The following is a 72,089-nucleotide window of genomic DNA, read 5'->3' as shown; positions in this document are numbered from 1 at the left end:
TTCAGCTCCCTTTTATGTGTTGTTTTACATGATTCTATGGTAGGTCCTGGAGGACAGGGACTGACTTATTTTCCCCATACATGTGTCCCTAATACTTAGTATCATGCTTAGTACATAGTAGGTATTTAATAAATGTTTATGCACAGACCAAATGAATGAATGACATCACAATTAGAGTTTGTAAAGTTTAAAGGAAGCTTTCTGGCATCTTACTGAATTTCCAAGCAATCCTCCTCTGGTGCTTTATTTCAAATGAGGTAATTGTAAATTTCTGAGGACAGTGCCTAACAAATAGTAACAGATATACAAAAGTTACCTACTATACATGTGCTGATGAATAAATGTGGAGAAGATGATGCAAATATTTTGACCGAGTCCATTATAAATACATTACACAATAATCTCTACTGGGCTCTCACTACTGATTGGTAATCCTTATTAACTCCAACTCATTATCCTACTCTAAACAGCTTCTATTAAAAACCTTTCCATCCCTCCTCAAAGTTCTCATGGTTGTCCCTCCCCCTGCTCTCACTTATAGCGGAGAACTTTGCTGGATATTTTGCAGGGAAATAAATAGAACATTTCCAATAATTCCCTCTTCTCCCCTCCCCCCACCTCCTATTCCTGACATGCCTTGTCCCATTCTCTCTTCCTCCAGCTCTGTCTCATACGATGAAGTGGCCTTACTCCTTACCAAGAATAACAACTGGATTTCTTCAAGACATCCTATTTTATCCCATGTCCTCCAACAGATTTCTCCCTCTGTCATCTCTATACTTTTGCTTATTTTCAATCTCTCCCTATCTACTGGTTAAAAACATACCCATGTCTCCCTGTACTGAAAAAATCCCTACTTGATCCTTCCATCCCTGATATCATCCTGGGTTTCATCTGCCCTTCATAGCTCAACTCCTTGGAAGGCCTGTCTGCAACTAATGCCTCCATTTTCTCTCCTCTCACTCTCTTCTCACCTCCTTACAACCTGCTTTTTGACCTTGTCTTTCCATCTGTCCTGCTCTTTCCAAAGTCACCAGTGATCTCTTAGTTGCCAAATCTAATAGGCTTTTCTCAATCCTTATTATCCTTGACCTTGAACATTGCTGATCACTCTCTCCCTCTGGATGATCTTTCTAGGTTTATAGGATGTCAGTCTTTCTTGTTTCTCTTTCCTCTATGAATGCTCTTTCTCTGTCTCCTTTGCTGGGTCCTCTTCCATATTGTGTGCTCTAATCCTACGTGTCCTTCAGGTGGTTTCTTGAACCTTCTCTTCTCCCTCTATATGTCACTTGGTATGAGCTCTGGATGCCGCACAGCAAACATTGGGGTGCCAAATGGGGGATGTTGAGAATAGGACTTATACCATACTAAGGCAAAGGGAACCACCAAGTTGCAGGTTTTGGGGTGGAAAATTAGGCAGAGGGAAGGGCCAACCTGCCAGTCTGAGGTGTTAGGTAGAGCACGTGGCCAAGCTGCAGGTGAGAGGGGTTAGGGATCATCAAATTAGTTGTTTTGCCTAACAATAAAAAAACCATAAAAAAAAGTTTGGGAATCTCCAGAGAGGAGAGTTTGAGAGATGTAGGAAATAAGCAGAGGCTAAAGTGACAATGTCTGGTCAGCCCCAGGCAATTCATTGACCAGTTCTTAGTCAACTGTGTTCCTCAAATGTCCGCTGCGTTCACTTCATTTCCCCCTTCATTATTTTCTTCATCTTGCCATGCTTCTCTAAGCTCATTTCTTATAGGACAGTAGAATTCTATCACAATCATGTACCACAACTTATTTAGCCATTCCCCAATTAAGGGATTACCCATAATTTGCAGTTCTTTGCCACCACAAAGAGAGCTGCCAGAAATATTTTAGAACATATGGGTTCTTTTGCTTTTTCCCTGATCCCCATGAGAAACAGACTTGGTGGTGGTATTGCTGGTTCAAAAGGTATAGGCAGTTAAATAACTCTTTGGGCATCTTTCCAGATTGCTCTCTGAAAGGAGTGGTTCCATTCACAGTTCCAGCAACAATGAATTACTGTCCCAGTTTTCCCTATCTCCTCTAACATCTGTGGTTTTCCCACATAGACCCCTAATCCAAACCATTTTGAAGCCCTAAGACCTGAGAAAGGCCTAAAACATGGACTGGTCAATGAGGAAGGACATGTTAACCCACTCTGAATTTAACCTATCGTAATGTTTGCATGCTCTGGCATAACAGACATTCTTTACTCTCTGAGTGAACTCAAAATGCCCTTTCCTGTGTCATCAAGTAAAAAGCCAGATGAAGCTGAGCAGGAACATTCTTCTGTTTATGACTACCAAGGACAAGGTGCCTTGAACCAGATGCTATCTTGAATAGTGAAGGGCAGCTAGGTGGTGCAGTGGATAGGGCACCAGTGCAGGAGTCAGGAGGACCTGAGTTCAAATCTCACCCCAGACACTTGACACTCAGTAGCTGTGTGACTTTGGGCATGTCACTTAACCCCAATTGCCTCATTCTGGGTCATCTCGAGTTATCCTGATGAATATCTGGTCACTGCATTCAGATGACTGTGGAGGAGAAGTGAGGCTGGTGACCTGCACAGCCTTTCCTCACTCCAAATAAAGTCAAATGGAAGTCATGTCATTATTTCTCTGATGGCATGGTCTTCTTCGGCAATGAAGGATGAAAACACACATCTTGAATAGTGGATCTTTTCTTATCTTGGTATTTTATGGACATAGGCTATGTCATGTTATATCATGTCATGTTAATCATTAATGAAACACAGGTACCTTGGATACATAATTTCAACTGACACTTTCACACTTCTCCTATCTCGTATTTACAATTTATCCAGTTAAGGAATTCTTTTTTCATATCATGGTTAACACACATGGAGACTACAGTTTTGGCTGGCACAGTCATCCTGAGCCAGGAAGGGAGGGAGGGTGAGAGGGAATTTCTCTGAAGATGGAAGACCCCCTTTATCTGTCCATCCTTGGGTTCATTTTCTTCCATAAGCTCCCATGCATATCTGTTGAGAGAAATAGATACTCACATGCAGCTTTCTAAGAATAAGCTTAGTGATGGCTGCTGCCCATCAAATATTTTAGAAAATCTGATAGGTGTAAATGTTATCTCAAAGTTGTTTTTGCATTTCTCTAATCAATAATGATTTCGAGTATTTTTTTCATAAAACTAGAAATTGTTTTGATTTCTTCAATGAAAATCAGTATGTTCTTATTTTTGTGACCATTTAACAGTTGGGAATGACTGGTATCCTTACAGATTTTACCAAGTTCTTGTATGTTTGAGATATGAGGCCCTTATGTGAGAAATTGTGTTCAAAATTTTACCCCAATTCTCTGCTTTCCCTTGTGAACACCTCCGCAAGCCATTTGGAGTCCCCCATCACCTGAGAAAAACCTAAAACCAGCATTGGCCAATCAGGAGAAAAACACTTTGGCCCATTCTGAACTTAATCTACCATAATGCTTTGCATGCTCTGGCATAACTGAAATGCTTTGCTTTGCTGTCTGAGTAAACCCAAAATTTCCCTTCCAATGACAGCAACTACAAGAGCAGGTAAAGTTGACCAGGAGCATTCTTCTGTTTATGGCTGTCCAGGACAGAATGCATTGAACCAGACACAATCTTCAATAATGGGGCTTTTTCTTATCTTGGTTTTTATAGACACATGTTATGCTGTACATATGTATATACATATATGCATATACATGTACATATCTGTATGGATATATATATATATACTTATAGTTATATTAATGATAAAGGAAACAAAGACATCCTGGATTTATAATTTCAATTGACACTTTGACATTTTCCTATCTTATTGTATTTGCAATCTATCCAATTAAGAAATTTTCCTCTCAAATTATGGTTAACACACAGGGAAACTATAATTTGGGCTGATACAGGCGTAATGAGCCAGGAAGGGAGGAGGGATGAGAGGGAATTGTTCTGAAGATAGAAGGTCCCTTTGTCTATCTGTTCTTGGTTTCACTTTTCCCAATCAGCTTCCCTGCATACCTCTATATGCATGTTCTACCACCTGTGAAAGAAATAAAGATGCACATAGACCCTAATTCTGTTTGCCTTTCTTAGAATGAACTCAGTAATGGTTGATTCCTTCTAATCTTGGCTATACTTGTCTTATTTGTACAAAACCTCTTTAATTTATTGAAGTGAAAATTATCCGTTATTCATCTCACACTATTCTCTATTGTTTATTCATAAACTGTTCACATCAGTTCAATATGTAGTATGTTCCATGTCCTTTTAATTTTCTTGTGATATCTCTCTTCACATCTATATTATGTAGCTATTTTCACCTTAGCTTTGCAACTGGTGTAAGACATTGGTCTATGCCCCTTTTCTGCCACACTATTTTCCAGTTTTCCCAACAGTTTTGCCAAATAATGAACTCTTATCCCAAAAATCTTCTCTTTAAACTTCTCAAATATGAGATTATACTTTTGATTTGATGCCGTAGAATATATGTCTCTTCATTCAATTGATGTGCTTTTCTATTTCTTACTACCAGACATGTCTGGTAATTACTGCCTTAAAATATAGCTTAACACCTGCTGCTATTAATCCGTTCTTTGCATATTTTTTTCATTAATTCTTTTGAAAATTTTGACTTTTTCATCTTCCAAATGAGTTTTCTTCTTATTTTTTTCTAACTGAATGAAATAAAATTTTAATGATTTAATTGAAATGGCATTAAATATATAAATTTATTTAGATAAAATTGTTATTTTTGTTATATTGGTCTTCTTCGTCCAAAACCAATTCATATTTCTCGATTTATTTTAATTAAAAAAAGGTTTTTAAAATGTTACATATATAAGTTCTGAGATTGTTTTGACAAGTGAACTCCCAGGTTATATGGGTGTGTATGTATTCATACATACATACATACGCACACACACACACATACCTATTGTGCCTAATTTTAGTCATCTCAAGGGTGAGATAAGAGAAGGGAAGGAAAAAATGGAAAAAGAATATTTCCATATTGTATATTTAGAGGGAATAGCAAGTTATATGTGATAGATTTGCAGTTTCATGCACAATCATCTTTTTTATTGTACTGGGTTATAGAAAGGTTTGTTTTGCTCCATAAATGGAAAATAAAATAAAGTGTAATTTAATTTATTTGTTTTCAGTTTTCAACAATCACTTCCATAAGTCTTAAAATTCTCCTCTTTCCTCTCCCCTCCATTTCTCTCCTCTCTTTCTCTGACATGGCATGCAATCTTTTATGAGTTCTACACACACATGTTTATTAAACACATTTTCATATTAGTCATGTTGTGTAGAAGAATTGAAATGAATGGGATAAACCATGAGAAGAAAAAACAAAACAAAACATGACAAAAGAGAAAAGAGTCTGTTCGTTCTACATTCTGATTCCATAATTCTTTCTCTGGATGTGGATGGTATTTTGTGACAAGAGTACTTTGAGGATATTTTAGGTCCTTACATTGCTCTGAAGGGCTTTGTGTATCAGAAACAGTCTTCACACACTGTGGATGTTACTGTGTATAATGTTCTCAAGATTCTGCTCATTTCATCAGTTCATAGAAGTCTTTCCAGATTTTTCTGAAGTCCAACTGTGATTCATTTCCTATAGTGCAATGTTATTCCATTACATTCATATACCTTGAATAATATAAACTTGTTCAATTATTCCCCAAGTGAAGGGCATTCCCTCAGTTTCCAGGTTTGGCCATCACAAAAAGAGTTGATAGATATATTTTTGTACATATGGGATCTTTTCCCATTCTTATGATCTCTTTGAGATACAGCATTAGAAGCCATATTAGAAGCCTTGCTGGGTCAAAGAGTATGGACATTCTTCAAACTGGAGTTGGGCATGATTTGGGCAAGTTTTCAAATTGCTCTCCAGAATGTTTGGACAAGCACATAGCTCCACCAATAATGAATTATGTTCTGACTCTCCCACATTTTCTCCAACATTTATCTTCTTCCTCTTTTGTGATGTTGGCCAATCTGATAGGTGTGATGTGATAGCTTGGAGTTCTTTTGACTAGCATCCCTCTAATTAATAGTGATTTAGGCATGCTTTTCATATGACTATAGATAGCGTCAATTTTTTTCCTCTGAAAACTGTCTCTTCGTATCCTAATAAAAGAAAATTTAAAAGAAAAGGCATGGAAATAGTAACTCAAAAGTGGGTGAGGAACAAAAAGCAATTCAGTTTTGGTGATTGCAGGAGGAGGAACATTCTGATGACAGAAGCAAAATCTGGTCTAACAGAAGATTTTCTATTTGAGAGAGGCAAGAGGAAGCATGTGTGCTTAGTGATCCCAAGTCATTCAGGGCCATGTGTCCTTTACACTTAGGGGTAGAAAAGTTTACTGTCTCCAACAACCAAGATACAGGACCATTTTGACTCATTTTCTATGGATAGCATCAGGTCATTCAGTGCCTTTTCCAAAAAGCTTCATTAAGGGGATCTATCCATGGAGATTACTTGAAAACCCTATAACTTATTCTGAGAACGCACATTGGGCCTCCACCGGGCAGCACAGCAGGGCCTGAGGATTTGGATACATCTGTGAATCAGCAAAAAGGGGCTGATGGTTGGGAAACACAATGCAATAAATGTAGTCACAATCATTACCCAAGAACCAGAATGAGTCACATAGACTTTATACAATATAAAGCCACAACTGATGCAGTAAGCAGAAACAAAGGTGCCCACTAGCAAGAGGATAGTTTGGGTGGCCCCAGTCTCTGGACATGTCTTTGAGGAGAGAGTGATGCTGTGAATATGTTTAACCCGCTGGTGATGTCTGTGCAGGAGGAACACCATGTAACCACTGTTGCAGACCATGCAGCCTACACACAAGATGTCTCGAAGGGAGGGCAGAATGACAATCTCCATAAATTTTTTTTCCCGGTAGCAATAAAGGAGATTAATTCCACTTGTGTGAGTATTGTTTCTGCTTCTTGATCCTGATATATATATTGGCACATTAATTTCTAAGATCATGTTGATTATACAACAGAGGAGACATGAGGGGTGGGTGAACTTCAGAGCCCTGACTTTGAGTTTGGCCAACCTAGAGTTGCTGGGACTGATGGTGACTGCCTGAAAGGTGCTCAGGAGACAGGTGGTACATATGGAAAGGCCCCGACTGACTCGTTGAATATAAAATACAATTTTACATGCTGTAACGCCCAGGAAATATCCAGTCCTGAAATATGATATTAGTAATGGGCATCCCTGGGAGAGAAGTACTATGGTGTTGGTCAAAGTAAGTTGTGTGAGAATGGAGTCCATGGGCATCCACCTCTGGCTGTTGAACCAAGTGAAGATATAAAACCAGAGGAAGATGGAGTTCCCTAGGACCCCGACTGCAGTCTGAGAAAGGAAAATAATTCCCAGAACAGTGTCATGTAGATACATACTCTTGGAATGATGTGGAAAAATGTCGGGTTTTGTCAGAGATACCTTGGAAAAAAAGACTGAAGAACATTCAAGAACCTTTCAAGGTCAGTAAAATTCTGTCTCATAATACAACTGCTAGAGTGGTGATGGAAATTTATGATGCAATAATACCTACTGGACAAATGTTCTTTCAGGATATTCCAAGGGAGTACATAACACACCCTCATGCCCACACACAGGCATCCATTGAAGCAGCCTCTTCTCAATCACACAGTTGTATGCACATGTACATTTAGGAGCATGTGTCCCATTTTCCTGTCCCCAAATATCATTCATGGACTACGTAGATATTCCATTTGCCACACTGACTCTGACTTATGAAATGATGTGCAACTGTGCTTAGAAATAAAGCTGAGACCTTTAGGATGGTCCCACATTTCTGGAAGGAGACTGAAATCTTAATTGGTGGACAAAATTCTGAGTCAGAGCTTTGGACTTGCAAAAGAGGGCATTGTGGAAAAATGTAAAGGAAGTCAGTCAAGCAGGACCAGATTTCAAAGTATATTACAAAACATCAGTGTCAGGAACAATCTAGTACTGGTTAAGAAATAGAATGCAAAATCAATGGAATAGATTAGCACACAATGGTTTGTCTGGAGGCCTCAGGTTTCCCATGGCTTCAAGGGTTGGTTTGTTGTCCTTCATTCTCCAAGAGGACCAAAATCATATCACTGGTTCAAATCCATGTACAGTGTATCCTACTGAGGCTGATCAGATCAATACAAACTTGGAAGGTTCTACCTTGGGTCCATCACATATAGTTCATATATGTACACAATACACACTGATCAATGACCATAGTAATCTAGTGTTTGATAAACTGAAAGATGCAAGGTTTAGGGTAAGAATTCACCATTTAACAAAAATTGCTGGAAAAAATAGAAAGTCATCTGACACAAACTAGGCAAAGACAAACATTTCACACCATATACCAAGATAATTTCAAAATGAATACGGGGTTTAGACTCTGTATTATATAACTAAATTGTATAACTAAAGCAGAGAAAAGTGGGGAAATGTACCTATAACGTGGATGGATAAGGGAAGCATTTATGATCAAACAAGAGATCGAAAAGATCACATTAAGTGAAATGGATGTTTGATTCAGTTTGCACTATTTGCTGTTTCTGTCTCTACCTAAATCTCCCTAAAACCTGGTATAAGAATTTTTTAAATCTTTTAAAATGTGAGGGTCTAACCACAAAAGGAGCTCATCTATCTTCAAAAATTATCAGACAGATACTGCAACAAAGAAGAAATAATCTCACTTACTTTCACCACTATCTTATACAGTATTTTTGCAAAAGTTCAAATGTGAGATCTTATTACCAAAAGCTGATATTAGAAGCCAATCATACACATCTGTATATAATTCTTAGAGGAATCAGTCTGACCCTGTTGCTTTTCCTCAACATTTTGCTATGCTATTAAGATATCTATCACCTTACTTGTTTCTCTTATTACCTTGTCTTAATCATTTCCTACTTTGCAGGATATCTCTATGTTATATTTATTTGGCCATGAATGTAGGTTAAAGTTGTAAGCTATTGATTCTTGCATCCCATCACAGTAATTCAAAAATATTTCAATTTTCATGTATTTATTTAATTGACTTAGTTTTATACTTACAGAACTTTTGGATTATGGAAATTTGTTATAAAAGAAAAAAAGAGGGACAGTGTCATATATCTTAGCAGAAGGAAAAGACTTCCTTACCTCTGTTTGATTCCAAGAATGAGCCATTATCTGATAGCCAATGTGGTCACTAGGTGCTGAAAGCATGACTAAGGAGTAATCACGTGGGGAATTTCCTTTTTCAGAAAGGAAATTGCACATTTGGAAAACAGACTTAGGAAAATCCTACCCAGGACATGACCAAGATCATCTTCATAACCTTTCCTAGGCATCCATCATTAGCACTTCTCAGCCTGCAGCACATGCCAATTGATTTTATGATAACTTAGGTAACTATTCCTGTAATCATATCTTAAGTAATAGCAAATCGCAGTCCCATAGTCTTAAATAGCAAATAAATATTGGTTGGTATCCTTCAGATAAGGTCATCTCATGGTTGATTGAGCTATTAATTATCAAATACGTGAAAATTTTTCTGTCTTCTTATAATACTTCCTCACACTCTCTAAACATAGTTAAATCATCTGAAACTGACACGAAGGTATTCAGAACAACTCTCTAGGGACAGGATGGATTTGAACAACCCTCATTTGTTCCTAAACCTTCTTATCTGCCTTCTCTATTTTCAATCAAACCTTTATTTATCTTTCCAAAGCTCTCAAAACTATTCTTCAGATTATCAAGCTTTTCTTCACATTTTAACTCTTGTTTAGGCCATGGAATAACTACAAATTCAGATGAAAACAGCAAGATTTCTTCTGCCTTATAGCTCATTACACTAATTTAACAATGAATTATCTTGAAAATTTAACAGACCTTCAAAATAAATCACAAAATATTTCTTGAAAAAACATTTCTTGTAAAATTGTTTCCCCTGCCACAGCCAATATGGCAGAGGAGAAGGATGTACCTGTGGAAGCTCTCCCTCCAAAGCCCATAAAATACCTGTAAAAATGACTCTAAACAAATTCTAGAGCAGCAGAAGACACAAAGCGACAGAATGAAATATTTCCACCCTAAGGCAGCCTGGAAATCCTACAGGAAAGGTCTATCACAAAGGGCATGGACAGCAGCCCAGCTTTCGCCATGCTGCAGCAAGGACAGGACTGGAGCAGGCTTAAAGGCACCACTGGAAGCAACTAAGGGTCCCAGATTCCTCAACTCACAAATGCCAAAGACATATTCAAAGGCCAGTAGGAAATCTCTTTCTCTTGGATAAGAAGATAAGACAGCAGTCAAGCCCTGTCCCGAGGCAGTGGCAGCCACTGCTGAGGCAACTCTCGTTGTTGGAGCCCTGACCTAAAGACTCTGAGGGAATTGAGCAGCTGACCTAGATCTCAGCCCTGAGTGGTGGCCCTGGGGTGAGGAGGATTGCTGGCTGGGGTGGTGGAGTTAGTGAAGGCTCTGGAGAGGGAATCCTGTTCCCAGAACAGAGCTCAGGCCAGGAGAGGAGTAAATTTCTCTCCTTTGATTGTGCCACCTTGGAGGAACTGAGAATTTACAGGCCCCCAGAGTACACCCTCCTCTTGACAAAGAACTGAAAAGTCAAGTAACTGTCTGGGAAAATGCCCAAAAAAGGGGAAAAGAATAAGAAAAAAGAAAGGTACTTTCTTGGTGAGCAGATATTTTCTTCCATCCTTTCAGATGAGGAGGAACAATGCATATCATCAGAGAAAGACCTAAAAGTCAAGGCTTCTGCATCCACAATCTCCAAAACAAATATGCAATGGTCTCAGGTTATGGAACAGCTCAAAAAGGATTTTGAAAATCAAGTAAGAGAGGTGGAGGAAAAATTGGGAAGAGAAATGGGAGCAATGCAAGAAAATCATGAAAAGTGAGTCAACAGCTTGCTAAAGGAGACTCAAAAAATGCTGAGGAAATTAACACCTTTAAAAATAGATTAACCCAAATGACAAAAGAGGCCCAAAAAATCAACAAGGAAAAGAATGCTTTAAAGAGCAGAATTAGTAAATGGAAAAGAAGGTTCAAAAGCTCACTGAAGAAAATAGTTCTTTAAAAATTAGAATGGAGCATATGGAAGCTAATGACTTTATGAGAAACCAAGAAATTACACAACAAAACCAAAAGAATAAAAAAAGAAGACAATGTGAAATACCTCATTGGAAAAACAACTGAGCTGGAAAATAGATCCAGGAGAGACAATTTAAAAATTATGAGACTACTTGAAAGTCATGATCAAAACCAGAGCCTCGACATCAACTTTTATGAAATTATCAAGGAAAACTGCCCTGATATTCTGGGACCAGAGTATAAAATAAATATTGAAAGAATTCACCAATCACCTCCTGAAAGAGATCTGAAAAAAAAAAAACTCCTAGGGATATGGTAGCCAAATTCCAGAGTTCCCGGATCAAGGAGGAAGTATTTCAAACACCCAGAAAAGAACAATTCGAGTATTGTGGAAATACACTCAGGATAACACAGAATCTGGCAGCTTCAACATAAAGGGATCGAAGGACTTGGAATGTGATATTCTAGAAGTCAAAGGAACTAGGACTAAAACCAAGCATCACCTACCCAGCAAAACTTAGTATAATACTTCAAGGAAAAAATGGTAATTCGATTAAATAGAGGACTTTTAAGCATTCTTGATGAAAAGACCAGAACTGAATAGAAAACCTGACTTTCAAATACAAGAATCAAGAGAAGCATGTAAAGTAAGCAGGAAAGAGAAATCATAAGGGACTTATGAAAGCTGAACTATTTACATTCCTACATCTAAAGATAATATCTCCAACACTTGAAACTTTTCTCAGTATTTGGATAGTTGGGTGGATTATACATATATACATAATATATATACGTTATGCATGTATATATAGACAGAGGGCACAGGGGTGAATTTGATAGGAAGAAATGATATGTAAAAAATAAAATTAAGGGGTAAGAGAGGAATATATTGGGATGAGAAAGGGAGAAGTGGAATGGGGCAAATTATCTTACATAAAATGACAAGAAAAAGTTTTTTCTATGGAGGGGAAAAGAGGGAAGTGAGAGGAAAAAAGTGAAGCTTACTCTTATCACATTTGGCTTAAGGACAGAATAACATGCACACTCAATTTCATATAAAAATTTATCTTACACTACAGGAAAGTAAGTGAGAAGGGGATAAGTGGGGTATAGGTGGGATGATAGAAGTGAGGGCAAATGAGAGGAGGAGGGTAATTAGAAGCAAGCACTTTTGGGGAGGAATAAGGCCTAAAGAGAGAATAGAATGAATGGAGGGCACAGGATAGGATGGAGGGAAATATAGTTAGTCTTTCACAACAGGACTATTATGGAAATCTTTAGCAAAACTACACATAAATCTTTAGCAAAACTACACATATGTAGCCTATATTGAATTACTTGCCTTCTCAGTGGGGATGGGTGGGGAGGGAGGAAGGAAGAGAAGTCAGAACTCAAAGTGTTAGGAAGAAATGTTGAGAATTATTTTTGCATGTAACTGGGAAATAAGAAATACAGGTAATGGGGTATAGAAATCTATCGTGCCCTACAAGAAAAGAGAGCAAATGAGGATAAGGGAAGGAAGGGATGTGATAGAAGGGACAATAGATTGGGAAAAGGATAATCAGGGGTGGGGTGGGAGGAGGGGAGAGATGGGGAGAAAATCTGAAACTCAAAATCTTGTGGAAGTGAATGCTGAAAACTAAAAATAAATAAATCATTTTGGGGGAAAGACTATTTCCTCTTCTTTAAAAACAGTTTAGAATTTTTTCTGATGTTCACTAAACTTTTATGGGGAAAATTAGTTGGGAATTTTTAAGATGATAAATATCATTTTTCTTCCTCCTTAAAGCAAAAATAACCTTTAAAATCAGAATTCATTAAACTATGTTGGTGTAAAGTAACACATGTTCACAAAGTATTATAACAAAACTAAATTCTTAATTATTGCAGAACTCCTAGATATCACAAAGTGTTGTAGACAAAAAGGTGTTTGTAATGGAGAGGAGATTTAGTTTCTATAAGTCAAGGATATACCCAATTAATTTAGCTTTATCAAGTAACAGATTTTCCTTCAATATATCACTAGAAATTAAAGACATTCTAGCATTTCACATAGATAGTCCATAAACCTTCAAATTAACATATGTGAATACATCCGTAGATAAAACTGGTTTGAAAATGACACCTCAATTTTTTTTAAAGAATTCACATTTGCTCAATAGGAATTCTACAACATAGAAACTTTTGCACAGAGTTTTACAGGAACTTTAGGTCAATGCACTTCTAAATCACATTGTGTAATATGTGTAAAGTATAAATTTAAACCACCATATATTTTTTAAAATAGCCAAGAGTGCAAGTGGAAATATCTGCTATCATAGTAAATATCAAATTATCTCATTTCATCACACGCTTTTAAAAGCCCAATTCATACACAACAAAATGCAAATTTAAATTGCTTTGACAGCATTTCTATCTCACAATGGCTCCTCAGATTTCACAATCTCAGAGAATTTTAGAAATACAGTCTTAGAAATACAGTTTTAACACAAAAAAAATTTCAGATGATATCATTTGCATTTTGGAGAAAATATTGATATTGTTATTTTGGTAATTAAACTACTTCAAAGATATCAATTAAATTAGAGAGATACTGATAACAATAACACTATTGAATGTAACATATGCCAGTCATTATGTTAATCATTTTACAATCATTATGTCATTTTGATCCCATAACAACAACCATTATTAGTTTTAATTTTACAAGACAGGAAACTGGTCATATAGAGATAAAATACATTCTTGCAATTGGAAGAGAGAAGTATGAAGTTTACCAAGAGTAAAGAGTGTCCCACTGGTGCCCAAGTAGTGATAATTCTTGTAGGCAAGGTAGGGAATGTTCACCACAGGTCTGATCCATCCACCTATCTTTACCCCACAGCGAAGAATTTACTAAGCCTTAGGCAGTTTGCAACTGCAAGGACAGGGTGGGCAGAATGGATAGGATCTAAGTGACATTTCTAGTTTTACCTAGAAGTGTGGAGTACAAGGTGCCCAAGAGCACAGGACTGTTAGAATCCTTGCCAGTCTGTGAATTGCTGCCCCTCCACTTCTCCTACATGCTCTTCTCTATAATTAGATCTGAGATGAGAGGGGTTAATATGAACCCATGTGGCTATCAAAAATCCCCATTCTGAGATACTCTCTTAACTCCAGGGAGTGGGGGTGGGGTGGGGACTGCTAAGTGATCAGGATTGGGAGGGTGTGTTTTAGCAAGGTGAGCTTCTGAAGTTACCCACAGTATCAGGTATTTCTTTTCCAGTAATTTTAAATGAACAGTTTCCAAACTTTTTAATGATCAATCTCACAATCCACAAAGTCTACTAAGATGTTTTTAGTTATACCTAATTTTCATTGTAATTCCAAGTTGGCCAGACTGGAAAATCAAGGAAAAGGGTCTTACAATTTTGTTTCTTTGTTTCCCTAGCTGTAACCCATAGAAGTTTCAGGCTGCCTGCATTTTAAATCTTACAAGATAACACACTCATTCACAGGGCACATGATATGGACAGAGATATGCACTGACAGACAAATTGACAATTAACGACAGGACAATTACAAGCAGAACTCAAATTAGCAACAGAAACAGGGGAAATGAGAAGCTTGTTAGAAATTCCCATCATGAATTGGCTATTATTATTCTAAGGAAAGGGAATTGCAAGGATTCCAGACCTGTGGATACTGCAAACTTTCCTCAGAGCAACTCTGTGGTCGTTGGAGGTGGGCAGCCTTGGTGCCCTCAAAATTTCTGACTAACTACCTTAAAGGTATAGGCCCATGGAAATAGACTCAAGCCTCTGCTCTGTAGGTAGAATCTAACTTTCCTTCTCAAGACTAGAGCCTTTAAGAGACAGAGGGGTGGGGGAAGGAGAAGGCAATGGAGACTGAACAAAGTTATCCTCTTCAGGGCTACAGCAGGTAAGAGAAGTCAAGGAGAGAGGAGGTAATGGCAAGGTGCAGTCATCCTACCCAGATAAAAGCCTCTAAAACAAGGGGTAGAAAGGAGGAGAAAAATATGGCAGAGGCAGTGAAAGGGAAGAACATGCTAAGGCCCTTGGGGTAGAGGGAGCTAGCCAGTACTAACTGGCTGTTACTTAGGGGGTGATGAAGCAGCTTTGCTTGTCTTAAGAGAAGAGAACTTTTGTTCTCCTTCAGTCATTTCATCAAGCCCAAGATTAAACATTCCCACTATTGGCTAGATGTTTTCTTGGTCTTTAAAATTAATTTGATTTTAAGATGAAATACTTTTTGTGCAAAAGAGGCCTGTGGTGGCCAAGATAATTTAGAGCTATCTTTAGTTAACTGACACTAGTACTAGCTATACTTCTGTTAATTTTTCGAGATCCATCTGCACAGGGGATCAGTACAGAGCATCTGAATGCAGACTTGATCTCTCACCCCTGAGGTAGCTTTAAAGGGAAATTTCAGACTTCAGCCAAACTACTGGGAGTCCTTTGGAAGCTAGGAATAAGAGGACTTACCCGAGGTTTAAGGTTTAAGAAATGTGACTCAGGAAAAATGAATCCTGAGGCTACTGAGTCTTTGCCATTGGTAAGGTGGGGAGCTGTTCTCCCATAGTTGATCAGTTTCAGTCCAAGTCATGGCACTGTAACTGCTGACCTGAAAGTTTGGTTGAAAAAATGTAAACAGCCTGAAAGCATATTATTTATTTCCGTAAAGCTAGCAAACACATGGCCATGGAACCAAAAGGAAAACTCTGACTGCCTGATAGAAGAATGACCAGGCTTAAATCTAGTGTAGGACTATCCAAGGATGTCTGTGTCCCTCAGGTTAATGACCTTTATATGTGTTTAACTATACCATGAAAAAGGAATTTTCTTAATTGAATAAGTTGTAAATACAATAAGAGAGTTGACAAAGTGTCAATTGAAATTATAACCCAGAATATCTGTGCTTTCCTTACCATTAACATGGCATTACACAGTATATGTCCACAAAATATTAAGATAGTGTCTTTATTCAAGATGGCGTCTCGGGTTAAGAGTCTCATAATGTGTGCTAACTCAGCCCCATCTGGCCTTGTCAACATAAGAAGAGATATTCAGAGAACAAAGAGACTGTTAATCTGATTGATTAATTCAGGCTCTGATCCTTATTAAAGTTCAGAAATGAGATTAAATGAATATTACTACTTAATAAATGTCTGTTCCCTTTTCTTCCTTTTGCTCCCTTTGGCCATTGTTCAATGAAGTGATCAGAACCAGGATATCACCGTACACAGTAACAACAGTATTGTAAGAAGATCAGCTATGAGACATAGCTACTCTGATAATTATAATGATTCAAGACAGTTCCAAAGTTCTATGGTGAAAAATGCTATTCATTTCCAAAAGAAGAGCTGAAAATCTATGAATACAGATTAGAGCATATTTTTTTAATCATTTTCCTTGGGTTTTTTTCTGTTTTCTTTTGTAACATGGCTAATATGGAAATGTGTTTTGTATAACTTCTGATGTATAATCAATATCATATTACTTGCCTTCTGGAGAGGGAGAAGCAGGAGAGAAGGAAAGAGTTTAGAACTCAAAATGTATAGAAATGTATGTTAGAAATAACTAATATGTAATTGAGGAATAGGTAACAAAATTAGTACAATATATATTTTAATAGAGGAGATTTGTGCTTTGGTGACAAGACAAAGAAAATTACACTTATTTGGGTGGGAGTAAGCTCCTCAGTATGTCCCAATTTCCAGTATGTCTCCCTAAAGACTTTGTAGAAAGTATTTGCCCTTTGGTGAAAGTAAAATCTTTATTCTTTCAGCTGAGACCTTTCCTCTCTTCCATTTCAAGAATTTATTCACTTACATAATTTCTGGTCATTTCTAATCTTTCTGACTTCTCTGATTGAAGTTTTCTGTTTGTTTGATGTAAGTCAGGAGGCCTAAGATGAAAAGAGGCAGAGTCACTGAAGGATAGCAGGTACAACTTCTTAGTATCACAAAAGGAAAAAGGAACTATTTCAATGTACGGCCACCATTGCTTTTAGCTGGGAGAGTTCAGTGTGGCTGCCTCGGATGTGGAGCCATGCCACAGTGTTGGAACTCTGGGTAAGGTGCCAGAAGCCTTCAGAACTCCAACTCACAGAGGTGTAGAAAAGAAGCAGGCTGACATCAGTAGGAGACTGTCCTCTCATCTTTGGGGACCAGTGATATGAGATTTTCTAAATTGCCTGATAAGCTATAAGGAATAAAGGGCAGGAACCTAGGGACTTCACTCTAATTGTGGATCCAGAGATCCACAACTTTTTCTGGGCAGTGTTTGGAGAAAGAGATAACTCCTTATGCTACCCATACACTATATTTCCATATTTAGATAACTCATGAGGACATATAATAGTAGGGGAATGGTGCCAAGATCTCTCCATTTGACTCTGCTGTTTTCCTAATCTCAAAAACATTTTTTATTGAATCCATAATCTGAGCTGAGTATGAAGAGTATACAATTCCTTCAATCAGTCATTTCATGAGAAAGGATCTTGTACTCTAATCAATTTTTATAAAAGGAAAGAGTCGTCACCGAAAAAGGGAAGAAAACATTCTTCATGTTTGCATTTGTAAAATTTCGAGCATGCATGGAACATGCAGGATGAGCTATGGCAAAGAAGGGACAGTCCTTGGTTCCATGGGAATCCTAGAAGAGAAGGTCTCACCTGATGGAAGTCTCAAGAAAAGGGAGTCTCTTCCTCCACTTTCCCCTCCCTATGCTTGTCTAGACACAGATTCTGGGGAGAAATCTCTGATTTTGTTACCCAAAAGTTTCCAGACAATTAAATTTCTCTCAATCACAGAGAGGCCAGAAATAAACTAGAATAGGTAGGAGCAAGGTGAGTCAGAGAACCCTACTTGTGCTAAGGGATTAGGGATTTTCTCACCAGGGCCATAGAGTGATTTTGACTAAAGCTGAAATTTTCCTCTAGAAGAAATTTCTTAAAGCTGAAAATAACAAAATGAAATTTATATGAGGGGCTATTTTATTGACTCCATAAGCTTAAAACAACCTAATGATTGTTCAAGGTGCTCAAGTCAGGAATCTAATCCAGGAAAATTTTTCTTTTCTATGAGAGTTCAAGGTTAAATTTGTTTCATTGATGTTTGACGGCTGTTTTTTAAGTAGAGTGTAGTGCTTCATTTTTCAAAGTATTTACTTTTTTAATTTAATATTTTGTCTTTCTCTAATTGCATATAAAAATAATTTTAACATGCCATCTTTTAGGTTTTTGAAATTCAAATTGTGCGCTCTCCTTCCTCCTCTCCCTGACCTCTATGAGAAGGTGAGACTTGACATAGGCTATACATGTACAGGGAAAATCATTCCATTTTAACCACTGTTTGTTTGAAGTATTTTTTCATTCTAAATATCTGAGTTCTAGTTTGATAACGAATAGGACTTCCAGTGCTTTAGGCATGGTCTACTGAAGATTCAAATTAATGGTGTTGTTTTTGTTGTTTGGTGGCAGGTGTTGAATCCTTATAGTCAGGTCTAACTCTTTGTTACGCCATCTGAGATTTCCTTGGCAAAGACACTAGAATGGTTTGCCATTTCCTTCTCCAGCTCATTTTAGGGTTAAAGAAACTGAGGTAAACAGAGTGAAGTGACTTGTTTAGGATCACTCAGCTAGTTCATGTCTGAGGCCAGATTTTAACTGAGGAAGATAAGTATTCCTGACTCCAGGCCTGGGTCTTTGTCTGCTACACCATCACTGCCCTCTCATTTCTGGTGTTGTAATTAATGGGAGAGTTCAATGAAAAAGTAAATGTTGGCATTCGGGAGCAAGGTCATGAGGTCAGAATGGTATCTGAAAAATATTGTCAATTTATTGAAGCTGATATTCACAAGGTTCTCCCCATACATCAAGAAGAATATATATATAAAACTATGAGGCTCTCATGCATTTCTTCAAGATTAGAGTAAAAATTTAAGAAACTGTATATAAGTATTTATGGGAGCACTATCTAGGGTATGTTGTGTGAATTACAAGGGCGCTCTCAACATTCATTAATGCTGTTCCTTCCCCCAAAAAAATCCAGTTAGGGGAATTCTAAAGTGGTTCATAGTTGTCCTTTTGGGGGAGAGGAGTTCTATACTCCACCTGCAGCATTAATTAATGGAAATGATGATGCATAGAAAGTGGTTTGATTTAAATTGAGGTTTGGAGGTTTAGCTATACAGAATGTAATAAAAGAACTTTTCTTGGCAGAAATATGCCTCTAGGATGCTGGAGTCTATACTCTGTGGACCAAGGATGTTTTCATATCCCTTGCCTTAGAAACCAAGCTTGTACAATTCATAGAGCATTTGATTTTGGAGGAAAGTCTCAAAGATAGATCCAACATGGTAGACTCATCTATCTTACCAGCACATCAAGTGATGGATAGTTTTACTGAAATACACAAAGAAGGATCTCCTGGAGAGAGATTTTAAACTGTACACATTGTTCCAGAGAGCAAAGATAAATCAGCCCAATCTAAGAACATTTTCTGGAACATTCCTAGTCCCCATGTTGAAACTTCTAGGGAGGATTGAACTGGGGGTGCAGCAAATGGGTTTCAAGACTGGTGAACCTCTGACAGCCAGTTATTCCAGGCAACTATCTGACTTGGGTTAGAGATTTCTTTCTATCTGCAATTTAACAACTGATTGAAGGCCTATACCTCCAAAACCTCTCTTGTGGACACCTCCCAAAGAGTCTTCAGAAGACTTCTGCAGAGATAGGACAATGAACCTGCCTCTTCCCAAGGTCCCCTCTGATTATCACTTCATTTCATTTGAGAGGAGAAAAAAGGGTCAAGTAAAGCATGGGGCCCCTGTCTTCTGTTACTCAGCATCAATTCTAGTATCCCAAAAACCAATATATTTTTGCTTCTTTTGTCCACCTCAGCGGTGTGATTTTATTGAATTTTGCAGAGCTATATTTAGACAAGTGCACTGTCCCAGGGAGAGCAAGCTTCTTGCATCCTGAAGTTGCAGAGTAAATAGAGTGCTAGGGCTGGAGTCAGGAATACCTGAGTTCAAATCTGGCTTTGGACGTCTACTACTTGGTTTGCCTCACTTCTCTCTGTAAATTAATAATAGGACTTGCCAATCAAGTTTGTTAGAGCAGCTAGATGGAACAGAGGATAGAGCACTGGTCCTAAAATCAGGAAGGTTCATTTTCTTGAGTTTAAATCTGCTCTTAGAAACTTACTAGTTGTGTGACCCTGGACAAGTCACTTAGTTCTGCTTGCTTCTATATCCTCATCTATAAAATGAGCTAGAGAAGGAAATGTTAAAACACTCCAGTATCTTTGCACACAGTACCTATATCATAAACAGTTGCAGTCCTAGACACATACAACCACAGTCACAGACACAGACACATCCTCTCCCACATATCTATGTACACACTCATATACATAGACAGTCAAAGTTACACACACCCTCCCCCAAACTCCACTGACATATACTCACATAAGTAGGCAGGTTACATATTCTGATCTACCTTCTGCAGTCAAGAACTGTCTCTGCTTTAAAAGCAGTACAGAATCCTTCTGTATGTCTGCAAAAGAATCAGTCAACTTCTACAGTCTATGTACCCAGTTCCTGCTCTAGAATCTAATGACACTGGATAGTATCAGAAATTCCTTATGTCTCCAGTGGTCACCCAGTGAAAGGTGGTGTTGTGAGATGAATGATGCAAGAACCATCTCAGGATCCAAAATAAGGTAGCAGAAGGCAGAGGAAACACCAGAGTAAGGCACAAGACTCAGAGATGCTTTGCTGGACTTGGGGAAGGTTGACAGAAAACAGCAATACAATTTGGACTGGAATAGCTTCTGGAATGGGGCCAGAGAGGGAGGTAAGATCTCCAAACTGACAAGAACCTTTGCTCAGGGTAGGCAGCCTCCCCACCTTTCTCTTCATCTTCACAGCTGAGCTGTCAGTCCATGGGAGTGGAGATCAGAGACTTCACCAGAGTCACACTGACATGTAGTTCCTGAAGGGTCTTGGCTCAGCCCCAGGAGTCTGTGTTCCTACCCCAGTTCCACCCAGCGACATATGTAGGGGCTAGAAGTCATGTCTGTCAGGTTGTCAGAGGGTACCTTTCTCTTAGCAAGGAGAAGGGAGACGCGGATCCCTGACTGTGTCTCAGATTCCAACATGATAGAGCCTACCAGGTTTCCAGGGGCATGTGAGGAACTAAGAAGGTTGCCCCAGGATCAGCCCTGGATATTGCCAAAGGGAGAGAGATGATTCATGGCAGGGTCTTAGCCTCAGAGAAGTTTCCCCAAGCACACAATCCCCATTGTTACATACACATGGCATTCTTCATATAGAGCCATTGCTCTCTTAGACCATTTCTCTTACAGAATTTGGTGAGGAATGGGCCCTTAGAGAACACCTCACATCACACACACACAGACACACACAAGCACACACACTATCACACACAGACAGGCCCTTCCAAACTCCCCTACTACTCCTGAGGGCGCTACCATCCTCCCAGTCCATCATCTTAGCTTGTAGATATGGCTTTCTGAAATTTCAGACTCCAGGCTTGGCATCTCTGAATTTGACAAGAATAACAGTTATGTCTTTAGAGAGTAGGTGAAAAAAATAAGGAACTCTCCAGGGTGAAGCAGAAGTACTTAAAATACTAGAGGCCTGTAGTCATCTTGGTATCTCTTCCTTAATGGTTACTCTTCAAGTCCAGTCATTCACCTAGTTCAAAACCCACTTAGCTGGGTGGTCTAGGCTGTATTGCTCCATTCTGACCTCAAAGCTGGCATGAGAGATTTGGGGAAATTCTGTCCTGTAAACTAAGTTTACAAAATCACTGACATTTCCCTAATGAGTAGACTAGTTAGGCCATCAAGAAAAAGAAAGTGAAATCAGTCTGGCATGACTTACTCTAAGTAAAATCCTATGAACTTTAAAGCCTCATTACTAGAGGACATCACCCAATGTCTACCATGTACCTGGTGGCAGAGCCATGGTAACAGCACAGAGGCTGAGAAAACATTCCAGAGAGAGGGGAAATCCTCCTTACCACTGAGGTCCCTTACTGGGATGTCTGTTCCTTTCTGATATCACAGCAAACCTGTCCAGAGTTCCATCCCCACTTCCTCCCTGGATGCAAGCCTAAGGCACACACCATCACTCACCTGGCTGGTGTAGTGCCACTGAAGATACCTGGGTTTCATCTGTCAGAGCACACAAAGGACAGTCTGGGTTACAGTTATAGGTGCTGGATGTCTGAGCTCATCTCCCTTCAGAGCTGTGATTATCATATCACCTACAGGAGAAGTGACACCAACTGATTAGGGAGTCAGTCTCGGGGGTGAGGGGAACTTTGGCCCCTTGAACCAACTATGATGAGCAATCAGCATTGAGTAATGAGGGTGTTCATCAGAAGCTGCAGCAGCTGAGATAGAAACTTTGGTGGGCTCCTGCATAGAGGCATTGTGAGTTAGAGCCAGGCACAGTCACTTGGTGAGCACTGAGGACTGGGAAATGAGGCTATGTGAGTCTACAGGTCTGTTCCAGAGAGTGGGCCTCAGTGAGCCTCTCAGTCCTGCCAATTGTACCTCAACAATTTGGGTTGCACATGAGAGGGCAGTCACCTGACTGATATCTATGTCCTCTTATCTGAAGGCCTTGAAGGCCACACCTGCTGGAAGAATTTAAGCTTGAAAGAAGGAAATGGACCTAGTGCGTGTGAGGAAGACTAAAGGGCCTTGAGATCAATCCATCATTATCCAAGAAGAATATTCTCTTTTGGCACCATGACACACCATATCTGGGTGCCTGAATGAACACGTCTTGCAGTGAGGAGAGTTCCGGACTTCAGGTCAAGAAAGAGAGGTTGAAGGAAGTGCTCTGGCATTTGCTAGTGTTTGCATTGGGGAGCATCCATTCCTCCTCTCTAAACTGCAGTACATTCCTCTTTGTAGAGGGCATAATCATAATGGCACTACCCATACCACTCAAGATGTTAAAAGGAAAATCTTTTGTTGATCTAACATCATATTTCTCTATGACTTCATCACTCTGAGTATTCCCTCCCATGCTGTAGATTACAGCCCCTCTATGCCTGCCTGTCCTGTGGGAATCATGTCAGGGCTTCCTACAAGTTAGCCAAGGATGACCCATCCAACGTGCTCCCGGCTTTTATTCCCCTTGATGTTGCAAAAATACCAATTATTACACTCAGGCTTAGCAACTGACCAAGTCATCTTCTCTACCTCTTCTGGATTTCCACAAACTTTTTTACTCTTGTCCTCTTCTGACATTGCTCCATGGTCCTGTCCTCATCCCTGCTCTGTGGGATCTCCCTAGCATTTACATATAGGTAAAGGGCTTACAAAGGATTTTATACATATGACCATAACTGATCCTCACAACAGCCCGTCAGGGGGATGTATAACAGTGAGCATCCCAACATACACAGGGGTGGGGGACCCTGCTATCACAGATTCTTTGATCTGCATTTCTGGAAAGGAAAGGCAACCTTGAGCGATCAGCAATCCCTTAATCAAGCACATATATCAGTATTATATGATCATATATTAGTTCAGGGGGAAAAGTCAGTATCCTGAACTTCAGAGAAAATACAGAGAAATAAACCAAAAGACAGGGCTTATAGCTGTTTTACCATAAGCAATACATACATCATAGATCAGTAGATAGATCCAACTGTCTTAGTTGGATATTTAGTTACCACAGAGAGAAGCACCAACATCTGGGTTTTCAAAACCGGAGACTGCTTAGCAGCTTCCCAGAGTCTCACCTGGCACACAAAGCTTCTTCCAAAACTAAACCCCAAAGTAAAACGTCACACTCAGAGTACTTATACATTGTTCAGAACCAGAAGACATCACAGCCCTTAAACCAATGCCTTACTAGAAGCTTAAGAAACGTTGTGGCCCTTCCTCAAATCTTCTCAGGCCCATTAATGGATGGGGAATATCTTCTTTAATCACATTAAAATAATTAACAAATTAATAAATTAACAAATTCAGATTCAGATTCTAGCTGAAGAAACTTTGTTTCTGTACTTTACTCTTAGTAAAGACTTTTGGATGATTAAGGCAGGATTCAATCAGAGCCACTTGATTATAATAAAATAAAAACAGCAAAAGATCCTTCTTTGCTTGCCATCACCAGGTGCCAGGATGCCACTAATATTACAGATAGGAATTGGAAGCCAAGAAAGGTAAAGTGACTTATTCAGAGTCTCACAGCTAGCACATTTCTGAAGCAGAAGTCAAGCCCATAGTTCTATCCACTCCACCCTCTTTATACACTAGGCTGCTTCTTTCAAGTTCGACACATTGAAAGTCCCTGTCTCCCCTTAGAGACTCCAGTCCCATTAGGTGCTCCTTGGACTTCTTCTCAAGATCCTCCCTAAACCACTCCTCCCATCACCCTAGACTACCAGACCACCCCCAGATCCCTCCTACAGTCTTTTCTGTATTTAAGTTCCATCATGCCTCCATGAAGGTGGTCAGATTTAATCCAGCTCAGATTCTATCTAACTGAGATTGTATCTGGCCTGCTTGTTAATACAAACATTACAAATGCTTAGGCTCCTTTAGAGTCAACCCAATAGGAAGAATCTGTAATAAACTTTGTCGTTCTTTGGATTTAAGAAGGCTTGAGTCAAATTCATACAAGCAGGACCCAGCTTGTTGATATTTTGGATTCCCCAATATCCCTGAACCTCAACACTTGTACGATGCTCCACTTGCACTGTCTCAGGGTTACACTCCCCAGGGTCTTTGGGGTGCAGACTCTTGGATTGGCAGGGACTTGTCTGATGTCTCAGGACAAAATTCTAGGGGTTTCAGTAGTCCTGGATCTCCGGGCTAATCCAGTCTCACTGCTACATGGCTCCCTGTTCAATGTCCACTCCTGTTCCTAGGGATTACCAGAATCCATAAACTGGAGCTTCCTAATTATCTTACAGATTTCACTGAGAACCCTGTGGCGTTGTTGCCTTCAGACATAGAGTTGATGCCGACTACACGTGAACCATCCCTACGTGCACCAAGAAACTTCCTTATGCTAGTGCTAACTTTATCCAAAGCCAGTGAGCTAGATGGCCCAGTGGATAGAGTACTGGACCTGGCTTTGGGAATACCTGAATTCTAATGCAGCCTCAGACAATTAACCAGCAACTTCTGTCTGCCTCCTTTTTCTTTTCTGTGAAGCAGAGATAATGATATTACTAATCCTCTAAGTTTCCTGGAGAAGCAAATAAGATGGTATTTATCCAGTGCCCTGCAAATCTTAAAATGATATGGAAATTTTGGCTATTATTATTATCTTATGAAGGACTCCTTTAGCACTCAAGCATTGAAAATATATTTGTCTTCTTGCTAAACTTTAGGGTGAGGAATAGCCTAAGAAAGTAGTCAGAAGTAAACAGTCAAGTAGTAAGTACTCATTGTGGGAAATAAAGGAAAGTTTCATTTCCACAAAGTCAGAACTGCCAGAGGGGAAAGTTGATCTGTGGCCTAGCAGAATCAGGTAAAGAAGATCAGAAGCTTCTGTGCAGGCCTAATGAGCTGCTTGAGGAAAAGTCTATCAGAAAGGACAAAATCCAACTCTGCATGATAATGGCAAACAGTGGGCATGTCAAAAGATTGTGACCTGAAAGACAATGGATAATCCACCCTGTGATGGGAGGATTTATCCTGTATGAACTTTATAAAATGCCTTCACTTCTGTATCTTGCCCTTTCTCTCTCCCTATTTCTGAAGAAGGGTGGATTTCACCTTGGCCAAGGTGTTCAATCCCTCTGAACTCCATTTTAATAAATTTTTCTTGATACATTTTTGTGTGTCAAGTTCATCTCTAACAGTCAGCAGATGAACTGGTGGAAATGGGCAGTGGGTTGTCCAAAATGTAGTATAAATTATTGATAACCATTCACCAGGGAACACTAATATGAGGACACTCTGTCTTTAATAATTGTTCTTTGAAGACAGTTGGGTTAAATTGATAGAAGCTGTCCAGCTACGTTGATGGGTTGTTGTCCTTCATTCTCAAAGAATGAAGTAGACCAAAACAACATAAATGTGTTGGAGCTACGGTACAGTTTAATCAACTGTGGCTGATCAGACCAAAACACACTCAAAAAGTTCTAAAAATAGGCTGAGCACAAATATTCCACATCAGCATTTAGAGTGCAGATTGCTCTCAATTGGTGCATCTCCTGTTTCTTTCGAACTACTGCAATTATGTATTGCTTGAAGAGTTCAGTATCTTCTTTGATCCACACACACACACACCAAGCTGGTCAGTCTTGGCTCCTGACTCCTATGTTCCACAAATGATAAAAGCGTTCTTCAGAGAGACCTTGAGGAGGTCTTTGCATCACTTCTTCATGTGAACACCTGCCTTGCATGTGTTCTTTGTAAGAGTACTTTAGGCAAACATACTTTTGGCATTAGAACAATGTGACCAGCCCATTGAAATTGTGTACTCTCCAGCAGAATTTGAAAAAAAAAAAAGTAGAGAAATCAATCAGTGGATCAGATCAAGTTCACAATATGTAGAAAGAAAGAAATCCAGTAGCTTAATGTTGGATAACCTCAAAGAGTAACATTCCTGGAATAAGAGCTCATTATTTGACAAAACCTACTGGAAAAACTAGAAAACAAGCTGGAAAAAAATATGTTTACACCAGCACCTCCTCAAGTAAATCATAAAAAGCTCCAAATGATTACATGACTCAGATATGAAAAACAAATCCCATCATAAACATGTCAAAGGACCAAGGAAGAAATTACTTTGGATTTATGGGCAAGGAAAGGGTACAGGACCCAAAAAGGGAGAGAAAGGATCACAAAGAGTAAAAAGGATAATTCTGCTTACACAAATGTTCCCTAAGGGATCACTATAGCAGGCTTAGGTCTGACAGGATGATTTCTTTGGGAACAATTGGACCATCCAGGTTCCTTGCATTCAATCAATTAATTATCTTAAGGAATGGGAATGCAAAAAGAGGTAAAAGTCTGTACCTGACCTCAATGACTATACAATCTAATGATAAGCATCCCAAGTCCCCAGAAAGGTGAGGCACTCCACCCACGAGACAGATGGTCAGGGAAATGGGTACAGAAGTGTCCATTGCCTTGGACATCCTTTAAGCATCTGGCCAGATCAACCCAGGAATCAGTCACTAGCATGCCACACCCTAACCTGTAACCACTGATACTACTTGACATCTAACAGTAGTAAAGCTTTAAAAAAAACCCGCAGTCTCCCTCCAGTCACCTCTGATCCCAGGGCAAACTGCTCCCCAGTCTCAGCTGTCCCAAGGAAACTCTGCCCTCTCCTACAGTCCTTCCTAAGAGCTTTGCTGAGCTGGTACCTCATAATTAGAGCCTTCTTCCCCTTACTAACATGAGCTATTTACCTCTGACCCTTGCTGCCCACAAAGATGACTTCCAGCTCTAAGTGTCAATGTGCTGCAAATTTATTTGTTCCTGAGTGACCTAGTGACTTAGGAACCTGCAAGTTTTCCTAATAGATGAGGTACTGTTCATGAGAGGCCAAATAGAAGAATACAGTGGTAGTCAGGAATGCTAACTGAGCTCCCACTAACTCAAGGCCTCTTTTCAAATCTTTCATTGATTTATTTACTTTCTCAAAAAAATCTATCACTGATTAACCAAACCAATTAATCTCTAATGTAATAGATAAATAAGGAGACCAAGCAATATAAATAAATCAATGAAAACTCAATTAAATCATTTTTCTGTATGACTGTACCTGACCTGTCCCATTACATTTCTGACTGTCTGATAAAAGACTATTCACTCTCTTTCCCCAGGCAGTCCTCCTCCTGGCCACTAGGGGCTTTGCCATTTTTGGGTAAGCCTGTTCATCATCATCTTGATTCTGGGGTTTCTTCTGGGCTCTGCACCATTTCTCATAAGCATTCTGCCATTTCTTTGAATTTCTCATATTTATTGCTCCTCTTCTTTGCTCAAGTCCTTTGACTTCATTGGGATAAGGGCCTCCTTCTGGGAATGCATATTGGGACCTGCTTTGCGCATCCAGGGTCACATGGTCTATATGTGCCAGAGAGGAGATTTCATCTTGGGTCCTCCTGACTTGGAGCCTAGCTCTCTATTTGTGGATTACAGTCATTTATGTTCTGCATTTATTTAGCAGCATTTGGGTCCATACTCTGTAGCACTGCTATGATTATATTTCTATGGATGGGTTCTCTTTAATATTCAAAAAAGAATTTTGTACTGCTGGGTCAAAGGAACGTTTTGGTTCATTTTTATTGTATATTATATCCCATCTAGGGGACTCTTCCTCAAATCCCACTCCCAATGGCAGATAGGTCCTCAGAGGATGGCTGACTGATTCCTTCAGGCCCCAAGGGATTCTGAACTTTTTAGTCCTGTGTATACAGCATTGCTCTTAAACCACCTTCCTGTAACCTCTCCATTATCTATGAAGCAACAGGCATATATGAGCTGATAGAAAAGGAATTTACTGAAGGGAAATAATCAAAATGGGACTTTCAGAAATATCTCCCTCCACCCACCAGCATGGTGGACAGCCAGAGAAAATACCCAGAGTCAAGAGGCAGAGCACCATCACTGCCTCAAAAGGTATGTGGAGGGTAAGAAGCCTGCAAAGGCAGGGAGGAAGGGGGCTTTGAAGGCTGAGCAGAGGGGTTTTTATTAGATGTATGAGGTAATAGGAAGCCATTGGAATTCATTGAGTATAGGGGTGAGCCATCCACTAGGAGGAGAGCCAGAAGAAAAGCATTTCATGAAAAAGGGAGAGAACAGAAGAGTTTAGGGAAAAGGCTTCGTCCACAGAGGTCAGACTCAGCAGAGGCAACAAGGTCAGTAAGCAGTTACTAAGCACTTCATTTATTAGAGGCACTAGGATAAGCACTGTGAAAACTAAGAAAGACAAAATCCAATCCCTACCTCTGAGAAGCTCAGATTGTGCTGGAGCATGTGACTCACAAACCACTTTGTTCATGGAAGATATTCAAAGAGGAAATTCCAGAACCATCAGTCTAAGGAAGGAGAAAATGGGATTCTATCTGGCAATTAAAGGATATTGGTAACTTCTGAGAGAACCATTTTTGCTTAGTGTTCAGTACCCATGACAATTCCCAAATGAAATCCATCATTCCAGGAATTCTCCCACAGAACACAGACAAGAGGAGAATCAATGAAATTTGGGTTCCCTTTCCCTTGACTGTGTTCAGGATTCTCCTCCAGTAGTAAGACGTACCCATGACTGGATCCTGTCAGGATGGTTTTTCTGCAGTGACCACACCAACATATGGACATACTTTGTTTATTTCTTTTTCTAATTCCTGGTTTTCCACAATGGCTCCAGACAACTATCTGACTTAACATTAGAAAACATATTTTAAATATATGTAAAGCTCTGAGGAAAATTTTGTGTCAGGATAAATTACCTTGAGGATATAAAAATAAAACTCCAAGGGGCTGTACTAACAATATTCCCCTTACTTGTCCATAATGCTCCTGGGTGCTGAGGATGGAAGTGGGGAAGCAAGGAACAGGAAGAACATGACTAGGTAAAGTCTAAACTAAAGACCATTCATCCTAAGTTTCTAGCATTTTCATACCTGGGAGCAACAAAATTGGAATCTGTGGAAAGTATTTTTATAGTATTCCTGCTGTCAATAAAATATATAGTCCATCTATATTGCCTGAGGTTATAGAAGAACCTGCTTACTAGTTGTGCTTCTTGTGGCAGATCACACTACTTCATCTCAAGTTCTTCTCCAACCACAGTCTGCATTGCCCATGACATCCAGGCTCCAAAACCAGACCTCTGCTGCTGTCTCATCTTGGAACTTTCCTCATCACCTCGAACTCCTTGTTCTGGAACATCCAGCAATACTCACTTACTTGGAATATCTCTGGGCAAGGCTACCCCCCACTCCAATTGGTGAGCTCCTTCTGGGATGTCCATATTGTAGATGGGCTCAGGTCAGCCAGGTTTCATTGCCTTGCTGAGTTCTCTCTTAATTTGCAGACTTTCCACTCTACCAGGCACCTTTAACTCCACCCCACTGCAACTTTTGAGTTTCCTTTTATGTTTGGTCTTTCTGCTTGGGGGCAGGCACTGACTTTCTTTTTTAATTAAATTTGTACATCCAGTGCTTATGACAACATCTGGCATATAGGAAGTATGAAATAAATGTGTCTTCAATTAGGTTGTCCTTTCCTCCCTGTGGATCCCTTGCCCACTCATATGTAAGGAATTTCAGTACCATGGACAGCTCTGTGGTACATAGTGTGAATGAGGCCTTTTCATTTTCAATATTAACATGAGGGGCCTAGGCAATTTCCCATTTACTACCAATCTGGTGCTTCTCTGCTTTTCGTTTCTGAATATGTGTGTATGTGTCTTTGTATAAATATATAAATATATATATATCATAAAAAACTGTGCAGTATATTAGTATGAGTGGGATGTTTCAGGGAGCGGCATGTTCACATTCTGCACAGTGTCTCTGGCATGGTGAATGGTCAATGGGAAATGTGCACAGATGTGACCAAATGTGTAAAAATAATCCCTAACTACTGAAATGCCCTGAAGAATTGATCCAGGGCTTGAATGTCTGCTAAGGACAAATTCCACAATCAATAAGCTATGCAATAAGCGTTTCTGAAAGTGCTGCTGTGTAGCATACACTGTACTTGGAATAAAAGACCAAACCTAACTGTGCCTTCTCTCAGGAAGCTTATCGCCTACTGGAAGAGACAAATATATGCACACATAAGTTTGTACAAAGTTTACATGGAGCAAATAGAAAGTCATTGGCAGGAAGGAGACTTTAGCAGTGGAATGATCAGGAACAATTTCATGTAGAAAGTGGTGCTTGAACTGAAACTGGAGGAAAATGAGATACTCTCAAAATCCAAGGTACTATCGTCTACCAGGGTAATACCTCAAATTGTTCAGGTAACTTTTCATGAGGTCATAAATTAAATCTATTTCTCTAGATCTCCTGAATGTCCATCCCAGCCCTCGGTGCTCCTGGCTGGGCCATGTCTGGCTCTCATCCCTACTTTCCATGCCAAGAAGCACAACAAAGTTTTTCTCTCATTTGCTGGCTGAGCACTCTTAGTACTCACTGATTAGGATCACTGACAGCCCAGTGTTTGCTCCTCTTCAGCTTTTACTCAGTCCCTGATGAGACAGTGTCACTTCATCTGTAGATGACATGATAACCACAGGGCTAAGGGGAGATGAGCTCAGAAATACAGCTCCTCTAATAGCAGGCCTGTACTTCTCCCTGTGTGCTCTGGTGGATGGATCCCTGGCCTCCCCACTGACACATCAGGCAGCCAGGTGACTGTTGTCTGTATCCAGTTTGTATGAGTGAGTTTGAGGGAGTCCTTAGCCTGCTTACTGTGCAGGAAGGACTGAAGCCCTTGGAAGTTCAGGTTTCTTACATGAAAGAAAGAGAGTAGGCCACCCAGCAAGGGCTTCTGGGGTAAGATCAGGGCTCTCCCAGTTAATGTCATGGTGTCATTGTTAGAGTATCCCAGGTGGAACTCCTTAGAGTCACCATGACTTTAGTTAGGACAGACTATAAACTCATTTCCTTCCCTTGACAGAACAGCTCTGTGATTAAGGGGAGATTCAGCAACTCTCATTGACATGATAATCCAATATTATTGTACACGATTTCTCTAAATACAGTGAGACACAGTGTGCAGAGTGGAGGGATGTGTGGGCTTGGAACCAGGAGGACCAGAGATGAAGGCCTGCCTTCGGGATTTAGAGCCTATGGGACCCTGAACAAGTCCCTAAACTTCTCAGAGACCTGTCTCCATAACTTTTTGAAACTATCAATTGAAGACTTGGAAGAGTCTAACGTGTTTTGTTAGCAGGAATCTCCTCACCCTGACCCTCCCATACCAATGATATCACAGGTGCAGTCCCTACTCTCTTCTTAAAAGGCATAGATATTTTGTTTCTACGATCTGGAGTCCAAAATGCAATAGGAAATCCTCACCAGACAAGGATAATTGATCACAGCAGTATCAATATTAAGAGTTTAAACTGGAAAATTGACATCTGTGTTCAAAATATCAACTTCCCTCATCCAGGATGGGGAACCTTGGAGATGCCACATTACCCAAGGTGCAGACCTGGGAAGCATCAGTGGACCTTGGCAAGACACAAAGCTGGGCACGATCAAAGGAACATTTCCTAACAATAAAACTATCCCAAAATGGAGTGAGAGTTCTCTGAAAGTAGCCAGGTATACCTGGCACCAGGCTTCCTGGCTGAGCATGACATAGGAGAAGGAAGAAATCTTTAATGATTACTGAATTACGCTGCTATGTGCCCAGCATTGTGCTAAGCACCGTGCAGTGTGATCTCACAACAACCCTACAAGGGAAGATTTTTTTATTATCCCTGTTATAATTCAGGAAACTGAGGCAGGGAGAGGTTAGTTGACCTCCTCAGAGCCATACAGTTAGTAGGATGTCTGAGGCTGGGTTTTAACACAGGGCTTCCTGACTCCAGGCTCAGTTCTCTGCCCATGATATAACCCAGCTTCCTCTGGTTTGTAGGAACGTTGCTTGTTCAGGGGTGGGGAGGACAAGGTGATATCTGAGGCTCCATAGCATTCTTAGGCCCTGGATTTTCAGGTATCTCCTCCTTTCCCTGAGTCACAGTTTCTTCCCCTGAAATATCAGAGAAAGCTATTCCCTGTCAAATATTCTGACTCTTATGGTAGAAATGGCCTCTGGTCACCAGGGCCCCAGCTCTGATGGAGACAGTGTGCCTGAACACTGCACTTTAGGACTGAGATCTTGACATGGGTCCCCATTCCTGCCTTACTAGCCTCCTGTGGTGATGACTGATGTCTTTCTCTTTCATATCCCCATGGAGAGATGCCAGGTCTCAATATGAGACCAGCCCAGGAAGCAAAAACCCCTAGGAAGTTACCCTGCCTCTCTACGTGAGGGGAGAAAGCTGGTTCATTTCTGCCAAACTCCCAAAGCAGGATCTGGGACCCACAATCTGCGGCTGCCTTTGAGTGAAGATAACTAGACTGAACTCCTGGGGCCTACTTCCAACTCTTTCAGAGCTTGTACACTAGCATGCCCAAGAGTTCTCTTCTGATCTCTACTCCAGTGCAGTGACAGAACAGAATTAGGGTCAGTAGGGAAAGGGGGATTCCTGTCATCAGTGAGAGGTCCCCAAATGAGGAGAAGCCTGCTGCTATCCTTTCTTCTTCAAGGCCAGAGAGAGACAGTTCTTTGGCCAAAGATGCCCTGAAACAGACCGTCTCGGGGCCTTCCCCACAGCCTCCTCTGCTTTCTGCTCCAGGTCTCTGGCTCTGTTGCCTCTCTGTTGGTTTTGGGACTCCTTTTCTGTCTGTTCCAGCATGTCCCAGATAGATGGGGTAGGATATGTCTCATAGGCCTATCTCTCATAGACCAATTTCACTAATGACTATGGGACAGGGGATGTACTGGTACTTATCAATAAGAATCTCCTTGGATTGCTTACGTTGGGTGGTGCAGAGAAGCAGCACCATGGATAAAGAACTGGGTCTGGAATCAGAAACATTCACTATCAGGAGTTAAAATCTGGCATCAGTCAGTTATCAACTGTGTAACTCTAGGAGAGTCATTTCACTTTCTTTGCCTCAGTTCCTCATCTGTAAAGCCAGGTGGAGAAGGACATGGTGAACCACTCTAGTATCTTTGCCAAGAAAACCCCAAATGGGATTACAAAGAGTCCAAAACACTGAAATGACTCAACAACAAAACTGTGCTCTGTCAACAATCAAATCTGGAACTTGCAGTGTTCCAGAGTGAGCATAGTCTCTGACTTGCCTTCTTTTACTTGTCCCAATCAAAGGCATGAACTCAATAACAGAAACCAACATTTTTAAAAATTATGAGAGAACAGTTTCCCACCTTACCAATGGCAAAGACTCAGTAGTCTCAGGATTCATTATTCCTGAGTCACGTTTCTTAAACCTTGACAGGGTTGGTCAAGTCCTCGTATTCCTAGCTTCAAAGGACTCCCAGTAGTTTGGTTGAAGTCTGAAATTTCCCTTTAAAGCTACCTCAGGGGTGAGGGATCAAGTCAGTATTCAGATACTCTGTATTGATCCCCTGTACAGATGGATCTCAGGAAAAATTAACACAAGTATTGCCAGCACTAGTATCAGTTAACTAAAGATAGCCACAAATTATGTTGGCTAAAATAGGGCTCTTTTCGACAAAAGTTACTTTATCTTAAAACCAAATTAACTTTAAAGACCAACAAAACATCTAACCAACAGTGGGAATGTTTAATCTTGGGCTTGGTGAAATGATTGAGGGAGAAGGAAAGGTCTCTTCTATTGAATTCCCAAAGATCTATGCCTCCATGAGATCTTTCTTCTGGGCACAAATGAATGAGGTGGGAGCAAGAATGGCATGCATTCTGTTTATTCTCAGCTAGCTCAGAGTATATATAGAAATTCTATTTCCATGCATGCAAGAAACTCGTATACACTGCATGCTAAGCTTACATAATTGCTGAAGGTGAGTTATTGCTTAAGGGTGATCCATCACGTAAGTCATGCAAGGACATGATGCTCCAAGAGATTTCTCCTAAGGACACCATGACCCTCATAATCTGAGAGTTCCAAACCCCTTAAACCCCTTACACTCTTCTCTTAAGGCAAGCAAAGCTGCTTCAGCACCCTATAACCAACACCCAGTTAGTATTGGCTAACTTGCTCTACTTCAAGGGCCCCAGCCCATCCTTCCCTTTCACTCCCTCTGCCATATTCCTCTCCTCCTTCCTTACTGCCCCTTCTCTTTAAGGCTTTGATCTGGATAGGATGACTGCACCTTGACATTACCTGCTTTCTCCTTGCCATCCATTACTTACTCTAGCCCTGAGAAGGATAACTTTGTTCAGCCTCCATTGCCTCTTCTTCCCTCTCCCATCAGTCTCTTAAGGGTTCTTGAGGAGGATAGTTAGACTCCACCTACAGAGTAGAGGCTTGAGTCTATTCTCATGGGGCCTACGCCTTTAAGGTAGTTAGTCAGAAACTTTGGGGACACCAAGCCTCCCTACCTCCAACAACCATAGAGGTGCACTCAGCGCAGCCTCTGAAGGCAAGATGGAACAAAGTATGGATCAATTCTCTACTGCCTGTGCTAATTTTGACATAATAATCAACACCAAGAAAACACATGTGCTCCATCAGGCACCACCACATCATCTATATGTGGAATCATCAGTTACAACAAATGGAGAAGTAATGAATGCTGTGAATAAGTTCACTTATCTAGGTAGTGTAGTTTCCAAGGATGTACACATAGACAATGAGGTTAATACGTGCTTTGCCAGAGCTAGCTCAGCGTTTGGGAGGCTCTGAAGAAAAGTTTCAGACAGAAGAGGTATCAGACTGACAACCAAACTGAAGGTCTACAGAGCCATTGTGGTGACTTCATTCATGGTAGACCTGTGAAACATGGACTACCATGGTAGTCTACCAGGTCCATGCCAGGAAACTGAATCGCTTCCATTTGAACTGTCTTAGGAAAATTCTGAGGATCACCTGGCAGGATAAGGTATCAGACACTAAAATCCTTGCTCGAGATGAATTACCAGACATTCAAGCTATACTTCAGAGAGCACAACTCTGATGGGCTCACCACGTGGTTCATATGCAAAATATGCTTGCCAGAATGACTATCTTATGGATAACTCACATGGGGCAGGCGATGACATGGTGGACAGAAGAAGCAATACAAGGACACTTTCAAGTTCCCTCTCAAGAACTTTGCATTTGAATGGGCAACATGGGAGATACTGGCACAGGACTGCTGAGCACGGGGTGCACACATCAGAAAGAGTACTGTATAAGCTTTGCTCTATAAGCGAAGCAGAATTCAGATAGCACAAAGTAAATACAGGATGCACAAATTTAGAGCAACCACTGCAAATATTCAAATGGACTATTGGTGCCCAGTCTGTGGTAGAGCCTTCCCGAGCACATATTGGTCTGATTAGCCACAGTTGGATACATTGAAACTTCACTTTACCATGGTGATGTCATTTTAGTCCTCTTCAAGAAAGCACAACAACCAACCAAACCAATATGCACACACATACATGCATGCGTATTCATACATACGCGAGTGTGTGATGAGATTCTGAATTTGAACATTTCATTACAATGATTAGTTTGTTTTAATCCTAGGTAATCCACTATTTGGCTCCTCATATCCATGTATTTTTCTTCTCTTCAGCTTTAGGGGGCTTATTTTGGATGAAAATTTCTGAATTCAGCCAACATTACTATGAGCCTGAAGTTAGACACCATTTCTTAGATTTCAACAGAGATTGGGTTCTCTGTGTCACCTTACTGTTATATATCCTAATTAATTTCTTGCCCTTTTGTGTTTCAGGCAATTACAATGAAGGAGAAAGTTCTGAGTAACAAAACAAGATTCTGTCCTAGTTTCTGTGGCTAGCCAAGCAACCAGAGGGGAAGTTGGAGAAGGAGTCATCATTTGGGGGAGGGGGGCTTTCCCCAAGGAATATGCTCCCTTCCCTGACCAGCTTCCATCAGTACTCTCACAGGTGGATTATGGGCCTTCATTGTGCTCACTAAGACAGATTCTTGAATGTTCCTTCTTTTCTTTTTTTATGATAACTCCAGCTATGCCTACTTAGCACTCCAAGAGCATGCATCTGTATAATATAGTAAACAGAATGATATTCTTTTCTCAGACTGGAGTTGGGGTCCTGGGTAACTCCTTCTTCATCTACTTTCATGGTTTCACTTTGTTCAGCAGCCACAAATCAAGGTCAATGGACACTCTTATGGTTCAAATTACATTGAATAATACCATAGTTCTCCTGTCTGAAGGATGCCAATAGTAATCTTCTATTTAGGGAAAGGATTTGTCCCAGGAAATGGAGGTTGTAAAACAATATATTACCTTCATCAAGTCAGACGGGGCCTTTCCATCTGTACCACCTGTCTCCTGAGTGCCTTTCAGGCAGTCACTATTATTCCCAACAACTGGAGATTGAACAAATTCAAACTCAGAGCTCTGAATTCATCAGGCCCTCCTGTCTTCTCTGCTGGATATTCACCATGATGGTAGAAATTAGTGTGCCAATATACATACAGAATTGAGGAGTAACAACAGCCACAGAAGTGAACTGTATCTCCTTTATTGCTACTGGGAAAAGACCCTTCAAGACATCTTCTTTGTGGTATCAATAGTCTGCACCAGTGCCTACATAGTATTTCTACTATACAGACATTCTCGGATAATCTAGCACATTCACAGACTAAGTCTCTCCCCAAAGACATCTGTAGAGATAAAGACCACCCAGACCATCCTGCTGCTGCTGGACATCTTTGTATCTGCTTATTGTGTCAGTTGTGCCTTCACACTATACATGGTGTACACTCTCCCGTCTAGTCTCTGGGTAGAGATTGTGACTGCATTCATTGAATTGTGTTTCCCCACCATTAGCCCCTTTGTGCTGATTCACAGGGACATTCAAAGCTCTTAGTAATACTGTGTTTCCTGGCAGAGATTAAAACCCTACTTTCAGAATACCTGTCAGGGTTTCTGAGTCAATTCACCTTCTCTGGGAAAGATTCCTTAGTGAAGATTTCTGGGAAGAGCCCAGACTCACCTGCCCCTCTAAAAGTAAATTAGGTCAAAGTGGACCAGGATCTGTGGTTGTGGAAGATGTCAACTTTTCTCAGTCCTAAATATACAAGACAGAGACACCTGAATAAGGCCTTGGGACCATCAGGGGCAGAAGTTTTCATAAACTTATGGTAAAAATATAAAGTCTTCTGTATTAGTTCTTCCAAACTGGACTCAAACACTCTTTCCAACATCATCAGATGGTACTCCTTCTCCTGCGGTTTTCTGCCCAAATCTTTTTCCCATTTCTTCCTCACACTCAGTCTATCTCCCATCTCCATGCTTTTGCACTGACTTGCTTCTCTGCCAAGATGTCTCCTTACTTCTATCTCCTAGGGTCTCTCTTTCTTTAAGATGTCATTTAAGCACTCTCTCTACTGAAGCCTTAAGCAGTCTTTCCACTTGTTCAGACATTCCTTTAAAAACCACCTTGGATATAATGGCTTTGTGTTTATTTCTGTTTATTTACGTTGTATTTATGATGTGTGAATTCATGTCTTTCCTGTGTCCACATTAGAATATAAGGTCCTTGAGAGGCAGAGCCAAGATGACAGAGTAGAAAGATGCACCTGTTCTAGCTCTTCCCCCATAGCCCATGAAATACCTGTAAAAAAATGACTCTAAACAAATTCTAGAACAGCAGAAACCTCAAAATGACAGATTGAAAGAGATTTCCAGTCCAAGGTAGCCTAGAAGTTTGAGAAGAAAGGTCTATTACATGAGCTATGGAGGGGAGTGCAGTCCACGGACAACAAGCCGGAGCAGGACAGGAGAAGGCTGGGGTGCAGAATGCCAGGCAGCAGCTGCAATTCCCAGATCCCTCAACATCTTTCAAAATAGACTAGCTCAAATGGCAAAAGAGGCCCAAAACGGCAATGAGGAGAAGAATACTTTAGATTATAAGCTCCTTGAAGGAAAGGAATGTTTTATTTTTTGTCATTGTCACCCTAGTCCCCCATCAGATCCTGGCACAAGGTAGCCATTTAACACATACTTGCTCATTCCTTGATTGCTAGATTGTCTTCAAGTAAGTAAACTGTCTTTCTCATTTTTTCCTCAGAGGAGCCTCCTTTGTGTATACTATATGGCAATGAGCTGTGAGACTGGTGACCTTGCACAGCCCTCCTTCATTCAAATCAAAGTCAACTTAAAGTCATGTCATCATCTTGATGTCATGGTGCTCTTTGAGAAAGAAGGACAAGCACAATATGACAATGAGGATTGTCCTATACTGAAAAGAACTCCAGACTGGAAGAAGACCTTGCAGTTCCAACTATGTCCACTTAAGACTGTGTGCAGTCAGCAACAGTTGACTGATGGGGTCACAAATCCAGAGGAACTAGCCAACTAAGATGCTCTTCTAGTTTGCCATCCTACTGGTCAACTGGCCTGGGAATACTTGTGGATCCTCTGGTTGTTTGTGTGTGTGTCTGTGTGTGTGTGTGTGTGTGTGCCTGTGGTTTGTCCTCCATTCTCAAGGGGGGATCATGATATCAAGGGAATGATGGCATGACTTCCAATTGTATGGGTTTTGAGTGAGGTGGATCCTGATGACCTGTGACAGCCAAAAATGAACACTTTATGACCAAGCTAGAAAATGTGACCAATCCCAAAATGAAATGAAGCAGCTCTCCTAATGGAAAAGCAACATAGCCATATACAGTCTCCTTTATTAAAGGCAAAGGAAATATTGAAGAGCCCATTAGCACAGGCAGAGCTGTATTCCATTGCACCCAAGTGTGCATTTTAAAATTTCCTTTAAAGATTTCTGTGATGGCAAAGCCAGATCAGCATCCAGTGTCCAATACTCATGAAACGTGGGAAATATCCAAAATTTTTCTGAGGGTCCTGGTAGACATAGTGGAAAAGTTTTCTAAATACGACCCCCTCCAAGAGGATTGACAAAAATCCTCAGACTTAATTCAGGGTCTGTAAGTCTGTAAATGAGCATTAATTAAGCAACCAAATGCTTAATTTGCTTGGTGCTGGGGAGATAATGAAATGCAAACAATGCCTTTACTCTCCAGGAACTTACAGTCTAATGAGAGACAGGACAAGGAAAGAACTTTTACCAACAAGTTAGAGAAAGAAAAAATTGGAAATAATCAACTGAAGGAAAGCTCAAGGAATCAAGAGAACTGCCAAAGCTGCAAATAGAAGAAAGTGGACTTTGAGCTGTTACTTGAAAGAAGGCAGGGAAACCAGGAGGCAAAGTGAGGAGGGAGCCCTTCCAGGCCTGGTGGGCAGGCAGAGAATGTGCCCCAAGACAAGAGTTGCATGATGTAGTGAGAGGAAGAGCAAAGGAGCCAGTGTCACTGGATCTAAAATTACGTGGTGGCATATAAGGTGTAAGAAGACCTGAAATGAAGGTGATGATGGGATTTCAATGCTAAACTGAGAATTTTGTATGTGATCCTGGAGGTGATGAGAACCACTGGAATTGATTGAATGAAGTCAAGGATCATACAAAATCATACATCATACCTGTGTGAAGGGCCCATGAGACTTTGGTACCTCCTCTTGAGAGTCATCTTGAAGTTTCTGCTTTTGGCGATGACTTCTTACATGTGTTTAATTGATGATCTCTCATCAGACACCTACTTCTGAAAGGACTCTTAAAATAACAACTGGATTTCTGCAACAGATCCTATTTTATGCCATATCCTCCAACAGATTTCTCCCTTTGTCTTCCATACACTTTCACTTATCTTCAGTCTCTCCCTGCCTACTGGTTAAGAATATACCCATGTCTCCCTGTACTGAAAAAATCCCCACTTAATCCTTACATCCCTGATATCATCCTCGGTCTCATCTGCCCTTCGTAGCTCAACTTCTTGGAAGGCCTGTCTGCAACTAATGCCTCCACTTTCTCTCCTCTCACTCTCTTCTCACCTCCTTACAACCTGCTTTCTGACCTTGTCTTTCTAACTATCCTGCTCTTTCCAAAGTCACCAATGATCCCTTAGTTGCAAATCCAGTGGGCTTTTCTCAATCCTTATATCCTTGACCTTCACCACTGCTGATCACTCTCTCCCTCTGGATGATCTCTGTAGGTTTATAAGACACCAATCTGTCCTCCTTCTCCTCCTTCCTCTATGAATGCTCTTTCTCTTTCTACTTTGCTGGGTCCTCTTCCACACTGTGCCCTCTAATCGTACATGTCCCTCAGGGGGCTTTTTGAATCTTCTCTTCTCCCTCTGTATGTCACTTGGTATGAGCTCTGGATACCAAACAGCAAACACTGGGGTGCCAAATGTGGGATGCTGAGAACAGGGCTTATAGCATACTGAGGCAGAGGGAATGACCAAGCTGCAGGTTTTGGGGTGGAAAGTTAGGCAGAGGGAATGGCAAACCTGCAAGTGGGATGTATTAGGCAGAGTGAAGGCCAAGCAGCAGGTAAGACCAGTTAGGGATCACCAGATCAGTTGTTTTGCATAACAAGAAAAAAACCATAAAGAAAGTTGGGGAGTCTCCAGAGGGGAGAGTTTGAGAGATGTAGGAAATAAGCAGAGGCTGAAGTGACAATGTCTGGTCAGCCCCAGGCAATTCATTGGCCAGTTCTCAGTCAACTGTGTTCTTCAAATGTCCTCTGGGTTCTGCTCATTTCCCTCTTCATTATTTTCTGCATCTTTCCATGTTTTTCTAAGCTTATTTCTTAAAGTACAATAGTATTCTATCACAATCATGTGCCACAATTTGTTCAGTCATTCCTCAATTAAGGGGATTTGCCACAATTTCCAGTTCTTTCCCACCACATGGAGAGCTGCCAGAAATATTTTACAACATAAGTTCTTTTACTTTTTCTCTGATCACCTTGGGAAACAGACTTGGTGATGGTATTGCTAGTTCAAAAGGTATAGGTAGTTAAATAACTCTCTGGCATCTTTCCAGATTGCTCTCTGAAATGAATGGTCCCATTCAGAGTTCCAGCAACAATGAATTAGTATCCCAGTTTTCCCCTTCTTCTCCAAAATCTGTGGTTTTCCCCCATACACCCCTAATACAAACCATTTTGAACCCCTAAAACCTGAGACAAGCCTAAAACGTGGATTGGCCAACGAGGAAGGACATATTAGCCCGCTCTGAATCTAACCTACCATAATGAATTGCATGCTCTGGCATAACAGGCATTCTTTACTCTCTGAGTGAACTCGAAATGCCCTTTCCTGTGTCAGCAAGTAAAAGGCCAGATAAAGCTGACCAGGAGCATTCTTCTGTTTATGGCTGTCCAGGACAGGTCGCCTTGAACCAGACACTGTCTTCAATAATGAGACTTCTTCTTATCTAGGTATTTTGTGGACACGTTATGCTATCTATATGTATATATGCATGTACATATATATGTTTATATGTATGTATATGTATGCATGTACATACATATGCTTATATGTATGCATGTATATATACATATACACAGTTATAGTTATTTTAAAGATAAAAGAAACAAAGACATCTTGGATTTATAATTTCAATTGACACTTGACATTTTGTTATCTTACTATGTTTACAATCTATCCACTTAAAAAATTTTCTTCTCACGTTATGGTTAACACATGTGGAAAGTATAATTTTGACTGATACAGGCATCCTGAGTCAGTAAGGGAGGGAGGAGTGAGAGGAAATGGTTCTGCAGATAAAGGTCCCCTTTGTCTATCTGTCCTTGGTTTCACTTTCCGCCATCAGCTCCCCTGCACATCTCTATATGCATGTTCCATCACCTGTGAGAGAAATAAACAAGCACATGGAGCCTAATTCTGTTTGCTTTTCTTAGAATGAACTCAGTAATGGTTGACGTCTTCTAACCTTGGCTATACTGCTTTTATCTGCACAAACCTTTTCAGTTTAACGAACTGAAAATTATCCATTTTTCATCTCACACTACTCTCTATTGTTTATTCATATATTTATTGTGTCTAATGGTAGTCATTTCAAGGGGGAGGAAAGGGGAGGGAAGGGAAGAAATGGAAAAAGGAAATTTCCATCTTAACTTTGCTGTATGTTTAGAGGGAATAGCAAACTATACATGATAGATTTGCAGTTTCATGCACAATCATCTTTTTTGTTGTACTGTGTTATAGAAATGCTTATTTTGCTCCATAAATGGAATATAAAATAAATTTTAATTAAAATAATTTATTTGTTTTCAGTTTTCAACAATCACTTCCATAAGTCTTAAATTTCTCCTCCTCCTTGTCCTTTCTTTTCTTCTCCCCTCCCTCCTCAACATAGCATGCAATCTTATATGGGTTCTACACACACATTCTTATTAAACACAATTTCACATTAGTCATGTTGCATAGAAGAATGAAAACAAATGGGAGAATCCATGAGAAAAAAAACCCCAAACATAACACAAGAGAAAAAAGTCTGTTTCATTCTACATTCTGATTCCATAGTTCTTTCTCTGGATGTGCATGGCATTTTGTCACAAGCGTCCTTGGAGGATATCGTAGGTCCTTGCATTGCTGTGAAGGGCTTTGTCTATCATAAACAGCCCCAGCACACTGTGGATGTTACTGTGTATAATGTTCTCCAGATTCTGCCCATTTCACTTAGGATCAGTTCATAGACGTCTTTCCAGGTTTTTCTGAAGTCCAACTGTGAGTCATTTCTTATAGCGCAATACTATTCCATTGCATTCATGTACTTTCAACAACATACACTTTCATCCATTCCCCAAGTGAAGGGAATTCCCTCAGTTTCCGGTTTTTGGCCAGGACAAAAAGAGCTGATTTAAATATTTTTGTACATGTGGGACCTTTCCCCATTTTTATGATCTCTTTGGGATACAATGCTAAAAGTGATATTGCTGGCTCAAAGGGTATGGACATTTTTGTAGCCCTTTGGGCATACTTTCAAATTGCTCTCCAGAACGATTGGATGACCTAGTGGCTCTACCAACAATTATTAGTGTTCCAACTCTCCCAGAGTTTCTCCAACATTTATCATTGCCCTGTTTTGTTATGTTAGCCAATCTGATAGGTGTGATATGGTACCTCGGAGCTGTTTTGATTTGCATCCATCTAATCAATAGTGATTTAGAGCACTTTTTCATATGAATACGGATATCTTTAATTTCTTCCTCTGAAAACTATCTCTTCATATCTTAATAAAAGAAAATTTAACAGAAAAGGCATGGAAATGGTAAAGAAAGTGTGTGAGAAACAAAAAGCAATCCACTTTTGATGATTGCAGGAGGAAGAACATTCTATGATGACAGAAGGTAAATCTGGGGTGACAGAAGATTTTCTATTTGAGAGAGGCAAGAGGAAGCACGTGTGCCTAGTGATCCCAAGCCTCCATTCAGGGCCATCTGTCCTCTACACTTAGGGGCAGAAAAGGTTACTGTGTCCTACAACCAAAATCCAGGATTGTTTTGATTCATTTTCTATGGAGAGTGTCAGGTCAGTCAGTGCCTTTTCCAGAAAGATTCATTACGGAGAACTACCCACGGAGATTACTTGAAAACCCTATAACTTATTCTAAGAACAGACATTGGGTTTCCACCAGGCAGCACAGCACAACCTGGGGATTTGGATACCTCTGTGCATCAGCAAAAAGGGACTGATGGTTGGGAAACACAATGCAATAAATGTAGTCACAATCATTACCCAAAAACCAGAATGAGTCACATAGACTTTATACAATATAAAGCCACAACTGATGCAGTAAGCAGAAACAAAGGTGCCCACTAGCAAGAAGATAGTTTGGGTGGCCCCAGTCTCTGGACATGTCTTTGAGGAGAGAGTGATGCTGTGAATATGTTTAACCCGCTGGTGATGTCTGTGCAGGAGGAACACCATGTAACCACTGTTGCAGACCATGCAGCCTACACACAAGATGTCTCGAAGGGAGGGCAGAATGACAATCTCCATAAATTTTTTTTCCCCATAGCAATAAAGGAGATTAATTGTTTCTGCTTCTTGATCCTGATATATATATTGGCACGTTTATTTCTATGATCATGTTGATTATACAACAGAGGAGACATGAGTGGTGGGTAAACTTCAGGAACCTGACTTTCAGTTTGGCCAACCTAGAGTTGCTGGGACTGATGGTGACTGCCTGAAAGGTGCTCAGGAGACAGGTGGTACATATGGAAAGGCCCCGACTGACTCGTTGAATATAAAATACAATTTTACATGCTGTAACGCCCAGGAAATATCCAGTCCTGAAATATGATATTAGTAATGGGCATCCCTGCGAGAGAAGTACTATGGTGTTGGTGAAAGTAAGTTGTGTGAAAATGGAGTCCATGGGCATCCACCTCTGACTGCTGAACAAAGTGAATATATAAAACCAGAGGAAGATGGAGTTTCCTAGGACCCCAATTACAGTCTGAGAAAGGAACACAATTCGCAGAGCAGTATCATGTAGATGCATACTCTTGGAATATTGTGGAGAACTGTAGGTATAGTCAAAGATACCTTGGGAAAAAAAGAATGAAGAACATTCAAGAAACTTTCATAATCAGTAAAACTTTTTCCCATGACTCAGTAGTACCTACTGGCCAAATGTGTCTTCAGAATCTCCTAGGGGAGTGCATACCACACCCTCATGCACATACACTGGCATCCACAGAAGCAGCCTCCTCTCAATCACACAGTCGCATATACATGTACATTTTTGGGCATGTATCCCATTTTACTCTCCCCAAACATCATTCATGGACTTCAAAGATATTCCATTTGCCGCATTGACTCTAACTTATGAAACGATGTATAACTGGGCTTCCAAACAAAGCTGGAGCCTTTTGGATGATTCCATGTTTCTGGAAAGAGACTGGATTCTTAATTGGTGGAGAGAATTCTGAGTCAAATCTTTGGACTTGCAAAAGGGGGCACTGTGAAAAAATGTAAGGGAAATCAGTCTAGCAGGATGAAATTTTCAACTACATAACAACGCATCAGTGTCAAAAGCATTCTGGAACTGGTTAAGAAATAGAATGATGAATCAGTGGAATAGATTAGCACACAGTAGTTCAACCGGGAAGCCTCAGTCTCCCAAGAGTTGCAAGGGTTGGTTTGTTGTCCTTAATTCTCAAAGCAGACCAAACTCATATCACTGGTTCGAGTTCAGGTACAGTGCATCATACTGAGGCTGATCAGCCCAATACAAAGTTGGAAGGTTCTACCTCAGGTCCATCTCAAATAGTTCATATATGTACACAATATACACAGTAATTTAGTGTTTCATAAAGCAAAAGATGTAGACTTTGAGGTAAGAATTCACCATTTTACAAAAGTCGCTGGGAAAAATAAAGTCACCTCACATAAACTAGGCAAAGACCAACACTTCACACCACATACCAAGATAATTTCAAAATAGACTCATGATTTAGACATTTAAAATGATATAACTAAATCATAGGAGAATGGGGAAATGTACCTATAAAAATCTATGGATAAGGGAAGTATTTATGACCAAACAGGAGATTAAGAAGATCACATTAGGTAAAATGGATGTTTAACTATGTGAAATAAAAATGTTTTGACAAACAACTAATATAGTCAAAATGAGCAGGAAAACAGGAAACTGAGAAAAATTTCTCCACAACCTTCTCTGATTAAGGCCTCTTTTCTCAAATATACAGGGAACTAAGATAGAGTTATAAAAATATTAACTCTTCTTTAATTGATAGGGAAATTATAATAATGGGCAATTTTCTGAGGAAGAAATCAAAGCCATTAGTGGGCACATAAAAAATGCTCTAAATCACTATTTAATAGAGAAATGTGTCTTTGCTTCAGTTTCCTCACCTTTAAAGTGGTGGTGGGGGTCATGTAGCTGAGATTATGATAAGGATGGGAAAAAAAGATTTTATATATATATATATGGGGTGTGTGTGTAAAGTTCTTAGCACAATGCTTAGTATGTAGTAGGTACTGTTGATCTGAAAGTTTGGTTTAAAAGGGTAAACAGGCTGAATGCATATTGTTTATTCCCTTAAAGCTAGCAGTTACATGGTCATGAAGCCAGAAGAAAACCTCTGGCTGCCTGACGGAAGAATGACCAGGCTTAAAACTGGTTTACCACAATCCAAGGATGTCTGTGTCCCTCAGATTTATGGTCTCTGTATGTGTTTAACTATACCATGACAAAGGAATTTTCTTACTTAAATAAGTTGTAAATACAATAAGATAAGAGAGTTGACAATGTTTCAATTGAAATTATGACCCAGGATATCTGTGGGTTTTTTACCATTAACATACTATAACATAGTATATGTCCACAAAATATTAAGATACGGAAAAAGTCCCATTATATAAGATAGTGTGTCAGGTTAAAGGTCTCATAAAGCATATTAACTCAGCGCCATCTGGCCTTGCTGACATAGGAAGAGGCATACGCTGAGTTTACTTCAGAGAACAAAGAAGCTATTAGGTCCAAGGTCTTCTTCTGATTATTTAATTCAGGTTCTAGTCTTCATTAAAGTTCAAATATGATATCAAATGATTATCGTTTTCTACTTTTAGCCAAAGGGAAGCTGAAGGCTTCACTTGTAGACCAATGAAGTTAAGGAAAAATCTGTAAACAACCAGTTTTATGTATGCAAGGGGATCAGGTAGGGAGAGAGATATTCTTTGTGCAGGTCTGATCCAGACTCTTGGGAAAGCTATCTACATCTGATGTCATCTTTTCTAGGCCCTTTCAAAACAAGAGGATGAGGTCTCCCATTGGCTCAGGTCTTCACTTGGGAGCAGGGGCAATAGATGTGACAGATGGATCCAAGAGTCCAGATAGTCAGATAGACCTGACAGGGACTCCCAGAAAGTATATGATCTGAAAATTGAGAGGAAATGGCACAACATAGCTAACATGGCTAAAGGCACATAGAAAAGGTTTACTTTTCCAACCATGTAGGGCTCGGTTCAAGCAGTAAAATAAATGGTTACAGTTTTCTAGCCATGTGGGGCTAGATTCAAACAAAAGAATAAGGTTTTTGTCAAACGTTCACAAAACTGCATTTTGACGTTAAGTCAAGTACAGATTAAACTTAGATGGCTCACAATACACCAGTTTTGAGAAGGGAGATTTATATGTCACCAAGATAACAAGAAAATTAAACATGAACCCTATATATAAATGCAACTTTTAGTACTAATGTTAACAACCATCAAGTTCCTTGTATCCCAGTAATCCATTCTTAATGTCCATTTAAACATCACTTTGTGAATATGGGTATCTCCTGAAGTTATCTGATGCCTAGATATCCTTTCTTTGACAAGAGGTTTTATTTTTGGACAGTTCAAAAAGGGAGTTCTTTTCTCCCTGGTTCAGATCTAGAAGTTCCCAGACAAATCTGACAATATAAATAAAATTGGTTCTCCATTTGTCAAACTTCAAAGAATTTCAGTTTACAATATTTGCTCTTTCTGTCTCTACCTAAATACTGTGCCTGGCATAAGAATTGTTTAAATCTTTTAAAATGTGAGGGTCTAACCATAAAATTAGTTCATCTGTCTTTAAAAATTATCAGACAGATGCTGCAACAGAGAAGAAATAATCTCACTTTTACTACTGTCTTGTACAGTATTTGTGCAACAATCCAAATGTGAAATCTTATTATCAAAACCTGATAAATTTTAGAAGCCAATCATACACATCTGCATATGATTCTTAGAGGAATCAGTCTGATCCTGTTGCTCTTCCTCAACATTTTACTGTCCCATTTAGACATCTATCACCCTACGTGTTTGTCTTCTTACTTTGTCTTAATCATTTCCTCCTGTGGGGGATGTTATCTCTATGTTGTATTTATTTGGTCATGAATATAGGTTAAAGTTGTAAGCTATTGATTCTTGCATCCCATTATAGTAACCCAAAAATGTTCCAATTTCCATGCATTTATTTCATAGACTTAATACTATACTTACAGAATTTCTTGATGATAGATATTTGCTATAAAACAAAAAGAGGGACAGTGCCATACATCTTAACAGAAGCAAGGCACTTCCTTACCTCGGTTTGATTCCAGAAATGAGCCACTATCTGACAGTGAATCATGTGGTAACTAGGTGCTGAAAGCAGGAATTAGGAATAATCAGGTGGGGAATTTCCTTTTTCAGAAAAAAATAGCACAATTCGAAAAAAACAAAGAAAGTTAGGAAGATCCTACCCAGGCCGTGACCAAGGTCATCTTCACAACCTTTCCTAAGCATTCACCATGAGCACTTCTCAGCCTGAAGCACATGCCAATTGGATTTATGATAACTTAGATAACTATTCCTGTAATCAGAGCTTAAAAAATAGCAAATTGCAGTCCCATAGTTTAAAATAGCAAATAAATATTGTCTGGTATCCTTCAGATGTGGTCATCTCATATTTGATTGAGCTATTAATTATAAAATAAGTGACATAATTTTTCTGTCTTCTTAAAATACTTCCTCACACTCTCTAAACATACTTAAATTATCTGAAACTGACACAAAGGTATTCAGAACAACTCTCTAGGGACAGGATGAGTTTGAATAACCCCCATTTGTTCCTAAACCTTCTTATCAACCTTCTATATTTTCATTCAGTACTTCATGTATCTTTCCAAATCTCTCGATCCTATCCTTCAGATTATACAGCTTACCTTTACATTTTAACCATAAGACAAAACAGCACCTAAATTATTGCTTTTCAATAACATGAATGTCTGTACAGGAATCCCACTCCAGCTTAAACAAAGCAGAGGTTAATGGCTATCCTTGCAAACTGATGGATTTATGTCCTTGTTTCACAAGTTTGTTTTTTCTTCCCTAATTATACTCACTCTAGAAGAATGACATATTCCAGGAATCAAAACTTTTTACATATGGTAAGTGCAAATATTAATTTAACTCCTGCTTAGGCTATGGAATAACTACAAATTCAGATAAAAACAGCAAGATTTCTTCTGATTTATATTTCATTACATGAATTTAACGATGAATTCTCTTGAAAATTTAGCAGACCTTCAAAAAAATCACACAATATTTCTTTTCAAAACATTTCTTCAAAAAGTATTTCCCCTGGCAGAGCCAAGATGGCAGAGTAGAAGGGCCCACCTCAAGAAGCTCTCCCTCCAAAACCCATAAAATACCTGTAAAAATGACTCTAAACAAATTGTAGAACAGAAGAAGACACAAAACGACAGAGTGAAAGAGATTTCCATCCCAAGGCAGCCTGCAAAGCTGATAGGAAAGGTCTATCACACAGGGAATGGAGAGAAGCCCAGCCTTCACCATCCTGTGGCAAGGACAAGACTGGAGCAGGCATCAAGGCACCACCGGCAGCAGCTGCAGGTCTTAGTTTCCTCAAATCACAAATGCCAAAGAGAGCTTCAAAGGTCACTGAGAAAGCTCTTTCACTTGAGTAAGAAGGGAACACAGAGGTCTAGCCTGAGCCCCAGATGGTGGCAATCACTGCTGAGGTAGCATCCATTGTTGGAGCCCTGACCTAATGTCCTTGGAGGAATTGAGCAGCTGATTTGGATCTCAGACCTGAGTGGTGGCCCTGGGGTGAGGGGGAGTGCTGGCTAGCATGCTGGAGTTTATAGAGACTCTGGAGAGGGAATCCTGCTCCCAGACCAGAGTGCAGGCCAGGAGAGCAGTAAATTCCTCTCCTCTGATTGTGCCACTTTGGAGGAACTGGGAACTTACAGGTCCCCAGATTATACCCTCCTCTTGACAAAGAACTGAAAAGTCCAGTAACTGGCTGGGAAAATGTCAAAAAAGGGGAGGGAGAATAAGACAAAAGAAGTTTATTTTCTTGGTGAGCAGATATTTTCTTCCATACTTTCAGATGAGGAGGAACAATGCATCCCATCAGAGGAAGAAATTAACACCTTTCAAAATAGACTAACCTAAATGATGCCCCCAAAATAAATGAGAAGAATGCTTTAAACAGCACAAGTAGTCAAATGGAAAAAGAGGTTCAAAAGCTCAATGAAGAAAATAGTTCTTTTAAAATTAGAATGGAGCAAATGGAAACAAATGACTTTATTGGAAACCAAGAAATTACACAACAAAACCAAAAGAATTAAAAAACAGAAGACAATGTGAAATATCTCATTGAAAAAACAACTCACCTAGAAAATAGATCCAGGAGAGACAATGTAAAACTTATGGGACTACCTGAAGGTCATGATCAAAAAAGAGCCTAGACGTCATCTTTCATGGAATTATCAAGGAAAGCTGCCCTGATATTCTGGAATCAGAGGGTAAAATATGTACTAAAAGAATTCACCAATCACTTCCTGAAAGAGATCCAAAAAAGAAAAACTCCTAGGAATATTGTAGCCAAATTGCAGAGTTCCCAAGTCAAGGAGAAAATATTACAAGCAGCCAAAAAGAAACAATTCGAGTACTGATGAAATATAATCGAGATAACATAGAATCTGGCAGCTTCAACATTAAGGGATCAAAGGCCTTACAATGTGGTATTCCAGAAGTCAAAGGAACTAGGATCAAAACCAAGAATCACCTACCTGGCAAAAGTGAGTATAATACTTCAAGGGAAAAAGGTCACTCAATGAAATAGAGGACTTTCAAACATTTTTGATGAAAAGACCAGAGATGAGTAGAAAATTTGACTTTCCAAAACAAGAATCAAGAGAAGAATGAAAAGGCAAATAGGAAAGAGAAATCATTAAGGGACTTACAAAAGCTGAACTATTTACATTTCTACGTGGAAAGATAATATCTGTAACTCTTAAAACTTTTCTCAGTATTTGGGTACTTGGAGGGATTATACATATATACATATATGTATGTGTGTGTGTGTGTGTGTCTGTAGACAGAGGGCACAGTGTGAGTTGAATAGGAAGGAATGATACATAAAAAAAATTAAGTGGTGAGAGAGGAATATATTGGGAGGAGAAAGGGAGAAATGGAAATGGGACAAATTATCTCACATAAAAAGACAAGAAAAAGCTTTTTCAACGGAGGAGAAGAGGGGGAGGTGAGAGGGGAAAAAGTGAAGCATACTCTCATCACATTTAGGTTAAGGAAGGAATAACATGCTCACTCAATTTGGTATGAAAATCTATCTTACATGTACAGGTAATTAGGGGAGAAGGGGATAACTAGGGTATGAGGGGATGACCGAAGGGAGGGGAAATGAGAGGAGGGGGTAATCAGAAGTAAGCACTTTTGGGGAGGAATAACGTCAAAAGAGAGAATAGAACAAATGGGGGGCAGGATAGCATGGAAGGAAATATAGTTAGTCTTTCACAATTGACTATTTTAGAAGTCTTTAGCAAAACTACACATACATAGCCTATGTTGAATTGCTTGCCTTCTCACTGGGGATGGGTGGGGAGGGAGGAAGGAAGAGAAGTTAAAACTCAAAGTGTTAGGAACAAATGATGAGAATTATTTTTGCATGTAACTGGGAAATAAGAAATACAGGTAATAGGTTATAGAAATCTATCTTGCCCTACAAGAAAAGAGAGAAGTTTAAGGGGTTAAGGGAAGGGAGGGGTGTGACACAAGGGATGGTAGATTGGGGATAGGGTAATCAGAATGTATGATGTTTTGGGGTGGGGAGAGGGGAGAGATACAGAGAAAATTTGAAACTCAAAATTGTGGAAGTGAATGCTGAAAACTAAAATTAAATAAATAAATTGGGGGAAAAGTATTTCCCCTCCCTTAAAAACAGTTTAAAATTTATTCTGATGTTCATTAAACTTTTATGAAGAAAATTAGTTGGGAATTTTTAAGATTATAAATATTATTTTCTTCCTCCTTAAAGCAAAAAAAAAATCTTTAAAATTGGAATTCATTAAACTGTGTTGGTGTAAAGTAACACAGATTCACAAAGTATTATAACAAAGCTAAATTCTTAGTTATTAGAGAACTCTTAGATATCACAAAGTTTTGTAGCCGAAAAGATATTTGTATTGGACAGGAGATTAAGTTTCTATAAGGACATATCCAGTTAATTTAGCCTTATCACAATAACAGATTTTCGTTAAATGTATCACTAGAAATTAAGTACATTCTAGCATTTCACATAGATAGTTCATAAACCTTCAAATTAACATATGTGAATACATCCTTAGATGAAACTGCTTTGAAAATGACACCTCAATTTTTTTTTTTAAAGAATTCTCATTTGTTCAATAGAAATTCTACAAGAAAGAAACTTTTGCACAGTTTTATAGGAACTTTAGGCCAATGCATTTCTAAATCACCTTGTATAATATGTGGAAACTATAAATTTAAACTACCATGTATTTTTTTATAATAGCCAATATTTCAAATGGAAATACCTGCTATCGCATTAAATATCAAATTACCTCATTTCATCACATCCTTTTAAAAGCCCAAATCATATGCAACAAGATTCAAATTTAAATTGCTTTGAGAGCATTTCTACCTCACAATGGACTCTCAGATTTCACAATCTCAGAGAATTTTAGAAGTACAATCTTAGAAATCCAGCTTTAAAACAAAAATAATTTCAGATGATATCATTTGCATTTTCCAAAAAATATTGATCCTATTACTTTTTGTAATTGAAACCACTTCAAAGTTAACAATTACATTAGAGAGATAATAATAACAATAATATTATTGTATGTAACAAATTCCAGTTATTATGTTAAGCATTTTACAATCATTATTATCATTTTGATGCCATTACAACAACCACTATTATTTTTTGCCTTTACAAATCAGGAAATGGGTCAAATAGAGACAAAATATATTTTTTTCAATTGGAACAGAGAAGTGTGAAGTTTACCAAAAGCAGAGAGTGTCCCACTGGTGTCCCAGTAGTGATCATTCTTGTAGGCAGGGCTTAGGGAATGTTCACCTCAGGTCTGATCCATCCACCTATACCTTACCCCACAGCTGAAGAATTAACTGAGCCTGGAGTGATTTGCAGCTGCTAGAACAGGGTGGGCAGAATGGTTAGGATCTAGGTGACATTTCCAAGTTTTACCTAGAAGGATTGGCTGTAAGGTGCCCAAGAGCACAGGACTGTTACAGCCTCTGCCTGTCTACAAATTGCTGCCCCTCTGCTTCTCCTACTTTCTCTTCTCTATAATTAGATCTGGGATGAGATGTGTTAACGTGAACCCATGAGGCTATTAAAAATCCCCATTCTCTTAACTCCAGGGGGTGGGGACTTTTAAGTTAACAGGATTGGGAGGGAATGTTTCAGCAAGGTGAGCTCCTGAAGCTACCCACAGTCTCAGGAATGCCTTTTCCAGTAATTTCAAACGATCAGTTTCCAAACCTTCTAATAATTAATCTCACAATCTACAAAATCTGCTAAGATGTTTTTAGCTATATCTAATTTTCATTGTAATTCCAGGTTGGAATCTTACACTTTTGTTTCTTTGTTTCCCTAGTTGCAGCCCTTAGAAATCTCTGGCAGCCTGCATATGAAATCCTAAAAGATAACAGACTCATTCACAGCACACATGGTATGCACAGAGACATGCATTGACAGACAAATTTACGGTTAAGACAGGACAAATACAAGTAGAACTCAAATTAACGACAGAGACAGGGGGAATGAGAAACTTGTTAGAAATTCCCATCATGAATTGGCTATCATTATTTTGAGGAAAGGGGGTTGCAAGGACTCCAGACCTGTGGTTCCTGCAACCTTTGCTCAGAGCAGCTCTATGGCTGTTGGAGGTAGGGAGCCTTGGTGCCCCCAAAGTTTCTGACTAACTAACTTAAAGGCCTAGGCCCCATGAGAATAGACTCAGGCTTCTATTCGGTACATGTAGTGTAACTATCCTCCTCAAGAGCCCTTAAGAGACTAAGGGGAGAGGGAAGGAGGAGGCAATAGAGGCTGAACAAAGTCATCCTTCTCAGGGCTAGAGCAGGTAAGGGAAGGCAAGGAGAGAGGAGGTCATGGCAAGGAGCTATCATCATATCCACATCAAAGCCTTAAAGAGAAGGGGCAGGAAGGAAGGAGGAAAGGAATATGGCAGAGGGAGTGAAAGAGAAGGACAGGCTGGGGCCCTTGAAGTAGAGCAAGTTAGCCAGTATTAACTGGCTATTAGTTATGCAATTGCTGAAGCAGCTTTGCTTGCCTTAAGAGAAGAGACCTTTTGTTCTCCCTCAGTCATTTCACCAAACCCAAGATTAAACATTCCCACTGTTAGCCAGATGTTTTGTTGGTCTTTAAAATTAATTTGGTTTTAAGATAAAGTAAATTTTGTCCAAAAGAGCCTTATTGTGGCCAAATGGCTGTCTTTAATTAACTGACACTAGTACTACCAATTCTTGTGTTACTTTTTCCTGAGATCCATCTGCACAGGGTATCAATACAGAGCATCTGAATGCAGACTTGATCCCTCACCCCTGAGGTAGCTTTAAAGGGAAATTTCAGACTTCATTCAAACTACTGGGAGACCTTTGGAAGCTAGGAATACGAGGACTTAACCAACCCTGTCAAGGTTTAAGAAACGACTCGGGAAACATGAATCCTGAGGCTACTGAGTCTTTACTGTTGGTGAGGTGGGGAACTGTTCTCTCATAGTTGATCAGTTCCAACCCGAGTCACGGCACCGTAACTGCCGACCTGACAGTTCGGTTAAAAAAACGTAAGCAGCCTGAATGCACATTATTTATTTCCTTAAAGCTAGCAGTTACATGGCAATGGAGCCAGACGGAGACCTCTGACTGCCTGATAGAAGAATCACCAGGCTTAAATCTGGTTTAGGACAATCCAAGGATATCTGTGCCCCTCAGATTTATGGTTTCTATATGTGTTCAATTATACCATGAGAAAGGAGTTTTCTTAATCGAATAAGTTGTAAATACAATAAGAAAAGAGAGTTGACAAAGTTTCATTGAAATTACGACCCAGAATATCTGTGTTTTCATTACTATTAACATGTCATTACAGAGTATATGCCTACAATATATTAAGATAGTGTCTTTATTGCAGACAGTGTCTCGGGTTAAGGGTCTCACAATGTCTGCTAATTCAGCCCCATCTGGCCTTACTAACATTCAGAGAACAAAGAGACTGTTAATCTGATTGATTAATTCAGGCTCTGATCCTTATTAATGTCCAAAAATGATATCGATAAATATCAGTACTTAATAAATGTGTGTTCTCTTTTCTTCCTTTTGCTCCCCTTTGCCATTATACAATGAAGTGATTAGAACCAGGAGAACACTGTACACAGTAACAGCGATATTGTAAGAAGATCAACTATGAGACGTAGCTACTCTGATCATTGTAATGATTCAAGATAATTCCAAATGTTCTATGATGAAAAATTCTATTCATTTCCTAAAAGAAAGATGAATAGCTTTAAGTACAGATTAAAGCATTTTGTAATTATTTTTCTTAGGTTTTTTCTGTTTTCTTTTATAACATGGCTAATATGGAAATGTGTTTTGTATAACTTCCAAAATATAATCAATATAATATTACTTGCCTTTTAGAGAGGGAGAGGCAGGAGAGAGGGAAAGAATTTGAATTCAAAATTTATAGAAATGTATGATAGAAACATTTAATATGTAATTGAGAAAAAAGTAACAAAATTAATAAAAAATATATTTTAAAGGAGGAGATTTGTTCTTTGGTGACAAGACAAAGAAAATTGCAGCTATTTGGGGGGAGTAAACTCCTCCGTATGTCCCAGTTTCCAGTCTGCCCCCCTACAGACTTTGGAGAAAGCATTTGCCCTTTGGTGAAAGTAAGATCTTTCTTCTTTCAGCTGAGACCTTTCCTCTCTTCCATTTCAAGAATTTATTTACTTACCTAATTTCTGATCATTTCTAATCTTTCTAACTTCTCTGATTGATGGAAGTCTGATGGAAGTCACAAGAAAAGGCTGTCTCTTTCTCCACTTTCCCCTCCCTATGCTTGTCTAGTCACAGATTCTGTGGGGAAATCTCTTATTTTGTTACTCAAAAATTTCCAGACAATTAGATTTCTCTCATTCACAGAGAGGCCAGAAATTAACTAGAATATATAGGATCAAGGTGAGTCAGAGAACCCTACTTGTGCTAAAGTATTAGAGATTTTCTCACCAGGGCCACAGAGTGATTTTGACTGAAATTGGAACTTTTCCTCTAGAAGAAATTTCCTAAAGCTGAAAAGAGGAAAATGAGATTTATATTAGGTGCTGTGTTATTGACTCCATAAGCTTCAAAAATCCTAATGATTGTTTAAGGTGTTCAAGTCAGGAATCTAAACTAGGATAATTTTTCTTTTCTATGAGAGTTTAAGATTAAATTTGCTTCATTGATGTTCAATGGCTGTCTTTTAAGTAGGGTGTAGTGTTTCATTTTTCAGAGCATTACATTTTTTAATTTTATATTTTGTCTTTCCCCAATTACATATAAAAAGAATTTTATCATTTCCTTTTTCAGATTTTCAAAATTTACATTGTGCTCTGTCCTCCCTCCTCTCCTTGCCCTCTTTGAGAAGGCAGGATTTGACATAGGCTGTACATGTACAGAGGAAAGACTTCCATTTTAACCATTGTTTGTTTGAAGCATTTTTTCATCCTAAATGCCTTAGTTCTAGTTGATGATCAACAGAACAATCAGCACTTTAGGCATGATCTACTGCTGCTCCAGGTGTTGAGTCCTTAGAGTCATATCTAACTCTTTATTACTCCATCTGAGGTTTTCTTGGAAAAGATGGTAGAATGGTTTGCCGTTTCTTTCTCCAGCTCACTTTATAAGTTAAGGAAACTGAGGCAAATAGCGTGAAGCGACTTGTTTAGGATCACACATCTAGTTCATGTGTGAGGCCAGATTTTAACTGAGGAGGATAAGTGTTCCTGATTCCAGCCCGGGCTCTCCGTCTACTGCACCATCACTGCCTCTCTTTTCTGTTGCTGTAAATACTGAAAGTGTTCAATGAATAAGTAAATGTTGGCATTCGGGAGCAAGGTCAGGAGGTCAGAATGGTGTCTGAAAAATATTGTCAGTTTATGGAAGTTGATATTCACAAGGTTCTCCTCATACAACAAATAGAATATATATCTAATGATGAGGCTCTCATATATTTCTGAAAGATTAGAGTGAAAAATTAAGAAACTATACAAAAGTATTTATGGGAGCAGTATCTAGGGCATGAACAAACACCATGTTGTGTGAATTACCAGGATGCTTTCAACATTCATTAGTACTGTTACTCCCCAAAAAAATCCAGTTAGGGCAATAGGAAACTGGTTCATAGTCCTCCCTTTGGGGGAGAGGAGTTCTATACTCCACCTGCAGCATTAATTAGTGGAAATGATGATGCATAGAAAGTGGTTTGGGTTTAAATTGAGGTTTAGAGGCTCAGCTATGCAGAAAGTAATAAAAGAACTTTTCTTGGCAGAAATAGGGCTGCATGATGCTGAGTCTACACTCTGTGGACCAAGGATGTTTTCATATCCCTTGCCTTAGAAGCCAAGCTTGTTCAATTCACAGAGCATTTGATTTTGGAGGAAAGTCTCAAAGATAGATCCAATATGGTAGACACACCTACCTTACCAGCACATCAAGTGATTGATAGTTTGCCTGAAATGCACAAAGAAGGATCTCCTGGAGAGAGATTTTAAACTGTGCACGTTGTTCCAGAGAGCAAAGATAAATCAGCCCAATCAAACAACGTTTCCTGGAACATTCCTAGTCCCCATGTTGAAGCTTCTAGGGAGGATTGAAGTGGGGGTGCAGCAAATGGGTTTCAAGACTGCTGAAACTCTGACAGCCAGTTATTCCAGACAACTATCTGACTTGGGTTAGAGATTTCTTTCTATCTGCAATTTAACAACTGATTGAAGGCCTATACCTCCAAAACCTCTCTTGTGGACACCTCCCAAAGAGTCTTCAGAAGACTTCTGCAGAGACAGGACAATGAACCTGCCTCTTCCCAAGGTCCCCTCTGATTATCATTTCATTTCATTTGAGAGGAGAAAAAGGGTCAAGTAAAGCATGGGGCCCATGTCTCCCATTACTCAGCATCCCTTCTAGTATCCCCAAAACCAATATATTTTTGTTTCTTTTGTCCACCTCAGCAGAGTGATTTTATTGAATTTTGCAGGGCTATATTTAGACAAGTGCACTGTCGCAGGGAGAGCAAGCTTCTTGCATCCTGAAGTTGCAGAGTAAATAGAGTGCTAGGGCTAGAGTCAGGAATACCTGAGTTCAAATCTGGCCTTGGATGCCTACTACCTGGTTTGCCTCACTTCTGTCTGTAAATTAATAATAGGACTTGCCAACCAAGTTTGTTAGAGCAGCTAGATGGAACAGTGGATAGAGCCCTGGTCCTAAAATCAGGAAGGTTCATCTTCTTAAGTTTAAATCTGCTCTTAGAAACTTACTAGGGGTGTGACCCTGGACAAGTCACTCAGTTCTGCTTGCCTCTATATCCTCATCTATAAAATGAGCTAGAGAAGGAAATGTTAAAACACACCAGTATCTTTGCACACAGTACCTATATCATAAACAGCTGCAGTCCTAGACACATACAACCACAGTCACAGACACAGACTCCCATTCTCTCCCACATATCTATGTACACACTCATTTACATAGACAGTCAAAGTAACACACACCCTCCCCCAAACTCCACTGACATATGCTCACATAAGTAGGCAGGTTACATATTTTTATCTTCCTGCTGCAGTCAAGAACTGTCTCTGCTTTAAAAGCAGTACAGAATCCTTCTATTTGTCTGCAAAAGAATCAGTCAACTTCTACAGTCTATGTACCCAGTTCCTGCTCTAGAATCTAATGACACTGGATAGTATCAGAAATTCCTTATGTCTCCAGTGGTCACCCAGTGAAGGGTGGTGTTGTGAGATGAATGATGCGAGAACCATCTCAGGATCCAAAGTAAGGGAGCAGAAGGCAGAGGAAACACCAGAGTAAGGCACAAGACTCAGAGATGCTTTGCTGGACTTGGGAAAGGTTGACAGAAAACAGCAATACAATTTGGACTGGAATAGCTTCTGGAATGGGGCCAGAGAGGGAGGTAAGATCTCCAAACTGACAAGAACCTTTGCTCAGGGTAGGCAGCCTCCCCACCTTTCTGTTCATGTTCACAGCTGAGCTGTCAGTCCATGGGAGTGGAGATCAGAGACTTCATCAGAGTCACACTGACATGTAGTTCCTGTAGGGTCTTGGCTCAGCCTCAGGAGTCTGGGTTCCTACCTCAGCTCCCACCCAGTGACATGTAGGGGCTGGAAGTCATGTCTGTCAGGTTGTCAGAGGGCACCTTTCTCTTAGCAAGGAGAAGGGAGACATGGATCCCTGACTGTGTCTCAGATTCCAACATGATAGAACGTACCAAGTTTCCAGGGACATGTGAGGAACTAAGAAGATTGCCCCAGGATCAGCCCTGGATATTGCCAAAGGGAGTGGGATGATTCATGGTAGAGTCTTTCATTCAGAGAAGTTTCCCCAAGCACACAATCCCCATCGGTATGTACACGTGGCATTCCTCATATACAGTCATTGCTCTTGTAGACCATTTCTCTTACAGAATTTGGTGAGAAATGGGCCCTTAGAGAACACCTCATATCACCCACAAGCACACATAGGCACACACAAACACATACATGCACACATGCTCACACATGTGCACACATACAGAGACAAATAAGTCACACACGCATACACACACACTCACTCACACACCCACACACACTCCCCTATTACTCCTGAGGGCATCACCATCCTCCTAGTCCATCATCTTAGCCTGTAGAGATGGTTTTCTGAAATTTCAGACACCAGGCTTGGCATCTCTGAATTTGGCAAGAATAACAGTTATGTCTTTAGAGAGTAGGAGATAAAAATAAGGAACTCTCCAGGGTTAAGCAGAAGTACTTAAAATACTAGAGGCCTGTAGTCAACTTAATATCTCCTCCTTAATGGCTACTCTTCAAGTCCAGTCATTCACCTAGTTCAAAATCCACTTAGCTGGGTGGTCTAGGCCATATCACTCTATCCTGACTCCAAAGTTAAAATGAGAGATTTGGGGAAATGCTTTCCTGCAATCTAAGTTTACAGAATCACTGACATTTCCCTAATGAACAGACTAGTTAGCCTATCGAGGAAAAAAATGTGAAATCTGTCTGGCATGACTTACTCCAAGTAAAATCTTTTGAACTTCTAAGTCTCATTACTAGAGAAATCACCCAATGCCCACCATGTACCTGGTGGCAGAGCCATGATCACAGCACAGAGGCTGAGAAAACATTCCAGAGAGAGGGGAAATCCTCCTTACCATTGAGGTCCCCTACTGGGATGTCTGTTCCTTTCTGATATCACAGCAAACCTGTTCAGAGTTCCATCCCCACTTCCTCCCTGGATGCAAGCCAAAGGCACACACCATCACTCACCTGGCTGGTGTAGTGCCACTGAAGATACCTGGGTTTCATCTGTCAGAGCACACAAAGGACAGTCTGGGCTACAGTTATAGGTACTGGATGTCTGAGCTCATCTCCCTTCAGAGCTGTGATTATCATGTCACCTACAGGAGAAGTGACACCATCTGATTAGGGAGTCAATGATGTCTCTCAGGGGTGAGGGGAACTTTGGCTCCTTGAGCCAACTATGATGAGCAATCAACATTGAGTAATGAGGGTGTTCATCAGCAGCTGCAGCAGCTGAGACAGAAACTTTGGTGGGCTCCTGCATGGAGGCATTGTGAGTTAGAGCCAGGCACAGCCACGTGGTGAGTACTGAGGATTGGGAAATGAGGCTATCTGAGGCTACAGGTCTGTCCCAGAGAGTGGGCCTCAGTGAGCCTCTCAGTCCTCCCGATTGTCCCTCACCAATTTGGGCCATATGTGATAGGGCAGTCACCTGACTCACACTTAAGTCCTCTCATCTAAAGGCCTTGAAGGCCACACCTGCAGGGAGGGTTTAGGCTTGAAAGAAGGAAATGGACCTAGTGCATGTGAGGAAGACTAATGGGCCTTGAAGTCAATCTGTCATTATCCAAGAAGAATACTCACTTTCCACACCATGGCACACCACCTACAGGTGCCTGAGGGAACACGTGGTGCAGTGAGAAGAGCTCTGGACTTCAGGTGAAGCAAGAGAGGTTGGAGGACCTGCTCTGACACTTTCTAGCGGTGTCATTGGGGACTATCCATTCCTGCTCTCTAACCTGCCGTACACTACTCTTTGTAGAGGGCATAATCATAATGGCACTACCCATACCACTCAAGGTATTAAAAAGAAAATCTTCTGTTGATCTAAAATCATATGTCTCTATGACTTCATCACTGAGAATTCCCTCCCATGCTACAGATTGCAGCCCCTCTATGTCTGCCCATCCTGTGGGAACCATGTCAGGGCTTCCTACAAGTTAGACAATGGTGGCCCACCCAACATGCTCCAGGATTTTACTCTCCCTGGTGGTGCAAAAATACACTCAGTCCTAACAAGTCACCAAGTCATCTTCCCTCCTTCATGTGTATTTCCACAGACTTTTTTACTCTTGCCCTTTTCTGGCATTGCTTCTTGGTCCTCTCCTCATCCCTGCTCTGTGGGATCTCCCTAGCATTTTCACATAGGTAAAGGGTTTACAAAGCACTTTACACATATGACTGTAAGTGATTCTCACAAGAACTTCTCAGGCAGATGTATAACAGCAAGCATCCCGACATACGCAGGCGGGAGGCATGCTATCACAGGTTCTTTGATCTGCATTTCTGAAAGGAAAGACAACTTTGAGGGATCAGCAATCACTTTAATTAAGCACAGATATCAGTATTATACCATCATATATTGATTCAGGGGGAAAAGTCAGTACCCTGAACTTCAGAGAAAATACATAGAAATAATGACCAAGAGAGAGGGCTTCCAAATGTTTGACCATAAGCAGTACATACATCATAGATCAATAGACAGATCCAACTATCTGACCATTACATATATACTTAGTTACCAGAGAGGGAAGCACCAACATCTCGGTTTTCAAAACCGGGGACTGCTTAGCTGCTTCCCAAAGTCTCATCTGGCACTCAAACTTTCTTCCAAAATTAAGCCCCAAAGTAAAACCTCACACTCAGAGTACTTATACATTTTTCAGAACCAGAAGGCATCACAGCCCTTAAACCAGTGTCTCATTAGAAACTTAAGAAAAGTTGTGGGCCTTCCTCAAACCTTCTCAGACCCATTAATGGCTGGGCAAGATTTTCTTTAATCACATTAAAATAATTAACAATACAAATACATATACTATTTCTAGTTAAAGAAGCACTTGTTTCTGCACTTTACTCTTAGTAAAGGTTCTTGGATGATAAAGGCAGGATGCAATCAGAGGCACTTGATCATAATAAGATAAAAACAGCAAGGGATCCTTCTTTGCTTACCATCACAAGGTGCCAGCATGCCACTAATTTTACAGATAAGGAATTTGAAGCCAAGAAAAGTTAAGTGACTTATCCAGGGTCCCACAGCTAGCACATTTCTGAGACAGAAGTCAAGCCCACAGTTTTATCCACTCCACCCTGTCTATTCACTAGGCTGCTTCCTTAAAGTTCTAGGCATTGAAAAGTCCTATCTCCCCTTAGAGACTACCTCTCTTCCCTCCTGGGAGCATTCATCATACTTCGCTCCCTTTTCTACATTGAAACTATATTTCACCCCTTTCCTCCCTATTTCCATCTCTCCCTTTGCTTCCTTGCCCATTTTCCTGTAGGCTCTCTTCTTCCTGAGAGACCATGGGAATTATTTCCTCATCATTTATAGGCATTTACTTGATTCAGTTACATCACATTCACTTCTATCTCCTGCTCTCCCTTTTTATAAAGCTTCACATTTTGTAGTTTAGGCCAGATAGTGATTCACCTGGAGGCTGTGTCTTGGGAGGTTTGGACCATATTTACTCCACTCTTGTTTCTACACCATCACTTTCAGTTGTTCACCCTGGACTCATGTGCTTTCAGAAAGAGATCTCTTCATGGTTTGTCTGTTCCTACCTTGTTGTCTTTGGTTGCTGTTTTTGTTTCCCCCTCTTGTATTCATTTTGCCTGAGGTGTTTGAAAACAAATAATTTGTTCAGGTCTAGTTTTCTTTCTAGGAATTTTGGAAATATCTCTTTTCATTGAGCATCCAATTGTTTATCACTGCTTAGACTGGAGTTTGCAGATTATGTCAAGTTGAGTTGTAAATTGACTACCTCTTGCTCCAGAGAACACATTCCATTCCCTGATGTAAGTTCTGTGTGCAGAGAATAGTCTTGAGTTATTCAGATTCTCTTTCATTTATATTTGAGAGTCTTTCTCTTGATCACTTGCAAAATTTGCTGGAATTATTCAATTTAACCTTTATGTATGTTGCAATTTGCTGCATAAGATTTTTTGGGTTTCTTTTCCTAACAGTAATCTATGGATTCTTTGATTGGTAATTTTTTTACTATTTTCAGAAGTTTTGTGTGTGGTACTTGGATAACTTCTTTTATTATGTTGGGTATTTTTATAAATTGAGATCTTCTGGGAGATCTATAATCCTCAAATTGTTCCTATGGACTCTGCCTCCAAGATAAATGTTTTGTTTCTATGGTGAGTAAATTTCCTTTAAATTAGTATTTGAAATGCAATTACTTTTGGGTTGTCTTCTTGCACATTTTTGTTGACGTCTGTGTACTTCTGTTATGGATTAGTTGTTCTCCATCTTTTCTTTTTGAAGTAAGACTTGTCACTGTGCATTCAAGTTTGTTCACTTTTTTGAATTTTGGCAATTATTTAGACTGAATAGGTGGTAAATTTAGCTTTTACAATTATTTCTTTTGAACCATTCAAGGACATTCTGCTGTGATTCCACACTCTCCTAAAAATCCACTAGGTTCTCTCTTTCATCAAGTGTTGATTCAGATTCCTTTGTCTTTCAGTATTTATTCATGGATGTCAATATCATTCATTCTTTTCAGATTCATCCAACTCTCTGTGACCCCATTTCAGGTTTTCCTGGCAAAGATCCCACAATACTTTGCTATTTCCTTCTTCAGTCCATTTTACAGGTGAGGAAACTGAATTAATTTCATAATTTCACACAGCTAATATCGTACCTGAGGCGAGATTTGAATTTATTAAGATGAGTCTTCCTGATTCCAAACCCATTGCTCTATCCACTGCACCATCTACCTGTCCTTTCATGCTTGTCTGCATTCTTTTAACCAGTCTGGGGCAATATTCCCTTCTGTTCACAGTATCATCTTTTTCTTGGCTTATTTATTTGTGCTCAGTCTTCAACTGAGTTTTCTTCCTGTTAAGATCTTTGGTAATTTAAGTCCTTTTTAAGATGTATTTTCACTTTTCTCCTCCTCCTTTGATTGTGTTGGGTTTTTTTTTGAGGACTAGAACTCATACTCAGGAACTGAAAACCTCCTCCCACACTGAGCAATTCATGTTCCAAACTCTAACTCTATTCAGAGTGTGTAGCTGTAGCCCAGTAGCTTTCCAGTTGAGTGAAATATCAAGATGTTTTTCCCTTGGGTTCAGTCCTCTGCCATCATTTTAACTACTTAATGGGAACAACATACTAATTACCTTCATATGAAACACCCTTCACCTGGGTTGGGCAAACCACCATGACTACAGTGGGCTTGGCTGGCTTAGAGTCAGCTCACATGATTGTCTTTCAACCTCCACCTACCCATCATGGGTTCCTGGTAAGTAATCACTGGACAATAAGCAATTGTGGTGTGCTGTCCATATAAGATCCTCAGCAGGTTCTAGAATCACTTTTTAAAGAAGCAGTCTGCCTGCTCTCTGCACAGATAAGTATGGAGCACATTTCTATTAGCCTGCTAACTTCTGCATTCCATGAATGTCAATTTTTAACAACAGAAATCTCATTTTTGAAGGTCTTCTCAGTGATCATAGTTATCGTATTGTACTTACTCTTTCCTTTGGAGGGTGGAGGGGGATCTATATTTGCAATAATTTTGACACTGGCTGATATTTCTCGGATTTTCTAATTTTTCCAGACATAGTCACTGAACTGAGGCTTTGAGCCATGGCAATGCTATATTTACTAATATAATTGTAAATGGAGTGGTGAGCCCTACTTAACCTAGCCCTGCATCCCCTGTGTTCTTGTGGTGGGGTTCACACTCTGGGAACCACCTTGAATTCTCCTAGAATCTTCCCATTTGATCCAGTAGACTCCAGAAGCCCATGGGCTTTCCTTCATCACTGTACCCTCAAGACCTTCCCTAAACTACTCCTCCCATCACCCTAGACTACCAAACCACCCCCAGATCCCTCCGACAGTCTTTTCTGTATTTGAGTTCCATCTTGCCTCCATGAAGGTGGTCAGATTCAACCCAGCTCAGACTCCGTCTAGCTGAGATTTTTCCTGGTTTGTTTGTTAATCAAGCATTACAAATGCCTAGGCTCCTTAAGAGTCAACTCAATATAGTAAATCTTTAATAAACCTTGTCTTTCTTTGGATTTAAGAAGCCTTGTGTCCAACTCATTCAAGCAGGACCCAGCGTGTCAGTATTTCAGGGTCCCCAGTACCTGTGAACATCAACACTTGTACCACGCTCCACTTGCACTTCTCAGGGAGGGTCTTGAGGAGAAGTCCAAGGAGCACCTCAATGGGACTGGGGTGACTGGTCAAGGGTTGGAAACAGCTGGAAGCAATCAGGAGATATAGGTCTTGATGGGAATGACCAGTACCCTGGGGTGAATACAGAACGAATCTAGGGAGAATCTTGAAGGGGCCTGGGGAGTGGGGTTTTGATAGGATCAAAGGTGGGGAGTGCAACCAAGTACCCAGGGTCTTTGGGGTGCAGTCTTAGATCTGCAAGGACTTGTCTGGCCTCTCAGTATAGAATTCTAGGGAGTTTAATTGTCCTGGATCTCTGGGCTAATCCAGTCTCAGTGCTATATGGTTCCTTGTTCAATGCCCACTGCTGCTCCTAAGGATTACCAGGATCCTTAACCTGGGGCTTCCTAATTATCTTACAGATTTCACTGGGAGCCCTGTCGTCTTGTTGCCTCCATACGCGGTGCTGGTGCAAGCTACACCTGAACCATCTCTACTTGCACCAAGAAACTTCCCTATGCTGGTGCTAACTTTATCCAAAGCCAGTGAGTTCAATCTTTAGAACTAGGTTGCCCAGTGGATAGAATACTGGACCTGGCTTTGGGAATACCTGAATTCAAATGCAGCCTCAGACAAATAATCAGCAACCTCTATCAGCCTCCATTTTCTCTTCTGTAAAGTGGGGATAATGATAGTACTAAAGCCCTAGGCTTGTTGGAGAATCAAATAAGATTGTGTTTATCCAGTCTTGCAAATCTTAAAATGCCATAGAAATTCTGGCTATTACTATTATCTTATGAATCACTCCTTGAGCAGGCTATATATCACTCATGCACTGAAAATATATTGGTCCTCTTGCTAAACGTTAGGGTGAGGACCAGCTAAAGAAAGCAGCCACTAGTAAATAGTCAAGTAGTAAGTAGTCAATGTGGGAAACAAAGGAAAGTTTCATTTCCACAAGGTCAAAACTTCCAGAGGGAAAGTTAATCTGTGGCCTAGCAGTGTCAGGTAAAGAAGGTCAGAAGCTTCTGTGCAGACCTGCTGAGCTGTTTGAGGGAAAGTTTATCACAATGGAGAAAATCCAACTCTGCTTCTTAAAGAAGAACAGTAGGTATGTCAAAAGATTGTGACCTGAAAGAGAATGGACCAATCCATCCTCTGATAGTAGGATTTATCCTGCATGAATTTATAAAATGCCCTCACTTATGTATCTTGTGCTCTCTCTCTCCCTCTTTCTGAAGAAGGGTGGAGTTCACCTTGGCCAAGGTGTTCAATCCCTTCGAACTCCATTTTAATAAACTTTTCTTGATACTGTTTTGTGTGTCAAGTTCACCTCTAACAGTCAGCAAGTGAACTGGTGGAAATGAGGAGTTCAAAATGGATTATAAATGACTGGTAGCCATTCACCAAGGAACACTAATATGAGGACACTCTGTCTTTAGTAATTGTCCTTTGAAGACAGTTGGGGTAAATCCATGGAAGCTGTCCACCTATGTTGATTGGCTGTTGTCCTTCATTCTAAAAGAATGAAGAGGACCAAAATGACATCAACGTGTTGGAGCTCTGTACACTTTAATCAACTGTGACTGATCAGCCCAAGACAAACTTAAAAAGCTCTAAAAATGGGCTGAGCACAAATATTCCACACAAACATTTGGAGTGGAGATTGCTCTGAACTGAGGCATCTCCTGTTTCTTTTGAGCTACTGCAATTCTGCATTGTTCAAAGACTACAGTATCTTCTTTGATACACACATCAAGCTGGCCAGTCTTGGCTAGTGATTCCTGTGTTCCACAACTGATACAAAAGTTCTTCAGAGAGATCTTGGGGAGGTCTTTGCATCACTTTTTCTGACCCCCATGTGAACACCTGCCTTGCATGTGTTCTTTGTAAAAATGTGCTTTAGGTAAACATGCTTTTGGCATTAGAACAATGTGACCAGTCCATTGGACTTATGTGCTCTCCAATAGAGTTTTTTAAAAAGTGGAGAAATTGATCCGTGGATCAGATCAAGTTCACAATATGTAGAAAGAAAACAATGTAGTAGCTTACTATTGGATAACCTCAAAGAGCCCCATTCCTGGAATAAGGGCTCATTATTTCACAAAACCTACTGGCAAAATGAGAAAACAAGCTGGAAGAAAATCCATTTAGACCAACACCTCCTAAAGTACAACAGGAAAAGATCCAAAATCACTCAGACCCAAAAAAAGTTCCCATCAAAAAAATGTCAAAGGACCAAAGAAGAAATTTCTTTGGATTTATGGTCAAGGAAATGGTACATGACCCAAAAAGGGAAAGGATCACCAAGAGTAAAAGGTATGATTCTGCTTACACAAATGTATCCCAAGGGATCACTATAGCAGACTCAGGTCTGATGGGATGATTTCTGTGGGAACAGTAGGACCTCCCAGTTTCCTAGCTTTCAATCAATTAATTACCTTAAGCAAAAAGAGGTAAAAGACTGTACTTGCCCTCAAGGACTGTAGAATCTAATGATAAGCATTCCCAAGCCCAGAGAGGTAAGGCACTCCACCCACCAGACAGATGGTCAGGGAAATGGGTACAGAAATGTCCCTGCCCTTGGCCCGCCCTTAGTAAGCATATAGTCAAATCAACCCAGGAATCAGTCACTAGAACCCCACATCCTAGCCTGTAACCCCTGATAGTGCTTGACACCTACCTATAGTAAAGCTTTAGAAAAAAACTGCAGTTTCCCTCCAGTCACTTCTGATCCCAGGGGAAACTGCTCCCCAGTCTCAGCTATCCCAGGGGAAACTCTGTCCACCCCTATAGTCCTTAATAAGAGCTTTGCTGAACTGGTACCCCATGAGTACAGTCTTCTTCCCCTTACAGACCTGAGTTATTTACCTCTGGCCCTTGTTGCCCACAAAGCTGACTTCCTGCTGTGCTAAATGTCAATGTGCTGCTAATTCATCTGTTCCCAAATGACTTAGTGACTTAGGAGTCTGGAAGTTCTCTTAATATATGAGGTACTGTCCATGGGATACCAAATAGGAGAACACAGTGGTAGACAGGATTGCTAACCTAGTTCCCACTTACTCAAGGCCTCTTTTCAAATCTTTCATTGATTTATTTACTTTCTCAAAACAAACCTATCATTGATTAACCAAAGCAATTAATCCCTAAGGACATAGATGAATAAGGAGGTCAAACAACAAAAATAATCAAGGAAAATTCAATTAAATTATTTTTCTGTATGACTGTACCTGACCTGTGCCATTACATTTCTGATTGTCTGATAAAAAATATTCCCTCTCTTTCCCCAGGCAGTCCCCCTGCTGGCCACTAGGGGCTTTGCCATTTTTGGAGAAAGCTGTTCATCATCATCTTGATTCTGGGGTTTCTTATGGACTCTGAAGCACTTCTCATAAGCATTCTGCCATTTCTTTGAATTTCTCATATTTATTGCTCCTCTTCTTTGCTCAAGTCCTTTGACTTCATTGGGATAAGGGCCTCCTGGGAATATGTATTGGAACCTACTTTGGGCATCCAGGGTCACACAGTCTATGTGTGCCAGAAAGGAGATTTCATCTTGGGTCCTCCTGACTTGGAGCCTGGCTCTCTATTTACGCTTTACAGTCATTTTTGTTCCGCATTTATTTAGCAGCTTTGGGATCCATACTTTGTAGTACTGCTATGATTATATTGGTATGGATGGGTCCTCTTTAAGATTCAAATGAAAACTTGGGACTGCTGGGTCAAAGGAACATTTCAGGTCATTCTTATTATATATTATATCCCATCTAGATAACACTTCCTCAAATCCCACTCCCAGTGGCAGATAGGTCCCCATAGGATGGCTGACTGATTCCTTCAGGCCCCAAGGAATTCTGAACTTTTTGGTCTGTGTATACAGCATTGCTCTTAAACCACCTTCCTGCAACCTGCCCATTATCTATGAAGCAACAGACGTATATGAGCTGATAGAAAAGGAATTTACTTAAGGGAAATAACCAAAATGCGACTTTCAGAAATATCCCCCTCCACCCATGGTGGACAGCCAGAGAAAATACCCAGAATCAAGAGACAGAAGCAGAGCACCATGATTGCCTTAAAAGGTATGTGGAGGGTAAGAAGCCTGCAAAGGCAAAGAGGAAGGGGGCTTTGAAGGCTGAGCAGGGGTTTTTTATTAGATACATGAGGTGATAGGAAGCCATTGGAGTTCATTGAGTATAGGGGTGAGCCATCCACTAGGAGGAGAGCCAGAAGAAAAGCATTTCATGAAAAAGGGAGAGAACAAGAGTGTTAGGGAAAAGACGTGGTCCACAGCAGTCAAACTTAGCAGAGGCAACAAGGTCAGTAAGCAGTTACTAAGCACTTCATGTATTAGAGGCACTAGGATAAGCACTGTGAAAACAAAAAAAAAGATAAAGGACAATCCCTACCTCTGAGAAACTCAGATTGTGCTGGAGAATGTGATTTACAAACCACTCTGTCCACAGAAAACATTCAAAGGGGAAATTCCAGGACTAGCACTCTAAGAACTGAGAAAATGTTATTGTATCTAGCAATTAAAACATATTGGTAACTTCTGAGAGAACCATTTCCGTTGAGTGTTCAGTGCCTATGTCAATTCCTAAATTGTTCATAATTCCAGAAATCATGCCACAGAACCCAGGCAAGAGGAAAATCAGTACAATTTGGATTCCCTTTCCCTTGACTGTGTTCAAGATTCTCCTCCATGTAGTAAGACATGCCCGTGATTGGTTCCTGTCAGGATGACTTTTTGGCAGTGAACACACGAACATATGGACCTAGTCTGTTATTTCTTTTTCTAATTCCATGTTGACCATGTCCCCAGTCAACTATCTGACTTAAAGTTAGAAAATTCTTTTAAATATAGTTAAAGCCCTTAGCAAAAGTTTCAGTCAGGACAAATTATACTGGGGATTTAAAAACCAAACCCCAAAGGGTCATGTTAATGACATTCCCCTTTATTGTTCATAATGCTCCTGGTTGCCAAGGATAGGAGTGGGGAAGCAAGAAACAGGAAGAACATGACTAGGTGAAGTCTAAATCCCAGAGCTTTCATTCTAAATTTCTAATTTTATCATACTTGGAGCAACAAAACTGGGATCTATGGAAAGTATTTTTATAGCAATCTTGCTGTAAATAAACCTTATGGTCCATCTATGTTGCCTGAGTTTATAGATGCATCTGCTTACTAGTTGAGCTCCGAGTGGCAGATCACACTACTCATTCTCAAGTTCTTCTCCAACCACAGTCAGCACTGTCCACAACTTCCAGGCTCCAAAACAGGCTTCTGCTGCTGTTTCATCTTGGAACTTCCCTCATCACCTGGGACCTCCTTGTTCTGGAACATTCAGTGACTCTTTCTTACCCTGGAATATCTCTGGGCAAGGTTACCCCCTTCTCCCATTGGTGAGTTCCTTCTGGGACGTCCATGTTGTGGAATGGCTTAGGTCAGCCAGCCTTCATTGCCTTGCTGACTTCTCTCTTAACTTTCAGACTTTCAACTACACCAAGCACCTTTAACTCCACCTCACTGCAACTTTTCAGTTTCCTTTTGTGTACTGTCTTTATCCGCTAAAATATAAGCTCCTTGGGGCAGGCACTGCCTTTCTTTTTACTTAAATTTATACCTCCAGTACTTATCACAATGGCTGGCACATAGGAAGTATGAAATAAATGTGCCTTTGCTTAGTTCCTCCCCTTCTCACTGGGGATGTCTTGTCCACTCACCTATGAGTTAATTCAGGACCCT

At 40.1% G+C, this 72,089-nt stretch overlaps 1 protein-coding gene and 2 pseudogenes across 1 annotated transcript; 1 reads left to right on the top strand and 2 right to left on the bottom strand.

The window, feature by feature from the left end:
• Nucleotides 1–6,508: 6,508 nt before the first annotated feature.
• On the bottom strand, nucleotides 6,509–7,438 carry LOC140504493 (vomeronasal type-1 receptor 4-like). The gene has a single exon (XM_072609497.1). The coding sequence runs from the start codon at nucleotides 7,436–7,438 to the stop codon at nucleotides 6,509–6,511; it is 930 nt and encodes a 309-aa protein (XP_072465598.1).
• Nucleotides 7,439–36,897: 29,459 nt separating this feature from the next.
• Nucleotides 36,898–37,740, top strand: LOC140504477 (vomeronasal type-1 receptor 2-like; annotated as a pseudogene).
• A 6,625-nt stretch (nucleotides 37,741–44,365) lies between these two features.
• LOC140508473 (vomeronasal type-1 receptor 4-like) lies at nucleotides 44,366–45,266 on the bottom strand (annotated as a pseudogene).
• Between the last annotated feature and the right edge of the window lie 26,823 nt (nucleotides 45,267–72,089).

The sequence above is a fragment of the Notamacropus eugenii genome, chromosome 5, assembly GCF_028372415.1.
Source record: "Notamacropus eugenii isolate mMacEug1 chromosome 5, mMacEug1.pri_v2, whole genome shotgun sequence".
Taxonomy (NCBI): Eukaryota; Metazoa; Chordata; class Mammalia; order Diprotodontia; family Macropodidae; genus Notamacropus; species Notamacropus eugenii.
The sequence above is the reverse complement of the archived record's forward strand: the minus strand, read 5'-3'. Positions and strand labels throughout refer to the sequence as shown.

Coding starts and splice junctions, on each gene's coding strand:
- LOC140504493 (XM_072609497.1), bottom strand. CDS start 7,438: ATGTATCTACATGACACTGTTCTGGGAATTATTTTCCTTTCTCAGACT.